The 58778-nt window shown below is 36.2% G+C and overlaps 2 protein-coding genes across 3 annotated transcripts; one reads left to right on the top strand and one right to left on the bottom strand.

Annotated features, from left to right (window-relative positions):
• Positions 1-348: 348 nt before the first annotated feature.
• Positions 349-33518, top strand: LOC129269719 (mismatch repair endonuclease PMS2-like). 2 transcript variants are annotated; one of them, XR_010294780.1, is made up of 25 exons: positions 349-452; positions 2741-2897; positions 3291-3377; positions 4456-4558; positions 6923-7025; positions 8127-8207; positions 9841-9929; positions 10570-10648; positions 11144-11241; positions 12349-12448; positions 13394-13478; positions 14599-14678; positions 15355-15662; positions 16139-16194; positions 17019-17638; positions 18857-18950; positions 20685-20787; positions 21451-21544; positions 22402-22475; positions 24492-24592; positions 26049-26155; positions 27020-27124; positions 29513-29548; positions 31136-31518; positions 32082-33518. XR_010294780.1 is itself a non-coding variant. In XM_064105287.1 (24 exons), exons 2-24 carry the CDS (start codon positions 2759-2761, stop codon positions 31196-31198), a joined length of 2805 nt encoding a protein of 934 aa, XP_063961357.1. In that variant the 5' UTR covers positions 349-452; positions 2741-2758; the 3' UTR covers positions 31199-33518. The 2 variants fall into 2 exon arrangements, 1 of the variants encoding a protein (XP_063961357.1); XM_064105287.1 differs by having other exon boundaries at positions 31136-33518.
• Positions 33519-33636: 118 nt separating this feature from the next.
• On the bottom strand, positions 33637-40753 carry LOC129269718 (FAD-linked sulfhydryl oxidase ALR-like). Its single transcript, XM_064105288.1, has 3 exons — positions 40387-40753; positions 36967-37193; positions 33637-35949 (listed from the first exon to the last, which is right to left on the bottom strand). Exons 1-3 carry the CDS (start codon positions 40528-40530, stop codon positions 35784-35786), a joined length of 537 nt encoding a protein of 178 aa, XP_063961358.1. The 5' UTR covers positions 40531-40753; the 3' UTR covers positions 33637-35783.
• Between the last annotated feature and the right edge of the window lie 18025 nt (positions 40754-58778).

Raw genomic sequence — 58778 nt, 5'->3', positions numbered from 1 at the left:
ACAGCTCTCCAAAATCTAACCACGAATTTTTTGTCGAAGTGTCAAATTCCAGAAAAAGTTTGCAAGTTAAGCTTTTCGGAAAAAAAATCAATCAAAAATACTCTGCCATATATATATATATATATATACTAGTCTGCAGACATAGACTTTTAATTTTGTTTCTGCATAATGCACAGTGCAGAGTCTATAGATAAAGATTAGATTAATTTGTAGGTGGTTTCTGACGGATTTGATAGACAGTTTGGAGTCTAGTCTACATACACTCTTTAAGTGTCAAATTTGAGTCTGTGCGCTTTGGAGTCATTTTGGAGTCTAGTGTCAAATTTGAGTCTGTGCGCTTGCGCTTGCAGAGATCGAGACTACGTGTACCGCGAATTTTCCTCGGAATTTGAAGTCCGGTTCCAAGATCCACGACGATGTATGACTTCAAAACTGTGTGAATTTGTAAAAAGGTAAGTTAAAGTAGAACCTCCTTGGTTGCAATTAAGACTCAATTTCCCTTCTTGTCAAAATAATTGCATTCATCGCTCGAAAATAGCTGAGGGAAGGCTTGGAACTGGAAGTCCCTTTTCTGCTTTGCAATTGCCTCCAGCTCGGTCCCATACATTGAATTTTTGAATTTCGTTTTGGCCCGAGCTGTAGTGTAATTTGTAAATGTATGGTAAATGTATAGCCGGCCTTGAGGACTCCGTGATGTTTTTAATATTATTTGACATCTATACTTACATCATATTAAAAACGTCATCACGGAGTCCTCAAGGCTAAGTTTGTAAGACCATTGCAGAAAAGAAGAGCAGAAGAGAGAGAGCGAGAGGAAGAGAGCTCAGCTCCGCCGGAAGGCAGCAGAGGCAGAGCTTAATAATAATATTAATATATATGAGTATGACCTAGTCCTAGCGACGTAGCTAATCACATGCTAATGTAAGGTTGAGAAATTATAAGTTTAGGGGTAGAAAATAATATAAGTTCAAAGCAGGTCTGAACTCGAGTCAATCATCAAACCAAATGAGAAATAAAGTGAAACTGAAGTAGAGATGCAAATAAACAGCTAGAACTGCAACCGAGGATCGATGAAGTATTGGTAGTGCATTGTTTTGATCGCTAGGCTACTTTGCCTCAGTAAAACTCAGAATCATAGTATAATTTAGATAAATATTTAAATTAGAAATAACCAATCAAACTAAAGTTAATGGAAGGATCAAACTAAAATGTAAGAACCCAATTCATTAAGATAAACCAATAAAGATGAAGATGACAAAGATGTCTGGTGATTATGTAATAATGGAAGTAGAAACTAAGGAGTCAGGTGAGGGATGGAATGAGTGGAACACCTGAAGAGATAATAGAGAAGGCATGAAGATGACAAAAAAGGCATTCAGAGTAGAATGAATGAATGACAACTGAATATCATTAAACTCAAATAACCCAAGTTCAGACTGCAAGGCAAGGACAGTGCTGAAAAGAAATGCAAATGAACTCAAGTCTAGACGGAACAGAAATGTAAAACAGCTGAAGAAAACACAAGTCAAAGGAAATATACAAAATAGGAAAATGACAAAATAACCATCCTACACTAATTTATGATATAACAAATAAAAAGATGGGCCTTAAGTATCAGGTGCTACATCATATGATAATTTACTTTTTTGATGTCATGAGCACTTGCCCAGTCAGGCCAGGCATTCATGTCAAGTAAATTTTCAAACAGTTTGAAAATACTTGCCCCAAAATATATTTCACTTGCCCGAAAATATCTTGCAAAACAAAGTTTTAGCGCTATAAAGAAAGTATTTATACGGTTTTATATGGTTTTATAAAGACCTATCATTTGACTTATGATTCTTTTTGTAGACAATATAGTCATGATGATAGTTAGACTAGTCTACATTACTCAGACTCACTCATGAGACTTGTAGTGATAACTGAGCTGATGTAATGTTGGTTAGAGTCTTGTGTGTATGTGTGTGTGGGTGCTCACTGTGTTGAACGTTAATGGGAATATCTGGAAAGAATTGACCAGCTCTTAGGCCCAAACCACTGATGAAATACAGAGCATGTGAATGGACTGGTTTATGAGATGGGAATTCTCACTTTACTCGAGTTAAACTTTAGGGGAATAACAGAAAATATGAAGGGCCTTAATTTGCCCTTATGCCTTATGAAATTGATCACCTCTCTTCTTGATCTCAGGAATGTCAATGCTGAGTACAATTTCAAAGTCAATCATTTCAATGGGAGTGGAAAAATTACACCAGTACTGAATAAAATAAACGGTAGTGAGTGGAATGATGAAAGGAAGTAGTTTAATTAATTATATTTTGTCTTGTTTAATATTAGTTTGGATTTGTCTTTGGCTTTGAAATATATTATTATGGGACCAAGGCCACTCGTGGTGGGGGGGGGGGGAGGCGTCCTCTCATAGCCTCAGTAACCTGTCTTCCTCGTGGTTTACCCCATCCTAAAGGAGTAACTCCCGAAGCTGGGGGCCCCCTCATGATATTTTGCCCCTTTTTGTTGCCGATTGCACACCATTACTTTGTCAAGTGATGTGATGGTTCTGCTTTGTTAAAGATTTGGAGGACTAGATTGCAGATTTGCAGTTTTCACTTTAAATGTAAAGGCAAAGCCTATTAAAACTTTCACATAGACTTATTATAGGCCCAGACCTTAAATGAATTTTATTTTATTTGGTTGTTGTTGAAGTGTAGCCATCATTATCCGTAATTCTCATAATCTGCAGGTTAGCAAATAGCCAATCATGGCAGTTGCTGGAAAAGTGAAGGCAATTGACCGGCGGTCGGTCCATCAAATCTGCTCGGGTCAAGTTGTCCTTAATCTTGCTACAGCTATCAAAGAACTTGTAGAGAATAGTCTGGATGCAGGAGCTACTATTATTGGTAACTATAACTCTTTACATTTATATCAGGATACTTATGGATGGATGCTCCTGAACGCAGGCCTCTGTGTTCAGTAACAGGTTCTGCCTCTTCTGTATTCATATGAGAATGACAATGATTTGACAATGAGGCAAAAACTTAATCTCTTAGGCTTTTTGACTGCATGTAGTTGGGAATCCATCTAGTAATTCAATTATAATTTAGTTTAGTTTTACTTTTAAACTGATGTAAAATAATCAAGGATGCAACACCAGTGTAAATAGCAGGAAATCTGCCATATATTTTGACACTAAAACAAAGAGCACAGCATTTTGAATTAAACTAATGGATATTCAAGCTATATTTCTACTCATTAACTCCATTATTTCTAAATTTAATCTCTTTTTTTTTTAGAAATCAAATTGAAGGACTATGGAAGTGAGAGTCTGGAGGTATCTGACAATGGTTCCGGAGTCGAGCAATCCAACTTCTCAGGACTCAGTAAGTAACACTTAACCCCATACATCAAAATGAGTGGAGTGGTGTAATCAAACTTCCCCTATGGTGACTGAACAGGATGTCAAAAATGGCAGTTTTTTAATAATTTTGTACCAGCCACAAATAGGTTGTTCATGTAAAAATACATAAACAGCCATTTTTGACTCACTGTGCAGGCAATGTAGGGAAAATGTCACTGCGGCATTACGTTTTTTTGTTTTGATTTCTATTCTCTTTATAAAAAGGTTTGAATCTGAATTTTGTTTTCAAATTGTGGTATGGAATGGTTAATTACCGTAAGTTGTAGTCGTAGATCAATTTTTTATGAGTCTGTGCTATGAAAGATGTGATTTTGAAGGTCTTTTGTTGATTCTTCTCTTGAATTTCTATTTTTTTTTCTTTCCACCGAACTGTCGATTCTTCAAGATTCAATGTCTCCCAGTATTTGTCTTCTTTTGCAGACTCTCTGCTCCTATGTGCAGCCCTTCTTTACCCCCTCTCTCCTCCTCTCCTCGTCTCTCTCTTTGTTTCCCCATCTTTCTCTCTATTTCTCTCTTCTTTAAATTCAAATATTAATTTCCTGGTTTTTTTTTTACCATTATCCTGCTCGATACTAGTTAATTCTGAAATTTTATTTCTGCAGCATTATCATAAATTTCAAATAAACACCTCTTTATTTCATTCTTTACCATTCTGCAACTTTATAACCTTTATTTTGAAGCTTTTCTTTAATGTTATCATGTTCATGAAATAAGCCTACCTTTTCTTTATTTCTAATTTAACTTTGATCAGCTTTGAAAAGCAATTCATTTTGTGTCTCTTTTCTCATTCTCTACAATTCTACAACTTTATAGCCTTTATTTGATGTTTTCTGTTGCATATAAGCACTTTTATTGTCTTTATTTCTGATTTAATTTAATCAGCTTTGAACATCATTTTATTTTATGTGTCTTTTTTTTCTTCATTATCTGAGCACTATTCACTATTTGATCATAACCTTTATTTTGAAGTTTTTCTGTTGCATTATCGTATTCATTAAATAAGTCAACTTTGTCTTTATTTCTGATTTAACATTTATCAGCTCTTAAGCACCACACGTCCAAGCTTCATGATTTCTCAGACCTGAGCACTGTAGACACTTTTGGTTTTAGAGGAGAGGCTCTCAGCTCATTATGTGCACTGAGGTAGGATCACTTTGTTTGTGATTAGATATTAGGAGATATTGCTGTGTTGCTTTATAGTAATGATGATGATGATGATGATGGTGATAGTGATGATGATGATGGTGATGATAATGGTGATGATGGTGGTGGTTATGATGATGATGATAATGATGATGATGATGATGATGATAATATCAATAAAACAGCAAATGATATAGGGGTCACTGCTGACATGACATGCTGTATGTATTCATGTCAGTGATCTGCAGTATAGTGATATATCACCAGTCTGCTTTAGTTGGAACTATTAAAGCTGGTATAATATCAGACTTGACTGGCTACCCTTTCTTATGACATGTTTTATGTATCATTTCTTGGCAGTGATCTAATTATATATGACTTGTCACCAGTCTGCTTAAGCTTAACCAAGCTGGTGTATGATCATATCAGACATTTGTCTGGTTACTGTTTTTTTCTTAAAGGAGAACTATATTGATTATGAATGTGGTCTTATTATATGTCAATGGAAAGGTAATGATGTGGGGATTATCAGTGGGTCATTCAAAAATAACGAAAATAATACATAAGGTGAAAATCGCCGATTAAAAAACGCTCAAAATGCCTCTCCGAAATATGCCTCGTATCAGTCTCTGAATTGACTTGAATTTGATGACGTCACTTTCTGTACGAGATGCGTGATTGGCTCTCCCACGTGAAGCTCCACTTGCATGCAAAACCTGTTGCGAGGGTACGTTTTCTCCACACTGTCACTGAATACTTCGATCACGAAATGAAAGAAAACCCAGAATTTTATCTAGATTTGGATTTTCAAATTGATGATTTTGAAGATGAAGAGAATGATGATGAAATGAACAACAAAGTGACGTAGTTGGAGGTAAATTGGGGGAATTACGCCGATGATGATGAGTCGGACAATTCAACTTGCAACACGATCACATGCCGATTCACTACCTAACTCATGCAGCTGCTAAGTGCTAGCTACGCCGCGCGGGCCAAATTGAATTCATGAAAATGAATTACCACACTGTCCAGACAGAGTCTCTTACCTCTGTGACTATGAAGAAGGAAAATAATGATAAAACTGTACTTACAAACAAGTGAATGTAATCCGAACCTGAAGGCAACTCAACGAATAGCAGCAGACGATATGCACCGACGATAAACTTCAGGTGGCTGGGATAGATTGTCACTCGTTCTGTTAGATGTAATTTTTATCTCATTAATTTGACAAAATTACGAAACTCGGGGAATTATTTATCTATATAAAAATATAGTAACATCTCGTATTATTTTTTGAATTACGATAAAACCTTTTAAAAGCTTGTATATGTGATCGTAATCAAAATCACAAACATGCTTGCACGCCTTGGCTGAGAGAGTAGATCTATGCACGTGGTGCACAGCTCTCAATCAAGCTACGCATGTTGGGGATCTTTTACATCTAATTTTAATTTACCTCAACGTTTTCCTTCAAAAAACATTTTATCGTAATTTAAAAATTATACGAGATGTTACTATATTTTTATATAGATAAATAATTCCCCGAGTTTCGTAATTTTGTCAAATTAATGAGATAAAAATTACATCTAACAGAACGAGTGACAATCTATCCCAGCCACAAGAAGTTTATCATCGGTGCATATCGTCTGCTGCTATTTGTTGAGTTGATTTGCCTTCAGGTTCGGATTACATTCACTTATTTGTAAGTACAGTTTTATCATTATTTTCCTTCTTCATAGTCACAGAAGTAAGAGACTCTGTCTGGACAGTGTGGTAAGTCATTTTCGTGAATTCAATTTGGCACGCGCGGTGTAGCTAGCACTTAGCAGCTGCATGAGTTGGTAGCGAATCGGCATGTGATCGTGTTGCAAGTTGAATTGTCCGACTCCTCATCATCGATTCCCCCAATTTACCCCCAACTACGTCACTTTGTTGTTCACTTCATCATCATTCTCTTCATCTTCAAAATCATCAATTTGAAAATCCAAATCTAGATAAAATTCTGGGTTTTCTTTCATTTTGTGATCGAAGTATTCAGTGAAAATGTGGAGAAAACGTACACTCGCAACAGGTTTTGCATGCAAGTGGAGCTTCACGTGGGAGAGCCAATCACGCCTCTCGTACAGAAAGTGACGTCATAAAAAATCCCCAATTTCGCGGACGTAATTCTGCGTGTTTGAAGCATTCAGAGAGAGAACTTTAAACTATCAATTAACTGAGTTCCATCGGTCTCCATGATAAATGATGTACACCATCGTGTTCTCCTTATTTTCTGCTTTGATTTGATATATGATTCTCCATTTTTACGATTTTCAATATATTTCTCCTTTAATGTTATGTTATGCTGTATTTATTACTTGGCAGTGATTTGAGTATAGTGACTTGCCACCATTCTGCTTCAGTTGGGACTAAGCTGGTGTATGATCATGATGGCAAGATCCTCAAGCAAGTCCCTTGTCCCAGACAGGTATATATAGTGTACATGTACCTTTTTCCAGGACATTTCAATTCCATTCATTTCAATATATTTTGTCCAACATGAATTGGTATTATTACATGATGTTTCAATTAATATGCAGGAAAATTGTGGATTGTAAAAAGTGAAATACATCCCCAAATCATAAAGTCTTTGGGTTTTTTTAGGGGGGGGGTCTTGCTCTACGCCTAACCCAATCAGCATAAAGCTTGCATTTTTTTCTTCATTTCTTCCCTTTTTTTGAGGGGGGGGGGTCTGCATTTTTGGTCCACCCCTTACCCTCCCCCGTCTCTTGTATCCGCTTGTGGATATTTTTTTTTTCTTTCAATTTTTATTGATCAAATAAAACATAATTACAGAAATCAAAACAATAATTACAATGTATTTACACGATTACACAAAGCAGCATTAAAATTTGACATTTGATTTCAATGATTGAAATACCTTTGTTCTCTGGATATTTTGTAAAGTATCACCATTTCCTGGTATGAATGCATCATTATAATCTCATTTATATATGATATAATGTACTCTGTATTTCACATTTAAAAAATACTTTTACAATGGATGACGGTTCTCGTAAATTATCAAAACGAATGAATGAATCCTATCTCTCTTCCCTATTTCTTAAAGATAAATACCAGTTGTGGTAATGATCTCAGAATGAGTTCGAACAGAATCCAATAAAATGACCACCCAAGTGTTTGTATACGGGTGTATAGATAAAAAAAAAATGTGCCAAATGGCTGTTGAAAAAATGTGCAATTGCTGAGAAATGAGCAAAATAAGCACAGAATTCCATAATGTGTCAGGTATTATTAATGCACTCTCCTACATATGCCTTTTTATTTTAGTGATCACAAGAATTATTGGTTTTCAGCTATTAAATATTTCATGATTTCACAAAGATAAGTTTAATTCAATGTACCAGAACTAAATCTATGATAACATGGTAGCATTTAACTTTGATTTCAAAGACTTTCTCATGAAATAATTGTTTGCTGCATCTACTTTCTTTTACCTGTAATACCATTTCACGCTCCACCCCCCCCCCCCACTCTCTCTCTCTCTTTCCCAATCTTCTGATTACAGCAAGGAACGACAGTAACACTTCAGAATCTGTTCTCCACCCTACCAGTCAGACACAAGGAATTCCTGAGAAACTTGAAAAAGGTGCAACTTTATCATATGATAATAATAATAATAAAATGCAACATTTATATAGCGATTAATAAAATGTTCCTAAGTGCTGCATACTATTAGCTCAGCTTTAGCAAGGCTACTCTGAAGGGTGCACAAGCATTCAAGGAATTCCTTCATACGAGGTAACCATTTACTGCACCTGGGTGGAGAGTGACAAATTTAGATAGCGGCCTTGCCAAAGGGTGCAAATCCTGTTGAGGGATTGGAACCCCAGACCTAGTGGTTCAATTTTCAAAGACTGATCCACTGAGCCCTAATTAAATACCAAAGTTAGCTAAGTATTTTATCAAAGAAGAAATCTGAAGTAAAATCTTATATTTTATTAGCCCTAGCAATTCAAGCAGGAATTGCTTCCTATGATATCTCCATGTTATTTAAGTGAATGAATCAAAATAAGTAAAACTAAAAACAACAAAAATGATTCAGTACAAATGTATGAAATCACAATCCTCCTTACACAGAATGACATCACAGACTTCAGGCCAGTAAGAAGCATGATAAAACCTTTTTACAAAGCCTACTTAATATAAGTGTTCCTCCAGCAAAATACATGGCTTGTGAGAGGTAAAAAAATGTATAAAATTTTGCATTGTATAATTTGATACTTACACGATTTTAGTTTCATGTGGGTATTTTTTATTCTTTGCCAGGTTACGTTCACAAATCTGAGAAGTTTGAAAGTTCCTTTTTAATTTGATTCAAACAGATTAAAATCAATTTTTAATCCATACTAAACATTTTAATTTTTGTCCCAAAATAGTCATACATTTGTCGTAGTGTTTCTACATGAGTAAACAATGATGTTAACCCTAATTCTCCCGGGGGGGGGCCATAATGGCCCCCCCCCCCTCGACAATTTTCGCGATATATCTGCTTCGCGAATTTTTTTTACCTCGCCGCTCGCTGACTTTTTACTTTCAAGTCTCGCGCAAATTTTGAGACCAAATTTGTGACGCCCGGGTACGCGGTTACGGCATTACGCAACATTATATAAGTGCATGTCAGACCCAAAATTGCTCATAAACATGATTTCATGTACAAATCCAATGCAAATAGTGTATTTAGCCAAAATTCATAAATGTATCATTATTTCTACTTTTACTGATTAAACTTAATTAATTTTGCCTTGTTTATGATCAGAATTAAGTCTGGAACGATTTCCATTGAAAAAACAATAAAAAACCAAAAGTAAAAAAACAAAGAAATACATAACAAATTCATAAAACAATAAAATACATAAGAAATTGATTTCCAAACCGAAGTTTTTTTAATTGCGATTGTTAAGAATGCTACAAAGAATATTTTTACCAAAAATTAGCATTCTAGGAGCTTTATTTAGTGAATTAGAGCAAAAAGTATGATTTATGCATAAATTAGCATAATTAATTCATATAAAATAAAATCTCAATATTTTGGAAAATTTTACCATACAGCCTTGTAGATTACATCACACACTACCAGCGTGCAAATTTTTGCGTCGCTCGCGCGATCGGCGGCCGAGATCTTAAGGGGGGGCCATAATGGCCCCCCCCCCGGGAATGACAAGAATCAAAATACCCCGGGAGCTTGAGGGTTAATATAAATTTTTCTCTTTACTATTTAGGAGTTTACCAAGATGGTCCAGGTTTTACAAGCATATTGCATCATTGCCTCTGGGGTCAAGTTAACCTGTTCCAATCAAACAGATAAGGGGTATGTATGTTCTCAAGCAACAAATAAACGCTTTCATTTGTGAGGTTATTCCTAGGTCAAAGTTCAAATGGGGTAATTTTTATTTTCACTTTATAATGATAATATAGACATATCAGCTTATTTAAGGTTCACCTTCAACTGATATGTTGGTGTAATAAATATTCAACCTTTTCCTCATTTTGGAACTGATTTGGATAGTTAGCAGATATCCAAAGTAATTTGAAGTTCAAAGTTCCAACAAAGTTAGATATGAAGGGTTAAAGTTCCCTTGATACCTCTGTAATACCTTCCAGCAGGCCTTCAATTTTAGTATTTTTAGGGCAAGGATTCTTTTGTATTGGGCACATTTCTTGATTGCAATACAAAATGGGAACAATTAAAAATGGCTCCATAGATTTCCGAGGCCGACCAGTAGGTGATCGTAGGCCATGGCCTGGAATTAATCTAAGCTCTGCCAATCTAAGTATTTGCCAACCTTCAAAGTCAAACAATAGTTTTAGTATACAGTATACTAGTACATGAGCAAAAAAAACGTTAAAATTTGTAATTTTCTCACAGTTCATGCTGGTTTTAAAGCAAATTTTCTCTTTTCAAGATTTCATTTGTTAAAATATTTTGATGTATCATCTTGTTTTGACAGAAAGAAATCTTTGGTTGTATCTACCAATGGGACTTCAACGATGAGAGAAAACGTTGCCAATGTCTTTGGATCCAAGCAGGTACGTTCGTGACCTTGTCCTATCCACATTGTTTGTTTATGACCTTGTCTGTCTGTCTGGTTGGGTGGGTGTCTGTTACTGTGTTTCCCTCCGTGTCCCCTGCCCATTTCTGTGTCTTTCTCTGTTCATGTCCAGCTGCTTGTTGGAAAGATTACATGAATCAAATTATTCAGTTGGTAATGAAAAGAAGGAAACCAAAATAGGACCAAAAGACCTTCAAAGTTCCCTTTTAATAAATAAAGTACATTAAAATTTGATGTTTATAATACATCTGTTTACTGAAAAATTTATTTTCAAACAATACAATGGAAAACATATGCCAGGGAACACCTACATGTGCTATTTATAAAGTGAAGAGCATTTGTGTAGGTGGTGTTGACTCCTAAGGTAAAGTGAGCCGAATACATTATCACACTGAATGATACCAGTAGTCTTGGCTCCTGGTTGGTGATGGCTGTACTCCAATCCTCTTTTTTATATCATTGTACACCGTAGTTGCAGAGTCTGTTGGAGTTTGACCAGTGCAAGCCAACCCCAGAACTGTGTGAGGAGTATGGTATTAAACCAGAACGAATTGAGAAGATCCCTTTCAGGTAAGAATAAAATCTGACCTCTAGTATATTTTTAAGCATGTTATTTCTCCATGACTTATATAAATCCTCATTACCAGGTCCCTTGGAGATGACCTTAAGCCGTCTGTCCTCTGGTTGCTTGCTTACAAGCATTGATGCTTTCTTAAACTAGCAATGAGGTAAAAAATCACTACCATTTACTTTAAAGGACAAGTCCACCCCAACAAAAAGTTGATTTGAAAAAAAGGAGAAAAATCCAACAAGCAAAACACTGAAAATTTCATCAAAATAGGATGTAAAATAAGAAACTTATGACATTTCAAAGTTTCGCTTAATTTCACAAAACAGTTATATGCACATCCTGGTCGGTATGCAAATTGGCAGACTGATGACGTCACCCACTCTCTATTTCTTTAGTATTTTATTATATGAAATATGAAATATAATTTTCTCCTCCTTGTCAAGTGGAACAAAGTTTAATTTTTCCCTGAACATGTGGAATTACCATTGTTTTAACAGTTTATGGTTAAGTTAAGTTGGTCCTTCTTGTCAAATCTGTAAAAATTGAAATGTTGTATTATTCAAACAATAAAAAACAAAAGAAATAGTGAGTGATGGACATCATCGACTCTCTCATTTGCATATCACTGAGTTGTGCATTTAACTGTTTTGTGAAAAATATGCGAAACTTAAAATTTTTATAACTTTCTTATTTTATATCCGATTTCGATGAAATTTGCAGCGTTATGTTTGTTTGATTTTTCTCTATCGATTCTAATCAACAATTTTCTGGGGTGGACTTGACCTTTAATCATTTTTTTTGTTAAAAACCTGGTGCATCATGTGCCTCGCAGGGAAGTGTTTGGATACTAGGACAATAACATTTTATATAGAAATGGAATGTTAACATTATTACATTGTGATAAGAACAAAAGGAACAGTTTCATTTAAGAGTTCTTCCGCACTACTTCATGAAAACTCCTGCAGTATCCAGTTGTGCATGTAGTCTGTCGCAACAACTTATTTGTAACTTCTGAAGGTTTCCATGGCGAAGAAGAATAGTGTAGTAGGTTTCACGGTACACCATGTTCAACGACTTATTTTACGCTTTGTATCTTCAATGAACAGTTTATCTGGTTTTGTGTCCAAGTGTGACCATGGTCAAGGTCGCAGTTCAGCAGATAGACAGTACTACTTCATAAACAGAAGACCCTGTGACTTTCCTAAGGTTTGTTCATTATTTTCAAACTTATTCTTCATGGTTTTTTAAATGGCTGAATGGAATATTCCAAGGAAATGATAGGGGATGGAGACATATGTAATTCACTATTGCCTTATACTTAGATTTTCATTGTAATAAATGGCATTCAAAACAATTTTGAATGCATTAGTTTGTCTAAATACATAAAGAAGTGAAAATATAATTAGAAAATGTCTTGCAACCGTATACAGCATGCTTGTGATTAATGATTACTATTATATTTATTACATTTACTTTAATATTACATAAAGTTTCAGAACATAATTCAAAACTAAGACATTTTGGCAGTATAGAGTGTGAAGTATCTATATCTTTCAATTTTCATCTCTTTCACTCCACCATCCAATATAACCACATGATGAACTGTAAATATCTCCCTCATTATCTGTACCACCACATAGACTTTCAAAGATTATTCACATATAGGTTCAATACACTATTACTTTGACATGTCATATAATAATAATAGCTATTTTTTATATAGCGCTTTTCCCATAATGGCCCAAAGTGCTGTACAGCATATTAATACCCCGGTCATCGGATCCTTGCATGCCCACATACTATGTATGCACCTTCTCCACTCCCTGTGGAGCATTTCAATAAGAGTTCCAAGACTTAATTGCTAGGCATACTACATACTTGGGCTTTCTCATCCTACCGGGTACCCATTTAGTAACTGGGTCGAGAGTGGCAAAGTGTGGATTAACGCCTTGCCAAAGGACGCTAGACCGCGGTGGGATTCAAACACAAGACACTCTTTTTTCAAGGCGAGAGTCAGAACCACTACACCACGGTTCTTCCATGGCTGATCAGTTGAAAAATGAAAGTATACTGTATGGTCTGAAAAAAGTGGTATGAATATCATGCAAAGATAGAATCTTTCATGATTTGTTCCCCTTTATTAATTTGCAGGTCAGCAAACTGATCAATGAAGTGTTTCACATGTACAACAGACATCAGTACCCTTTTGTTGTGATGGATATCACCCTTGCCAAAGGTTTGCTATGACATGCAGGATATTATGTTGTTTACATATTTAGATATTATATTGTTAAATGGAATTAATGAATTGTATACTTGTGTTTTAATGAATAATTAACATGCATATCAGTTTGTTAACTATGCAATATCAATATGTTTCGAATTTCAATAAATACCAATTATCTATCTGTCTGTCTGTCTATCTATCTATCTTTAAGTGATTTTCATTATAATTGTTTTTTAATCCACCACTAGAAAGAAATCAATTGATAATAAAGGATATTGGGTGATGTGTTGTGTATAATCCAAGTCATATGGGGGAAAATTATGAGTTGATGCAGGGTTTGGGGTTGGAGCCCTCGGTCATGTCTTTTAGATGGTAACGATAAAGATCGGTCTTGACGCATATAATCATATCCGATTGATGCATGTCTGTCCAAAACCCAATTACATACAGACAGACTGACAAGTGAACAACTGATTATTCTTCGGAGTCACTTAGAAACACAAAGATTGGCGATGTATTGCAGATATGAAAGAACAATTTTGATTGAACATGCAACAACGATCTTGATTGGTCATTGCTATTTGGCGATAGAATTCAAACCCTTGTGTTGTATAGCCCTGATTGAGAATTGAGCAGTGGTTTAGGTTGAAATGCTCAATGAAGAAGTAGAATAGTAAGCAAATTATTACTGTTATGGGAAGTTGGTGGTACAAATAATGACTTCTAAGGGGATCTGCATATACCTATCTTTCCAAGGCGATGCTGAAAAAAGATAGTGTATATACGTTAATTCATACTTACTACTATGGAGGGAGTGAATGTAATACGGGGTACTTTTATCCTGCATCTGAAATAATTGAGCTAAGATATAAAAGGCAAATATTTGTGTAAAAGATACATGGGCCAAATTTACCATTTATAGCTTAATCAAACCATTTCAATACATCTGTATGCATGCATATACATTAAATATGAATTTGTACAATTGAAATGAAAGATTAAATAATATAAGGAGGTAACTTGAAAATGGATAAAGACTTCAGAGCCCAGCTAACCAACAATGTCAATATTCCATAACCAAGCCCAACCAACCAAACATACATACTGTTTATATTTCTGTGAATCATAGATGCAGTTGATGTGAATGTAACTCCTGATAAAAGGAAAGTACTGGTCCAGGAGGAGAAAACTCTTCTTGCTATTCTGAAGGTAACATGATATATCCACATTTATTTTGGGGAATTTTACAAAGTTCAGGGTTTCTTTTTTTTTCTTCACTATCTAAATACTGTGTGTTTATACATGTATATTACTAATTTCATTATTAGTGTTATATTTTCGCATTCGCTATAAATACAATCGTTGCAGTATTAATAGGACTGCATGATAGAATGATAATATAAAAATTTTGTGATATAGCACCTAAACTGAATATAGAGTATTGATTTTTACAGCTGGTGTTATATGGAGCGTTGTGGAGCATTGTGAAGCGTTGTGGCCCAGTGGATAAGTCTTCTGACTTTGAAACAGAGGGTCGTGTGTTCGAATCCCAGCCATGGCGTAATTTCCTTCAGCAAGAAATTTATCCACATTGTGCTGCACTCGACCCAGGTGAGGTGAATGGGTACCCGGCAGGATTAATTCCTTGGATGCATGAGCGCTGAAAGGCAGCTCGAGCTAAAGCCGGGGGTAATAATAATAACAACGTGCCTCGGAATAGAATATTTCTAGATAGATGGCGCTATATAAATGCCTATTATTATTATTATGAATACCCAAATATGCATTACATGTACAGCCTCATGTTGTACCAGATGGCAATGGTACCACTCTACAGTTCGTGCCTAAAATCTTTACCGTGTCTTTTCTCGTTCTGTCTTGACAGGCATCGCTCCAGGTCATGTTTGAGCCACGATCGTCCTCGTACGACGTCAACAAGAAGCCCCTGTCAGCGGTCACCATGTCCAGCTTGTCCCTCTCCAACATGTTTGGCCGGAGTCCAAGTAGCAGCCAGGGCAGTGGCCTGAGCAGTAGCCAATCCAGTACCGATAGCCCGAGAAGTAGTCAGGTCAGCAGTCCTGGGAGCAGTCTTGGCTGCAGTCGCTTGAGTAGTCAAGGGAGTCCTTGCTCCAGGCCAGGCAGCCAGAGGGACGGCAGGAGACCAGGGACACTCAACCTGGCCAACCTCAAAAGGTGATTCAATCATGCTTAGGCAAAAATAGAAAGAAAATTTGTATTCCGTAACGTGGTAGACTCAAGTCAAACTTGGAGTCTTTTATCTTTTAATTCAATCCCCGTCCCCGCGATGACACGACTTGTAGGGACAGTAGGGAAAGCTTCTATTACATTGTCCACCTAAAACTAGTTGGCTATCCTTTGACCAGTAGCCAAGTACCAAACATGACTGAACACTTTGTTGTTATTCTTTAAATGGGATAACATACCTATTTCAAAATAACCTATGACTAACCATGCTCATTGCAGTAATTTTAAAAATTACTATTCCAGTTTACAGAGCTGCCAATTATTAGGATTTTTGAAACTTGTAAGAATGATGATTCATGGTATGTTTTTCAAAATCTTGAAGAAAAATGGGATTTTAGGTTCATGTGCAAATTGTAATTGCAAACTGGCTTATAGGTTGGTTTCTGCATCTACTCTCCCAATAGGTCATTTTCCCATTCAAGCCAAGAGCATAGCGAGGAAGAAGGGAGACAATCCAAACGTAAGTAACGTTAAATTGATATAAATAAACATGTAGCATTCCTTCATGAATACTGATTTTTTTTTTTTTTTTTTTTTTTTGGGGGGGGTATTGTGTTTTCGTTGGTAGATTTTCAGATAGTCTAATGCCAGGTGGACTACCATCATTTGGTCTATTTTCAAATTTTTCTTATTGCCAATTGGTCTACACTACTCTTGGTCTAATACCCATTTAGTCTAATTCTTATTTATTCTATAATTTCCACTTCATCCTGCTAATCATTTTTTCACTTGGTCAAATGGAAATTTGATACATAGACAGTTCATGAAACCATACGCATGAAGACAATAATAGTAATAACGGTATATTTACCCAGGGTAGCCACTTCAGTTTTGAAAACTGTTCTCCCAGCGGGCCCTGCTATTATTATAACCCCAGCTAAGCTAGGCTACCTATTCAGGTGCACACGGCTTTTTGAGGAATTACTTCCTACCAGTTCCCATTTACCTCACCTGGGTCGAGTGAAGCACACTGTGGATGCATTCCTTGCTGAAGGAAACTACGATATGGCTGGGATTCGAACCCACGACCCTCTGTTTCAAAGTCCGGAGACTAATCCACTGGACCACGCTCCACCATCTAAATGGTGTTTATAGAACAAAAGGAAATTGGATGAAAAGGGGATATCTTAGCTGGAAATTAGACAAAGTGGTAATTGGGTAAGTGGTAATTAACCAAATGGTTAGCAGAATTGATGAACTAGGATTAGACCATGTGGGATGAGAAGCAGGTGTAGACCAATTGGCAATTTACCAATGAGACCTTCAATAATTCATTTCCTTCAGAGCCCAAATTGGATGCCTTCTTTCAAAGATCTCAAGAATCAACGGATGGGTTGGATTGCATGGAAACCCTACAGGAAATGAGTCCAGAGACAATGCTCAGTGATTCCGCAGACAGAGTTCCTCCAAGCTTTGATGAGAGGGAGTCTTCAGGAACTCTCAAAGACACTCTACCTCCCTGTACCATCTCATTTGACAATGGCAGGACTGACCATGGAGGTGCTGAAAGTTGTAGCGATCCTATCATTTCTCTCAAACATAGTATACGTCCCGCATGTGCCGAGAGTGAGGAAGTAGGAATCTCACCACTTCAGCAAGGATCACATGACCAACCATGTGATGGATCATATGACTCGCCATGTGATGAAAAGAGGAGCAATGCCTGCAAAGTGGAGGTGTGTTCACCTTCAGGAGTGGCCCTGTTGAGGTCGGACAGTGAGAGTGGTATCTGTGAATCTTCAGCCGGTGGCAGCGGTGGGATTGAGTCTAGTGTGGAGAGTCGGGTCAGAAATGTTCAAGGACATAGTGAAAGGACCCAAGAAGGCACTGTGCATGATACCATCTCACACGTGGGAAGCAGGATGGTAGACGGAGGCAGCAAAAGAATACTTATTCATAGAACGGTTAGTTGTTTTGGGAATGGAGTAAAATCCAAATATGTTACAAAAGCAAACAGCCGCATTTACATGGGGAAAAAATAATCTGTTGGGTGTGCTTACATACTAATTAATTCATATTAGAGAAAAAAGTTGTAAGTTTTCTATTTTATCAAATAAAGGGTCTTGGAATGCACATGAAACAATTGATGCATTTCTTCTTGATAGCTGCCCTCATTCTTGCTGCAATCAATCCTTTGCACTCAGCGTAACAGCTTCATGCAATGGTTTGAACAGAGCCTTAAATCTTAACCCTACCTTAACTGGGCTATTTCAGACCAGGATATACGGGGGGAGGTGTCAATTTGACCTCCCCCCCTCAGATCTTGGCGTAAAGCCAGATATAAACTAAAAGACGTTATAGTAAAATTTTCACAAAATTAATTGTTTATATTTTTTTATTGATCAATTATCCAAATAAGCATATTAAATTTGCCCTAAATTTGTTTTTTTTTTGTCTTTAACTCAATTTATATAGCTAGTAGAATGCTAATTTTTTATGGGAGTATCAATTATTACATTTCTAACAAATATCTACAATATAATTGCAAAAGTATAATTAATTTCTTATGTATTTTATTGTTTTTTTAATTCTTATGTATTTCTTTGTTTTTTTGTTTTTTTTCCGATGAGCTTTGTCAGGGACCCTTTTGCAATCATAAATAGCATAAAATAAATCCATTTAAACCAACAAAAGTCAAATAATCAACATTTATGATTTTTGGTTGAAAAACACAATTTGCATTGACTTTGTACACGGAATCACGTTTTTGAGCAATTTCGGGTCTGACATGCACTTACAAAATGTTGCGTAATTTCGTGACCGCGTACCCGAGCGTCGCAAATTTGGTCTCAAAAGATGCGCAAGACTTGAAAGTAAAAAGTCAGCGAGCAACGCGGTAAAATAAAATTGTGTGACGCCGTAGTGACGAAATTTGTCGAGGGGTGTCAAAATGACCCCCCCCCCCCAGTTTAATATGGATAGATCTTATAATAAACCTGTGTTCATACATCATTGGTATACCATTCTATTCTTTCAGTCTCAATTCTTGGTTGTATTCAATGTTTATGAGATATTCACATCTACTCTCTCCAACACATTTGTGTTTGTAAACCCGAAACGACCACAGGGCAGCACATTCATTCAGGAATGGCATTTTAAAGACTTTTGTATCTTCCTATCAGGATGATGACACTGCTTCATCTGATTCTGGTCAGAGGAGAGAGATCACCGTTCCATTGTCCATAGCTGGTCTGAGAAGGGCTCGAGAACAAAAAGGTATGTTTTGGTCATTCTGTCACCAAAAAAAAACAACAACAGCAGTTGTTTGGAACTAGCTTGGTGAGGTAACAGTCATATTTTTTATGGGAAATTGAAAAAAGTTCAAAAGGGTAGCTTAGTTTTATGCTAGAAATAAAGGTGGGGAAGTATTAATTTATTATCATTTTAATAGGTAAATATTTTTTATAACTTTGTGAACTATTGAAGCAGATATAAAAATTTCTGAAATCAGAATTTTTCGTGGATTATGCTTCCAAATTATCAAGACTTGAGCAGTTCATGAATTGAATGAAATATTGAGAAAAATGGGGTTGGACGCACAAAAGCAATGATTATTCTATCGATTGCCCTGTAATGATCAGACTTTTCTAGCCAAGAGACGCATCATGTCAGGAAGATGCTGTTGTATAGCTGTAAGATCGATTGCACTTTAACTTGAAAGCGCATAAATGAGACGGAAGCAATACAAGATGTACAGTTCACGTTATATACAATTATTGAAGATGATGATAACTTGATGCTGAATAACAAATAACACAGGAGTAAGTCATTTGGTGACCATACTCTGAAGATGTAAATAAAATAACTTCAATCTGCAAATTGATGTAGTATAGAATGTAAACTCAAAGCCAATCTGAAATAGATCTGACTGGAGTTCAGAAATGGACCCTTTTTATCACAGTCCGGTCAAGACCTCCAGCTGTTGGTCAACCTTGAGTAGTTGACCAAAACAGTCTGTACGTCATAACTTTACTCTGGATTGGGGGAGTGGACCTTTTTTTATAGTGAGAAGGGGGTATGTAGCGCAGTGGCGGACCGTGACCCGGAGGAGACAAAGCATTGGGGGGCACAGCATTGTTCACAAACAATACAGTGCCCCTCCAATGCTTTGTCTCCTCCGGGTCACGGTCCGCTACTGATGTAGCGAATAAGAAATCCATAAAATGAGTGTGCATCAGAGGTTTAGCTAGGAGAAGAATGATTAATACTTTCTAAAGAAAGATGGAATTGGTAAACATATTGTTTCCTGTTATACTTCCTGTAGAAGTATTGATTAGGTATTTGAGATATATCTTATCACATAACAATCCCGTACAGGGGTTGGACATTCTGAAAATACTTGATGAAATTTGCTTGCTTTAGCGACCACCTGTGTACAAAAACCACCAATTTGGTTTCCCTTTTGATGTATTTCCTAATGAACATTTACTAAAAAGGAAACTGTTCATAAAGACCAGGGTCCCGTAACACAAAGGTTAGCGATTGATCGTACGCTTGATCTTTACGATTGATTGTACATTGTAGTCTATGGAATCAATCGTAGAAAAATGTGTCTACGATCATTGCCAAGCTTTGTGTTACGGGCCCCAGGGCCCTGTCTTACAAATAGTTACGATTGATCCGATCAATCGCAACTATGGACGGCCAGCAACGTCAACATATAAAATGCATGTTTGCTCATATTTTTTCTAGATATAAATGTATATCTATAAATTAATTGATTTCTTGACAGTTCCCTGTGTTCTACTTTGTTTACAAAGGACATTTTGCACATTTCCTGTCGAAAAAATTATGACACTGATGGATTTCCATAGAGTTACGATTGTTCGGATCGATCGTAACTCTTTGTAAGACGGGCCCCAGATGCTCTTAAAGATTGTTTTTATTGCCTCCTTTGAGCAGTCCTTACATCAGTTCCATATTTAATTGTGCTTTTAACACTTTTTCCAGAGATGCAAGAAAGAGAGCAAGGCATTCCTGGTCGAACCTTCCGAGCCAAGATCGCCCCTTCGGACAATGCCTCAGCCGAAGAAGAACTCAGTAGAGAAATCAGGTAAAAAAATATATATATGTATAATTTTCTTGAGATGCTTCAGGATGTTTTACAAAGCACACCTTATGTTGTTATTGCCATCTGGTTTGCACTCACTTTGTCTACTTTCCATTTGGTCTCATCCTACATTGTCAATGGACTAATTAACAAGTTGACTGCGTGGGAATGAGTGTAGTGTAGTGTAGACCATCTGGTGATTGGACCAAATTTAGACCAACTTCCTCAGTTGTACTTTTTATTCAACACTTGTATTAATTATTAGTTTACTCCATGACCTTTAAGGATATGGCAAAAATGTTTGAGTAACAATTACAAGGTATATTTCAAGTATCAACCATGTAATTTGGAAATGAAAGTCTGATTTGAATTGTCATTATTATACCCTGAGAAGTGTTCAATTTTGCTAACTGTAAAAGTTGGAGCTTAGAATAGCCAGTAATTATTATTTAAATAATCTATCAGTCACAATCTTTGCTTTAGGTAACTTTTTTATATCAAAATAATTCGTATTTTACTTGATCTATTCCACTGAACTTGTCAATATTGTCCTTGTATAATTTTGTATTCATTGAAATCATTTTGCTTTTTGGGTAGACCCCCCCCCCTACACAAAAAAAAAACCGATACTGGAATTATTGTTGTTGTTATTATTTTGATTTTCAGCAAAGATATGTTTGCTGAGATGGAAATACTTGGTCAGTTCAATCTTGGATTCATCATCGCTAAACTTGGACAAGATCTATTCATCATTGATCAGGTATCAAAGCCTATTAAAACATTTATGATGTGAAACAATGTCTGATGACCTCCAGAGCTCTGTATACTGCTGTTCATGTAAAGCAAAATGTATAAGCAAACCCTATGGATTATGTTTTATATTATGTTTATGGCCTTAAAATGTTGAAATCATATTCTGGGGTGACATACATGTATTAAATCATGATTAGGATTTTGATGATATTCTTTTCTTGTATAGCCTGTGTTACATTACCACCTCTCTAATGCACTTCAAAATTAATTTGATTATTTCATCATTACCTTGGCAACCATACCTATTTGAAGAACCTATAAGGGGGGGCCAGTTCATAATAGCTGGAAAACGACAAGCGATATATTGCTGTTGCAATCAGATTAGCCACAGTTGAATTCTGCAGCAACAGTGTCAATGTCAACATGAAAATCTTAACCAAAAGTCTTTTTTTTATAATGTCATCATAAGTTTAAATGTATTTGGACCTGGTTTCTGAATCTTCAACATTTTTCATGAATTCCAGGTCACAAAATCAAGGTCAAATGCCAATTGAGGTCAAAGAACTTTGACCATGTTGATGTTTCAACATCAACATAACCAATAGTCAATATTCTGAATTTTCAAGATAATATATTAATATAAATCAATGAAAGAAGTCCCTATTCCATGGAATTTAACAGGATATCAGCAATTTGTGTTTAGCTGAATACAATATTGAGTTATGAGTAAGTATTTAGAAATTAAGGGTCAGATTACTGTGAATTCATGGATTTATAAAAGTCTTTGCTATTAAGTATTAATGAAAATAAAATCCCTTGGTGTCATTAAATTCACTAATTACATTTGTATCTGTTTTGGTGCAGCATGCCACTGATGAAAAGTACAATTTTGAGACTTTGCAGAAGCACACGATACTACAAGGACAAAGACTTATTCAGTGAGTTGGTAATTGTATTAAACTGCTTCATCTTTTTTTTTTTAGTTCTATTTTTTTTAAATCTTTTAATTTGATTTTGATCTGATTTTTTTTTCTTCTGCATTCATAACATTTGTATACAATACAATTTTCATTACGTAACAAACATAATATATCGGTAATTGATTTTGGTATGAATCATAAGGAAAAAAGATACAAAATAAAAAAGTCATTCTAAACAAATATGATCTACCACCAACAAAACAGTTTATCATTTACAGTTTGCAGGAGAAGGACTGTCATTATAAGCAGATTGCTTGAAAAAAAATGACAACCCTGGAATAAAACTCATTGGCCCATATTCTGAAGTTGGGTTTAACTTAAACTCAGGTTTAAAGTTGTGGTTTAAGTATGGAAAGCCAATTGTTGCATAAATCACTAACAGTAGAGATATCATACTTCAGCTCATTTTGCCTCTCAAATCATTCATAATTGTCTAGGAAGTATGAAAAGATTATTGTCTTCACCATCAATGAATCAGGAAAGAGCACAGTAAACATAGGAAACATACAACTTAATAAAAAATGTTGATACTTTTGGCTTCCCAAACTTAAACCACAACTTTAAAGTTTAAGTTAAACCTGACTTCAGAATACGGGCCATTAAATTTATACATACATTTATAAAGCAGAATGGAAATGTTATTTTGTTCCTAATTTTATAATGATGAAGATGGAGATGAATGAGGACGATGGTGATAATGGTGAAAATGAAGGCCATGATAGAGATGGAGAAGTTCACCCAGAAAAATGTGTATGGTAAAAATAGCAGAAAAAATAATTAAAAATAATGCCGAAGATTTGAGAAAAATCCATCAAAGAATAAGAAAGTTATTTGAATTTTAATTATATGATTTGTGACATAATATGCGAGCAGCTTTCCTACATATCGAATGGTAAAAAAAATTCAATGAAATGTCGTTTTCTCAGAAAATTGAAAATGGTGTTTACTGTAAATTCAGCATATCAAAAAAAAATTATCAATAGACAAATCATTTTATACCTTTTCCTAAAAAGAAAACAAAAATCAGTCATCACGAACCATTAGAAAATTGAAATTTGTGTATTTTATATAACATAACATATGGGCAGCTGCTCGTTTGCGAAGTCACAAATCCAAAATTTGAAATTACCGTATAATAATTTCCTTAAAGCTAAATGAACGTAGTTGCAGTAAAACTGATTTTGTGAGAAAGTCTGTAAAACCAAGGTAAAGTATTGATATATCATCGTGGATCTAGATCTGGTACAGTTACATAAACTGAACTTTGTGAAATCATAATATCTAGCTAAAAAAACGATCACATTGAAGATCGCCAACACAGATAGGCACACGTGGGACCTTGTATTATTATTGCTGGAATAAAGACCCAACGGAAGTGACCGAATCCGCGCTTATTTTGCTTATTTCTCAGCAATTACACAATTTCTTCCAGAATCCTTTGGCACATATTTTTTATTCATACAAACAGACATTTTGGTGATCATTATATGAAATTTTGTAAAAAGTCATTTGAGATCGTTCCCACAACTGGAATTTATCTTTAATGTATGTGGATTGAGTAGTAGAGCTAGTGAGGAGATGCTGGCTTGAGTCGGCGAGTAGAGATGATGAGTAGTAGCTCTACTACTCAAGCTGTTCTCAACTCATCAATCTTTCCTGGTTTACAGTCCTTTTCAGGACTACTTTCAAGAAAGAATACTCTACTCTCAAATCTCCACTTTCTCGCCTATCCATTTCTTCTCTTCTCCTATCCACTGTTTCTACAACACTCCACATGGTGTACCGTAAACCACATCAGCGATAATAGAGATTTGTGCTCCAATTGGCTCTCCATAGTTAAACCACAACTTTAAACCAGGGTTTGGTTTAAACCCAAGTTCAGAATACAGGCCCCTGGGTTCAACAAACAATGAACTATTCTACTAGAATAATTGATTTCATTATCATGTGTTTTTTTTTTTTTTCCATATCCAGACCATTTCCATTGGAGCTGACTGCTGTCAATGAGTCTATTTTAATGGATAACCTGGAGATCTTCAAGAAGAACGGGTTCGATTTCATCATTGATGAAGACGGTAAGGGCAATTGATAAAATTTACTACTTTATGTGGAAGATGCCTTTTATTTCACTTTCTGTTAATATTCATGAGTATTCTGAAAAATGATTGGTCAATTGGTGATTACACGATTTATAAAGAGAATTGCACGTGTGAAAATATGTCTCTGCCAAACGTCTTAATATGTCATAGAGCATACTCAGGTCTGCACAGGAAATATTACTTCAAAAAATTCAGAGCTAAAATCATGCAATGATTATGATTATAGAATATGCAATAATAATATGTAACATTTATAGAGCGCTTAATACACTAAAGCGCTGCATACTATTACCCCAGCTTTTAGCACAGCTACCCTGATCGGTTGTTCAAGCATTCAAGGAATTTTCCTCTTTACCGAGTACCCATTTACTACACCCTGAGGAGCAATCTCTCATACATGTTTAAATTCTTGCATAACTTTAGGAACAAGATTGGGTGATTTCAAGTCCGGTGTTGGCCTTGGTGTTGGTATTGAAATTTGGATTGCTTCCCCTGGCTCCAAAACTTACTCAGAGTTTGTAAAACTGATCCAGATCACATTATTGACATCTCAACAACTAGTGTGTGACTTTTCGGGACCATCTTCATTTTATGTTTGGTGTTATAATCGTGTAAAGATTGACCTAACACCAAAAGGTCAACACTGAACGTGAAATCAGAGTATCAGACATTGTGAAACACCCATCTGTTCTTACAACAAAAATTGGCGGGATCCGTTCCACTTTTGGACAACCATTCCACATGTTGCAATCAATTGCAAGTCAATTTTTTTTATCCAAAAAATCAATCATAAGTCTAGCAATTAATTGCAATTTGTTTCCTGCAGCACCCCCTAAAGTCTTCCAGAAGCCTCCTATCAGATATTCTTACGAATAAAAGTGATTACTTTGTAGACAGCTATTCTTACAGCAAATATTGGGTGGAGACATTCTGCTTTTGGCACAAGCATTCCACATCTTGTATCACTTGGCTCATTTCACTGCATCTGTTGATCCGACAGGTCATCCTATGGAGAGGGTCAAGCTAGTGTCCCAACCCTTCAGTAAGAACTGGACATTTGGAAAAGATTGGGAGTTGCAAGAAACTTTCAATCAATCGCAAGCCAAATGTGGATCCAAAACTCAATCGCAAATCTAGCAATTGATAGCAAATTTGCTCTTTATTGCTGGTTATCTCCTTGTATATTTTCATCCGCAATTATTTGCAAATGTTTTCCCGCAGTACCCCTAAGTCTTCAAAGTGGTCCTTCTGGTTTACAACGGGATGAAACAATTCTGAAGACAGATATTTTTACAAATAGAAGTGAAGACTTTGTAGACAGCTATTCTTGCAACAAAAGTTGGTTGGAAACATTCTACTTTTGGACAACCATTCCATATCTTGTGGTATCACTTGGCTCACACATTGTTGACTGTATCTGTTGATCTAACAGGTCGTCCTACGGAGAGAGTCAAGCTAGTGTCCCAACCCTTTAGTAAGAACTGGACGTTTGGAAAAGACGATATCGATGAACTCATCTTTATGCTCAGCGATGCTCCGGTGAGTTCATTACAAACTTTTTTTACATTATCACAATGGGCCATTCTTTAATTTTTTTAATTCTTAATGTCTGGGGCAAATCCATGTTTTACCAAAAAGGAGGGGGCAAAAAAAATTATTTAATTTTTGTTAAAGGGGTCACAGGTCACCACCATTGGCTGCACTTTCTCATCGAAAGGTTATCTTACAAGCAAAAAAAGTCCTCTTTAAAGGTCAAGTCCACCCCAGAAAAATGTTGATTTTAATAAATAGAGAAAAATCAAACAAGTATAATGCTGAAAATTTCATCAAAATTGGATGTAAAATAAGAAAGTTATGGAATATTTAAATTTTGCTTTTTTTTCACAAAACTGTGATATGCACAATTAGGTGAGTCAGTCGATGATGTCCATCACTCACATTTTCTTTTGTTTTTTATTGTTTGAATTATACAATTTTTACAGATTTGGCAATAAGGACCAACTTGACTGAACCATATAGTATAAAACAATGCTATCTACACATGTTCGGGGAGGAATTAATCAATGTTTCACTTGACAATGAGGAGAAAATTAGAATATTTCATATAATAAAATACAAAAGAAATAGTGAGTGGATGACGTCATCAGTCTCCTCATTTGCATACCGACCAGGATGTGAATAGAACTGTTTTGTGAAATTAAGCGAAACTTTGAAATGTCATAACTTTCTTATTTTACATCCGATTTTGATGAAATTTTCAGTGTTATGCTTTTTGGATATTTCTCTTTTTATTCAAATCAACTTTTTGTTGTGGTGGACTTGTCCTTTAATCTTTATATCCATCTATCTTTCTTTCTAATCGTAATCCTATCCAATCTCTCTATTGATTTCAATGATATATAGGGTGTCCACTGTAGACCCACCAAGGTCCGTGCGATGTTCGCATCCAGATCGTGTCGTAAATCCATCATGATCGGCACTGCACTGAACAAAGCAGAGATGAAAAAGGTAAATAATATTCATCCATCCTTCAGACTTTTTCTTTTTTTTTTTGCTTGTCAAATTTTTTGGCGGCCGATTTTGCCCCCCCTGTGGAAAATCCTAGGTACGCCATTCCTCGAATGCTCAAGCACCTGATCAGTGTATGGATATACATGCTTGCACTATGTAAATTTTGCATATCTTTGTCTATCTATAATCCACCAATGTATTCATCCACAGAGTAAATTACATTTCTTCCTAGTCACAATTAGGTTCATTCCACAGAGGGGAGACCTTTGAAAGTCCAAAAATTTGCTACATGTAGGTCTACTCTTACAGCAGTCTCCAAGATCACTGAAATTTGTCATCTTTGTGGAATAGCTCAGAAAGACCTCAAAGAATTTTTAAAGACTGATTGATATTTCTTGTCTTACAGGACTTAGAATTGTCCTATAGATATCTTTCAATGGTATTTCAGAGATCTTGTATGCAACAGTTGATCTTTCAGAATTCTTTCAATGGACTTTTCCTGTCTTTCAATGATCTGTCACAGATCTTTCAATGATCTCTCAAGAGTCTTACAGTGATCTCCGCAAAAATCTTGAGAGACTGTCGAAAGATCATGGAAAGTTCATCGAAAGACCGCTGAAAGACTGCTGTAAGACCACCATAAGACCATTTTCTTGAAAGACCACTGAAAGACTGTTTTAAACCATTTATAAAAGTTTTGGGATTCACAAGGACCACAAAGACCATTGAAGGATCCATCAGGAATCGTGAAAGACCTTGGAGATCTTTGAAAGTTTGTTTAAGGACCCTTTAAAGGACAAGTCCACCCCAACAAAAAGTTTGTTTGAATAAAAAGGGGAAAATCCAACAAACATACCACTGAAAATTTCATCAAAATCGGATGTAAAATAAGAAAGCTTGACATTTTAAAGTTTTGCTTGATTTCACAAAACAGTCATATGCACATCCTGATCGGTATGCAAATGAGGAGACTGATGACGTCATTCACTCACTATTTCTTTGTATTTTATTATATAAAATATTCTAATTTTCTCCTCATTGTCAAGTGAAACAAGGATTAATTCCTCCCTGAACATGTGGAATTAGCATTGTTTATGACTACATGGTTCAGTCAAGTTGGTCCTTATTGTCAAATCTGTAAAAAATGAAATATTGTATTATTCAAACAATAAAAAAACAAAGGAAATAGTGAGGGACATCATCGACTGTCTCATTTGCATGTCACTGAGTTGTGCGTATCACTGTTTTGTGAAAAATAAGCGAAACTTTAAAATGTCATAACTTTCTTATTTTACATCCGATTTTGATGAAATTTTCAGCGTTATGCTAGTTTGATTTTTCTCTATTTATTTAAATCAACATTTTTCTGGGTTGGACTTGACCTTTAACCCTATAATGGCCGGGGGGGGTTGAATCAACCACCCCTCAACATTTTCTGCAATCATTCCGCCGCGCGAATTTTTTTGACCGCGCCACTCGTAGAGTTTATACTTTTAAGTCTCGCGCATCTTTTGAGACCAAGTTTACGACGCCCGGGTACGCGGTTCCGAAATTACGCAACATTTTGTAAGTGCATGTCAGACCAAAAATTGTTCCAAAACGTGATTTTGTGTACAAAGTCAATGCAAATTGAGTTTTCTCATCTTATTCCTAAAGATATGATTATTTTTACTTTAAACAGCTGAAAGCAATTGATTTTAGCATAATTATGCTTCAAAAAGGTTGTTCAATAAATCTGGTGAAAAAAAAAAAGAAAAACAAAAGGTTGAAAAACAAAGAAATACATCAGAAATTCATAAAACAATAAAATACATAAAAAATTGATTTCCAAACCGAAGTTTTTTTCAATTGCCATTGTTAAGAATGCTACAAAGAATATTTTTACCAAAAATTGAGCATTCTAGGAGCTTCATTTAGTGAATTAGAGCAAAAAGTATGATTTATGCATAAATTAGCATAATTAATTCATATGAAATGAAATTTCATTATTTTGGAAAATTTTACCATACAGCCTTGTAGATTACATCGCACACTACCAGCGTGCAAATTTTTGCGGCGCTTGCGCGATCGGTGGCCGAGATCTCAGGGGGGGGGGTTGATTCAACCCCCCCCCCGGCCACAGAACAGCCAAAAAAACCCGGCCTAGTTAGGGTTAAAGATGTCTTGCTGTCTGTGGAATGGGGGTTTAAGAAAAATGAAAGTTTAAATTTCTGCCTGTTCTAGATCATTCACTCCTACCTTTATCATATTTGTACAACTTCCGTCATCTTTGATGATTTGAGGATCTGTTTGTAAATTATTATGACCCTGTATGAATCCTTTGTGCAACATTTATAAAACACTATTGTCAGCATTTCCCCTTATTATATTTTGTTGCTTGTACAGTTGGTTTGCCACATGGGTGAATTGGAACAGCCGTGGGTAAGTCCAAAACCTCTGAATAATTTCTCATAAAATGCCAGGCCTTAAAAATTATCACTCCCTTTGCTTGGATCTCTGACTTTTAAGTGTATCGGAATTTTTCGAGCAATTGATATTACATGCTCTCATCTAATACTAAAAACACTTTTTTTTACTTCAAGGGTCTTATTATGATTATTGTAAGTGCTGTTTGCAAGTTTCATTAATTTAATTGTTCTCAAATGGATGGGAAATAAGTATTTCCTCATGTGTGTCTTTGTTGGGAAGGATCCACAAAGGCCAATTATCTACTGTATTTTCTTTTATTAAGATGTGTTTAAATGTAAATTGAAGACTTCAGCCTAGCAAATTGTTCAATGTAAACTGAAGGGCATTTGACTAAGCTGTGATTGATAAAAATTATGTGGTAAATATTTTTAGAAAAGTCAGCATTGTGGATACGCGTCGGCATGTAAGTGCGTTTTAAGTCATACTTAAATCTTTGTGAAACACCCCCCTGATATTTTTTTTCTGTGTGTCATTATAAATAAGCGCAAGTTCCGCCCTTATTGTGATATTACTCATATGATCTACTATCAATTTGATCTAAGTGAGGCTTGTTGTGACAATACAATTGGTCTAATAACCTCTTGGTAAAATTCTCATTTAGTCTTATGCATTGGCAGTGGAGCAGAGGATTATCTTTTGTGTTTGGGGGGGACGTCTATTGTTGCGTCCCCCCCAAACACAAAAGATAATCCTCTGCTCCGCCGCCAATGGTCTTATGCCATTTGGTCTATTTCCACTTATTGACTTTGATATTATTTCTTACTTTACCAAATGAAATTTTATTAACAAACACTACATTCCACCATGTAGAATGCATTTTAAGCGGCAAGACCAAGTAGATAATTGATGTAGACGAAATAGTAAATAGAATAAAGTGGCTATTAGACCGAATGGTGATTCCATGCTAGAAAAATCAGCCATTTTCACAACATTTTTCAACCTGCTGTCCAAACGAACGAAGAACTTCAATTTGCTCTGTGGTAATATTAAGTACTACTGGGTAGACATGCAAAAAACTGACAACCAACAAAAATATATTGTCCATAGGTGAATTAGAGCTTAAAATGTTGCGTGTCGTACGGGACATTTCTGTGTCCCGTACGACACACAACATTTTCACCTATAATTTACCCATAATCAATTTTTTTGGGGGGTTATTAGTTTTTTACATGACTACCCACTACAGCTTTATCATTGACAAAAAAAGAATATTTTTTTGCTCAAGCATTCGGCTAGGAAACTAGAAATTGTTGTCAAAATGTCCCGTACGACACGTATGGAATCGCCCATTAGATGATCTGTTTGTAGGCCAAAATGGGATCAGACCATGTGGGACTAGACGAAACAAGCAGTATACAAAGTGGCTGCAGACCTATCAACAATTTACCTACAATTGCAGGCAAGTTGCAGGGGAGTACATTTTGTCAATTTCATTCACTTCCAATCTCTACACTTACACCCACAACCTTTCCACTCAGCATTTCCCTATTTTCACCAACAAATTTAAAAGCGTAATCTTGTTTATTTTCTGTTCACCAGAACTGTCCCCACGGTCGTCCCACCATGCGTCATCTCTTCAACCTCAACATGATGCCCGATTGATAAACATAAATCACAATGGTTGGGACTAAAGGATTTTTTTTCTTCGCTGCCCAATTGATAAACATAAATCATAATGAGTAGGACTGAAGTATTATCCCTGCTACAAAATACAGTACTTCTTGTCTGTCAGTCTTATGGGAGCATTGCGAGAAACTTGTGATTAATTGCAAGCTGTTTTGGGGTCCTAAATAAATCATGTCTTTCAATTAATTGCAAATTTGCACTTGATTGCTCATCTGCTTCTTGAAATGAGTGTTGATTATATATAGCTAAAGTTGATTGTATCAATAGTACTAAAATTTAATTTGTATTACTTTCTTGCAACACCCCTTGAATGAAATGTTAAAGGGATGGTCCGGGCTGAAAGTATTTATAGCTTACTAAATAGAGTAGAATTCACTGAGCAAAATGCCAAAAATTTCATAAAAATCAGATAACAAATAACCAAGTTATTGAATTTTAAAGTCATGAATATTCATTAGGTGGGCTAATGATTTCACATCTCCACTTGTTCTTTTGTATTTTATTATATGAAATTAGGTTTATTCAAATGTTTTCCCCCAAGAATTAGAAAAATTGGATTGACAACTGATTTAGTGCATTAGATATCTATTGCTGCAACTTATTTCATTATAAGGGAGACATATTATTCACATAAGTATGAAATAATGAAAAAATTATGATTTTATGTAATAACATAAGAAAACGGAAGGTGGAGATGTGACATCATCAGCCCTCCTAATGAATATTCATGACGACTGTTTTCACAAAATATTGCTAAACTTTAAACTTCAATAACTTAATTATTTGTTATCCGATTTTGATGAAATTTTCTGCATTTTGCTCAGTGAATTCTACTCTATGTATCAAGATATGTTTTCAGCCCAAACCATCCCTTTAAAGCCCTGCTACCCGTCCTCCAATTATTATCCTACCGTAATTCATGAAATCAACAAAACCTCCTCAATTGAAAAAGTGATTGAAAAATGTATGACGATTCATTTTATTTCTCTGATGATTAATATCAGAATATATATATATATATATATATATATTATAAATACTCTATTACATGATTTTCAAACACAGTAAGAAATTGCATAGCCACAGAAAGAAACAAGGCCTAAATGCTGAACAAAACAAGTTTTTGCAACCGCGATGCAGAACACTTTTGGGAACACAGAGAATGTATTTTAAGACCCCCTTCATGACAATGAAGTCTCTGTCGAGGGTTGGTGAATCGAAAGGGCAGTTTCGTCCCTGGACACTGGAAATACAACGTATTTGCCATTTGTAGTCAGCTCCAAAGCAGGATGAAACCGCTGTGATTCACCAATTTTCGACAATGACCTCCAGGCTGTTCATTTTGATTTGACTGGCGCTTTCAATACATTTGCTATGCTCTTGGATTCATTCTGCATCACAGTGCAAAAACTCCCTATTATTCAGATAAAGCCTCACTTGTAAGAATGAGAAACATAAATAACGAAAGATGCCATGAACACCAAGGCATTACATAGAGAAAAGTCACATGAAAATAGCATTCATATTAAAGGTTGCATCAACTATATGCAGTATAGTCTCCTACCCAGCTTGTTACACTGGACTTCTGTCATTATACTTGTTACTAAGCCATTCAAAAGCTAGTTATTACTTTTTCCATTAACATGATTTTTTTAATTGCAAGATTAATATTGGCATTTAAAAGTAATGATTATTGGTTGGAATTTTAATTGGCGATGAAAAATGCCCAAACACTTACTAAACTGAAATTTGAATAATTTTTAAGAAAAAAGTTCTGAATGAGATGAATCGTTTAATACTGATGTCAACACAGACTCATAAATACTGTACATGTACTTGATATTAATGATACACATGAAGTAGAGTATTTATCTAAAATTAGGAGTACAATTATATGACTAAGCATAGAAAACAAATGCTAACATCACATCAAGAAAGAATAATTGGAAGGGAGAATCAAATCTGGGATTTCTTTCATAAAACCAGTTTTATATCACAGATACTAGATATGTATGAATTATATATCCGAGATATTTTACTTTGTAAAAGAATTTTGAAATATGATCCAATCATGAATTCTGATATAAAATTGAAGCTTTATGAATGAAATATTACAGAAGATTTTAAAGGAATGCTTTGTACATGTAATTCTAACAGGTCTGCACAGGTGGAGATTACATTTTGTTACTCGGAAGCCATGAGCAAGGTAATATTTTTGTAGGCTGTTCTTAATACTGTATTCATAATAACCTGCTTTTAATGAAAGAATTGTTAATAAAAATGAATTCAAAACCTCAACAATAAAAATGTCTTGTTGTTTTATATAAGGTATGGTGGCGTTGATAAGATGTGTTGAATCCAAGTTTACCAACCAGGCAACCACGTGGTTTAACTGTAACTTATTACATGTACCATTTTGTCTAATACCCATACAGGCAATTCCCATTTTGATCATTGTAGACACATTCTGTCCAACACCACTTACATTTAGTCAACATGATTGTAACAGGTGAACTGTTCATGAACTAATTTTCAGTTTACAAAGAACAAAAAGGTGAGACAAAGTCGAAATTAGACCGCCTGGGAATCAGACTAAATGACAGCCCAAAGTGAGTCTTAGACCAAGTGACAATGAGACCAAATTGATCAAATGGGTTCAGCCCATGTGGCATTTATATTATATTGGATGGCCCAGAATGGTATACCAGAAATATTCCACGAATCTGCAATTCGTGGAATATTGGCCCTAATGAGTGGAATATTTCTGAAATACATGTAAAGCCATCCAATATAATTATCATCTATCCCACCTCCCTCCCCCAAAAAGAGGGAGAAATGTGATTTAAGAAGTCATATCACTTATCACATTATGCCATTATCACTTCATAGAATCAATTTTGGTCAATAACATGCGACTTGCATGTACACTGTAGTTCATTATGACGCCATTGAGCGTAGTTGTGCTCTATGCTGTGCTTTGCATTGCTTTCATTCTTGTACACGTTTATATTTCACACATTTGCGCACGCACCTTAAACTGTTGAATATGCTCTCGTATTCGATAGCAAATATTGTACAGGAGCCTATGGGATATTCGTCGGATTTTTCAGTCCTGTTTTAGGGATACGCTCTGATATTGCACGAGCAATTGATACAGACCAAAATATGTGTTCTTAATGTATGGCTAGAACGCTCTATATAGATGATGATAGACAATCTTAGTAGCACATGTACATGTAGACTAATTGTTTTTAGACAGGATGTTAACCTTGCCATCAAGATGGAACATTAAGTCGTGATCATGGTTACTTACATCCACCGGGTGACTGACCAGTGGGTCTAAAAATAAGGCTAATTCCTCTATTGTCCTTTTGCCATTATAAGGTTTGAACAGAATAGTCGTACAATACACTGGTTGGAGAGAAAATGGGACCAAACAGATATTGCATGAATGGACAATGAAATTAGTAGTAATAATAAATCAAAATTTCGCTTTTATTTAGTGCTTAATACATCCAAACAATGTCTTTTAGCCTTTTACAGATTTATTTTTACCCCGGACATCAGATTTTTGTGAGCTTCCAAATTCAATCCATGATATTTATGGAGACAGATTGTTTTCAAATGCCCTTAATCAAATTATGATTTTTTTTTAATGGCTGTAATACGGTCAGGGCACCAATTTGTGTGTAGCCAATTAGATTCACTCCTGTGCACAAGAGTGCGGGAGTTCAAAAATTTAGGGCAAACATTGGTATTTAGTGCATTCAACTTTACAAATTTTTAGGAAGTTTCTCAATTCTACTCAATGGCCAGAAATACTTGTACATTTGATTTTCCTATATTTCTCTTGAAAAAAATTCTCCATTAATATGAGAAGTTGAATAGCTTCCTACATTTCATTGTCTAAATCATTTGATCTTATATTGTCCACTTTCTGGCACATCCAAGAGTACATGATTATTCGATTCGATTATATTGGTCCATAAAAACAATGATGTCATCAGTCACATGACCCTACTAATGTTGTTGTCAAGTCATCAGAACCATTACAACAGATTGTGTCTTGCAATTCCTTTGGTCCATCAAAACGATGTCGCAAGTCACATGACCCGTCCCTTCATCCAACCATCGTTCATCAATGCTTGAGCAGTCGAAAATAGACTTTCCAACCTTCTACTAACATTATTGTCAAGCCTTAGAACCATTACAACAGATTGTGTCTTGTAATTCCATTGGTCCATCAAAACGATGTCACCAGTCACATGACCTGTCCTTTCATCCATCCAACCATCATTCATCAATCTTTGAGCAGTCAAAAATAGGCTTTTTCAATCCCCTAATAATGTCATTACGAAAGGTTGTCGTGTCTTGTAATTCCAATGGTCCATCGAAACGACAATATCACTAGTCACATGACCCATCCTTCCATCCATCGTTCATCAATCTTTGAGCAATCAAAAGGCGGCCTTTTTCAACCTACAAACGTCACTATGAAGCCTACAAAACCATTATGAGAGGTGGTATCTTGTAATTCCATCGGTCCATCAAAACAACGATGTCACCAGTCACATGACCCGTCCTTCCATCCGTCCAACCATCGTTCATCAATCTTTGAGCAATCAAAAATAGGCTTTTCCAATCTCCTACTGACGTCATTATGAAGCCTACAGAACCACTGTGAGAGGTTTTGCCTTGTACTCGTATCTGGTTGGTTTGTCTTTAATCTAAGGATGATAAAAGAATGGGATTATTAATTTGGTAAAGATCATGATAATTATGTATGTCAAGTCTGTCAGATTTGACACTCCTGTTTTCGTTATCACAGCTGCTTCTTATTTTCTTCTTATTTATTTATTTATTAAAATATTCGGCACTTCAAACATATTCAAGATTACAAAAGCAATATCAAACCCTGTATTTATATTAGTTTTTGAGAATTTGCCCAAATGAGTCTACCACTATTTTAATTATCACACTTGGCGTGATAAAATGACCTGCGACTCTGTAAGAGAACACGAGGGGCGGCATCACCATAAGTTGGAGATGTAGTTGTGTAGATTAGGGGAAGATAAAGTTCAAAGACTTAATTTCAAAGAAATTCATCGAAAAAAACGGCCTATAGCAATCACAAAAGCCATCCAGGATAATAAGGCAATGCAGTATTCTGAAGTCAGCTATAACTTGTGCTATGGTCTAACTCTGTGCCAAAATTATGGAAAGCCGAAAAATAAATGTTAAAAATCTTGTTAACAGTGTATGTTTCTTATAGTCGCTGTGCTCTTTCATTCGGGACAGAGTGGCGAAGAAAACTAATTCAGTTACAATTCCTAGATGTTTATGAATGATATGTGTGACATAAGAGCTGATTAATGAAACCTGCACTGTAAAGAGGTTTGTGTCACCATTGTTTCTCCATAGTTAAACAACAACTTAGACGACAGTTTGAATTAAACCAGAGTTCAGAGAATACAGGCCTATAAGTTTTCAACATAGAACACAGGGAGCAGCATCATCAAAAGTTAAGTGTGATGATTATACCAAGATACACCTCCATACCAAATTTGGGAAAAAATATGAGAAATGAGCCTACGAAATGCACGCAAGAATATGATGCTATGATGGTTGCGTGATGCTGCTGAATCCGAAAAAGCTTTCGACATTCTGTTGGGGGAAGGGGAGGGGGATACAAGGAACTTTACAGCGCCTAGTGCAAATTGCTCTACATTTTCTAATCTACTCACTTTCCCCTGAGGTCCTCTGCACAGTCTTCACACGGGTAAAACTTTGAGAAGAGATTAATAAATTGTGTCATTTCCGACTGCTGCGTCTGAGTTGGTTGGTCTGGATAGTAAGCCGCCATGGTGTGCAAGAAGGACCAGGTGTTCCGACCAAGCTCTTCACGGTCTAACGGACATTCTCGGTCCGTCCTCTCACCCTGAGCAGGAATGGTCCCCTGAGAGTTGGATCCCTGTAAAGATTTTGTTAATAAGAATTTGTGAAAAAATTTGTCCAACAACTCACTTTCTTGAAAGTGTTATTTACTAATGCTACCACAAAATTTACTGCAATGACATACTTGTATCATCGATTGGGTTGATAATGAAATAGGTGAACACAATATTAAAAACACAAATAAATTAATAAGACAAACATATCAGAAAGACGAATGTATTATAAGAAAGAGATGAATATATTGAAAAGGAAAAATGTATGATGAAATATAAATACACTGTAAAAAGGGACAAAGATATTGAAAATAATTTTCTTCTTTGATTATTTCAATTAAGATTAATGGAATAATTGAATATGTATCAAACTACTGTAAACAACTCATGGCTTTGACCTTCTGTTTTTACAAAATCCCTTTCCTGAGTAATTTTGTTCAAATTGGCAGCGACTACGTGTACTTTTTCATCTTCAAACGCTTTGGATCAAGAGCCTGATCACCACTTTGATCATGCACAGGACAGGTGATCCACAATTACCGGTAAATGCTTTTGTTCTATTCAGCTTTATACTTTAAATAGTGCGACCATTGTCACTGGATTCCAATGTCAAGTAGCAACCCCATCTGTGTGCATTCATAGAGCCAAGGCCAGGAATGCTTAACATCTGTTCCTTCTGTCATTGCTGCGAAATGTGATTCTCTCTCTAAGGAACAACCAGCCAGTTGGGCTCAAACATGGGAGAAACCTCATCATCAATAGCCATACTTTACTCATTGCACTGAATAGAACGTTGTCATCTCGTGACGATGTGTACAATTTCTCCTAGTCATCCTCATTTTCTCATTACACTCGGCAAGAGGCTTTTCAACATTGGTGGATTATAACATATTGGATTTTCCACAGTTACATTTTCATCAAAAGGAAATTGACTTTTCTTGCATCCTTTGTTTCTACATATGAATATCCATCGCTTGTGCTATCCAAGTGGGAACTGTGCAATATTGTTTGGAGACACTTCACACAGCCTCATCAATGTACTTTGCCAAGGGACAGTCATGATTACAGTGTGACTTTCTACATTTGTAATTATCAGGAGCCGTGGTGTGTGGAGGAGCCGTGGTGTAGTGGTTCTGACTCTCGCCTTGTAAACAGAGGGTCGTGTGTTCGAATCCCACCGCGGTCTGGCGTCCTTTGGCAAGGCGTTAATCCACACTTTGCCACTCTTGACCCAGGTGCTAATTGGGTACCCGATAGGATGTGAAAGTCATTGTAGCTTGTCCAGTACTGTGTGCGCCTCACCGGCGACTGACTGGAATACTCCCCAGGGAGTGGAGGATGTGCACACATTGTGTGCGGGAATGACTGATTGAATCCGATGACTGGGGTAATAATATATCTGTAAAGCGCTTAGACACGTCGTTCCGATGTATTAAGCGCTATATAAAAAAACGGATTATTATTATTATTATATCAGGCTCCATGTACAGTTTGCATATGTAAATTATTGAACTTCTTTCAAATTTGGAGTACTTACATTGTATCTACTACTTCTGCATCAAGCACTTAAAGGCTGGTAAGTTTATATATATTTCTTTCCATTTCAGTGACCACAGGCACGTAGAATATTTCTAATTTGATGTCGCTTTAAAAGATTTCCAAATGTATGTTTTCGAAGGTATTGCATTTACATGGGCATTTTCACGGTAACTGACGTTACACAGCACAATTTTACACACTTCTCATTGTGTGTATGATTATCTCCTAAACAACAAATGATGGGAGTTTGTCGATAACAAAAAAAAATGAAAAAATATTGTGAAAAGACGGAAGAGACTTGTCCCGATGTTTACGCCGCCATCTTGTTTCTTATTGTACTTCCCCAACGTTACGGACGCGAGCGTCGCGTAACAATTCATAACAAAAATGGCCGATCGAGACTAGCCTGGAGGCGTCTGGGGAGTGAAAGACTTATACTGTACGTATGGTCACTCCCCTAACGCCTGGCACTGTCCCCTATACTATCCTACACACCGAGGGAAAATGCAACTATAGAAATGCGCCAAACTGCTAGTTATGTTTAGATTCTAGCTTTAAAACTTATGTACATGGGTAAAAATATTGGTTGGCAACGTTTGGCAAAAAATTAGTGTTGATGGATTTGAAATGACGAATAAATTAATATGAATAAGAAAAGTAGAAGAGAGTTCACTTACACTTGTTGACATCGCCATCTTTGATCCTTTGTAATTGCAACCTAGTTACGTGACGCGTATAGAGGGCGGCAAAATCATGAGCGGTGCTAGATTAAAAAGTGCTAAAATGTCCCGCTTCAACCACTGAACTAGAAATACGTGGAAGCCGTGTACACCCAAGCAAAACATCGCTGGCGAACTCGATAAGTCACATGACCGCCGCCATTTTGCTAGGTCAATTGTTCGAGAACGCGCCGCGCCGTAGATGGCAAAATGCAATATGTTTTCTCTATGTATTTCTAGTTCAGTGGTTGAAGCGGGACATTTTAGCACTTTTTAATCTAGCACCGCTCATGATTTTGCCGCCCTCTATACGCGTCACGTAACTAGGTTGCAATTAAAAGGATCAAAGATGGCGATGTCAACAAGTGTAAGTGAACTCTCTTCTACTTTTTTTATTCATATTAATTTATTCGTCATTTCAAATCCATCAACACTTATTTTTTGCCAAACGTTGCCAACCAATATTTTTACCCATGTACATAAGTTTTAAAGCTAGAATCTAAACATAACTAGCAGTTTGGCGCATTTCTATAGTTGCATTTTCCCTCGGTGTGTAGGATAGTATAGGGGACAGTGCCAGGCGTTAGGGGAGTGACCATACGTACAGTATAAGTCTTTCACTCCCCAGACGCCTCCAGGCTAATCGAGACGGGGGTAGGAGAGAACTTTTCGTTTTTTGAGGTTCCAGTCTGTGCCCAGATGTCAGGAAACTGCCACTCGTTAGACCTTCATCCATATAATCGTGGTAAGTGCATAATTTCCGTTTCACAATTCATTTGGAGAAATATTTAGACCATAAATCACCCTAGTCCCGTGAGTATGGTAAAATACACGGTAAGCCCCTGGGCTCCCGCCCGCTGCGCTCGCGGGCGGGAGCTCCCTGGGTTACCTGGCTACGTGTGAGTGGCAAAGGCCAAGATCAAGTTACTGAAGAATGAATTTGACGCCATTTACTTACATTTGGAACTGGAAAACCTGGCGGTAACATCACTCCCTTATCTTTAGCAAAACTTCTGAAGTCGGTACATGCTCTGCATGGTCTTTTTTTACTCTGTTTCTGCTCGGAACTTGTGCTGCTCGTGTGCTCCATGGGCGCTGCCATCTTGAAACTGATGATGCAATCTCCACATTAAATTGCGGAATTGCGCCAGCTCAGTGTAGTGCGATACCGGTACGGTACATACATAGAGATGTATACTAACTACATCTCTATGGGTACATACCACATTATTCACCTTCTTCTTCTGTCTTGTGTTGAGTTGTACCAACCAGTCAGAAAATGACTATTTTTGCCACTGCTTTGATTTGGAGCTTTCTTTGAGAGGATGGAAACTTCTTTCCCTTCATCCTTTTTTTTTCTATTTTACTTTCTCTTTTTTTTCCCTTCTCATTTTTTTTCATTTTTTTTTCTCCTTTTGTTTCTTCTGTCAATTTTTCTTTTTTCTTTGTCTTTTTTTCTTTTCTTTTTTTATTTTTTTTCTACCTCTTTTCTTTTTTTTCCTTTCTTTTTTCTGTTTTCTTTTATTTTCTTATGCTTTTTCTTATTTTTTTCTTCTCTCTTTTCTCTATTTCTTTTCTTCTTTTTTTTTCTCTAGGCCTACTTCTTTTTTCCTCTTTTCCTTTTCTTGTCTTTTTCTTTTTTTTTCTTCTTTAATTCCTTTCTTTTTTTTTCTCTTTTTTGTTTCCTTTTGCTTTTGTTTTGATTGCAGATAAGAATTCTGATCACTGATCTGAATAGTATTCAGATCAGTGCTTCTGATCTTTTTCGGGGGGGGCCGGGGGGGTTACTATTTTTGCCACGACTATTATGTTGGTGTTTTTCTTTCTCAAGCAATAAACACCGATTTCATCTTTTCTTTTCTCTTTCATTTTATTTTCTCCTCTTTTTTATTTTTTAGTTAGTTTCCAACCTAATGACATCTTTCTTTCTTTCCTTTCCCTTCATTCCTTTCTCGTGTTTTTATTTTCTTTTATTTCCTTTTCTTTTTTTTTCTTTTCTATTTTCCTTGTTTTTTCGATTTTCTTGTCTTAGGCTTATATTTCATGCTATCACTTAAATTCTTATTGTAGTACTGGAAAAATGCAGAGATCTGTACCCGAGTTATCCAGGGACTGTCTTATCCAAGTTCGATCCTCAGAAATAGATCCTATTCATATAGCGCACCTCTTCCGGCAACAGTGGTCGTTGTTCATGGTATAGGGTAGGGGCTATTTTATCCCCGCGACGGACCCTGATCGCTTTGCAAGGCAGGCGCGATATCCATTAGACCACAATGTTTCTCATAAACTCATCAGTCAAAGAATGAAAATAATCTCAAATTGACTTATGACAGTGAAGATTGGCATAGTGATATGCATCTATAAATTGCCTTTTTTGAGGATGATTCATTAATGTAAATGAGTATTTAGGAAAACGTACATTAAGAGTATAAGCTCAGCTACAATATATCGATTTGAATATGCAATCGATGGGCTAATGATTTCATGTCCCCACTTTCCCTTTTCTTATGTTTATTATTACACGAAATCACAGATATTTTACATTTTTTGATAGAAGTGTGTATGATAAGTCTTTCTTAAAACAAAATAAGATGGAGAAATGATTATCTTATTCATTCAATCATTAGTCTCAATTCAATTTTTGTTTTCACTTTAGGAGGACACAATTTCATTAAATATAATTTCGTATATTAAACTAAAGAAAAATGGGATATGAAATTATCAAATTGCTCATTGCATATTCATGAAGACATGCATGCATAAAACTGTCTTCACTGCCATGCTATTCCCCGCCCGTTTATGATGAAATTTTCATTGGTTTGTTTGTCTCAATACAATCTGGCAAGATTGATCATGGCATATCCTTCAATTTTTGTCTCGCCTGCGTAGCGGAGCGAGACATAGGTATCACTATTTCCGGCGTCGTCGTCGTCGTCGTCGTCAACAATTGTGTTGTACACCCAATAACTTTCTATAGCTTCGAGGTGGGATCACCAAATTCATACCAGAGGTCCATCTCCTGAAGGCACAGGTCAAGTTCGAATATTAGTCGAATGTGAATAAGGTCAAAGGTCAATGAACTTTCCATGACTGGCACTGCGTGCTGTGTTGTACACATACTAACTTTCTATAGCTTCGAGTTGGGATCGCAAAATTCATACCAGAGGTCCATCTCCTGAAGGCACAGATCAAGTTCGAATATGAGTCGAAATGTGAATAAGGTCAAAGGTCAATGAACTTTTCATGACTGGCACTGTGCTGTGTTGTACACACAATAACTTTCTATAGCTTCGAGTTGGGATCGCAAAATTCATACCAGAGGTCCATCTCCTGAAGGCACAGGTCAAGTTCGAATATTAGTCGAATGTGAATAAGGTCAAAGGTCAATGAACTTTCCATGACTGGCACTGTGCTGTGTTGTACACACAATAACTTTCTATAGCTTCGAGTTGGGATCGCAAAATTCATACCAGAGGTCCATCTCCTGAAGGCACAGATCAAGTTCGAATATTAGCCGAATGTGAATAAGGTCAAAGGTCAATGAACTTTCCATGACTGGCACTGTGCTGTGTTGTACACACAATAACTTTCTATAGCTTCGAGGTGAGATCGCCAAATTCATAACAGAGGTCCATCTCTTGAAGGTGCAGGTCAAGTTCAAATGTGAGCCGAATTTGAATAAGGTCAAAGGTCAATGAACTTTTCATGACTGGCACTGTGCTGTGCTTTACACACAATAACTTTCTATATCTTCGAGGTAGGATTGCCAAATTCATACAAGAGGTCCATCTTTTGAAGGGGCAGGTCAAGTTCGAATGTGAGTTGAATTTGATTAAGGTCAAAGGTCAATGAACTTTCCAGACTGGCACTGTGCTGTGTTGTACACATAATAACTTTTTATATCTTCGAGGTAGGATTGCCAAATTCATACAAGAGGTCCATCTTTTGAAGGGGCAGGTCAAGTTCGAATGTGAGTTGAATTTGATTAAGGTCAAAGGTCAATGAACTTTCCAGACTGGCACTGTGCTGTGTTGTACACATAATAACTTTTTATATCTTCGAGGTAGGATTGCCAAATTCATACAAGAGGTCCATCTCTTGAAGGTGCAGGTCAAGTTCAAATGTGAGTTGAATTTGATTAAGGTCAAAGGTCAATGAACTTTCACACTACTTTGTTCCTCTAGTGACATGAACTTTATAATTTTATACTTTTTAACACTAACATTTTACTTCAGAACTCAGTACTCTCTATACCTGAACCAGATTTTGTATTTTACTTGTTTATTCTTTAAAAACTGTTTTTATTTATTTAATGAGCTATAGTTCTTGGCACCATTTATAATATTCACACAAATTTGCCAATGGTACAATAGAAAAGCTGTCAAAGTTTCTTAAATGTTACCCTTCAGATTTGACATGCAGAAGTCTCTTCATGACTGCAATATGCAGGCGAGACAACGCTTGGCGTTTGCCTTGTTTTTAGAAATATTTCTCTTGTTTTCTTGATTTTTTTTTTTTTTTGGGGGGGGGGTGTTTAACCTGCTTCATTTATAAAAGCCACCTTGATGACCTTGGAATGAACTTCAGAAGCTGAATCTTGAGTAGATTCGAACATGTGTGTATCTCTGCAGGCCTATGAAAAATATGCTAAAAGACCTTTGCGGGGAAAATAAACGTTACGAAGAGCACCATCATAATAAAGGAGAGGGAACTGACCCAAAGTGTGTATTATGTCCACTGAACTAGAAATTCGTATTTCTAGTTCAGTGGTTATGTCCTCTGACTCGTTATACAAATGTGTAGGTGTGTGGTCTCAGACTGTGAGTTATAATATACCTATTGAGATAATTATTCATAATACAGTGAATAAATTAGCCTATAATTTCTTTATACATAAACATTGAAATGTTTTGAGAAGTATTTGTTTCGCTCCTTGATAGGTCTATAACATGATCACATCGGTATGATTGTATGGAGTAGCGACTTAAGTGTTTCATTCAGAGGGGCATACACTGCAAAAAACGCTGGTGTTGATTTAACACCAGCCCGGAATCTATATATGTCCACACCAGAGAAGTGTTAAACAACACGGGTTTCCTTTTGGTCTAACACCAGATAGGTGTTTATACAACACTAATTAGTATCAAAAGAGCATCGGTTTGATTCCAAACTGTTGTTGTTTCACTACTTCTCTGGTGTGGACATATACAGATTCCGGGTTCGTGTTAAATCAACACCGGAGTTTTTGCAGTGTATAAACAAATATTGAATTACGGGTTATGATCCTGGCTTGGTTTGAGTAGTTTAAGGACTTGAGGTGGTGCTTTTATGGCTGCTGGCTCGTATTTGCTTGAAGAAAATACTTACATTTGGCAGTGTAGTTTTATCTTTTACGCAACATTTATCTTTTACACAACACAAGGAATCATACATATAGGTAAATCAATCTTATCACGAATTGATATATTGTCAAAGTATAGGATTATTATGGAGCCTCTTCAGCTCCATCTCTCTGGAATGCACTTCCACTGAGGATCCGAACAATTGAATCGCTTGAGGCATTTAAAGAGTATTATTCTGTTTTCTTCTTACTTTTGTTAGATATGTTAATGTATTTTCCCCCTGTAATCCTCCATCCCTCTGCGCCTCGGAATAGTTTATTAGATAGATGGCGCATAATAAATGCTGTGTTTATTATCATTATTATTATTATTTACCATAGATTTATGATTGGTTGTATTTCCAAGAATCATTCTATATATCTTGGCACAGGTTGATCATTCATTTATGTTTTGTTTTCCCCTCTATAAGTGTTGCTAGATCGATTCATGGACTCGATTCCACTTGGTTGATTTCAGTTGGAAACCCCAAATAATCTGCTTATCTGACTGTTGAAAAATTATAATTTTTGTCGCTATAATTTTGCTTATAAGCATTTTATTAAAACGTCGGATCCCTCATCGGACACCCGCGCTAATTTCATAATATTCCTTGCATAATCATACTCCCTTTATTCCATTCTTCACTCGCTCTTTCTACTTCTCATCTGTCTTTCTACCTCTCTCTCTCCGTTCTATCCTCCTTCTCACTCTCTTCCTCTCTCCCTCCCCTCTATTTTCCTTCCTTTTCTTTTCCCATGCCAATGTCTACCTCATACACTTGCAATCAGATCATGTTTGCATTTAAAATCCAAATTTCTTACGAACAGTGAAAGCTTTCCCCTTATTATACAGACACGTCATTTTGTCGACGTTTTGGCAAGTAAACAAATGAACAAACATAAAAAGATTTGCATCAATTTGCATGTAACGTCTAACCGTTATGCAAAGACTCTCAAAGCAAACACGTCCATCCCTCATTTATAAAATAGCTTCTGGTCATGTGTTTAACGTCGTGTTTCTTTTTGAACCCTTAAGAATTTTGGGTATCGTTTTCACGAAAATACCCATCACCGTGTTTCCTTACCGAAATCCTGTATGATCAGTGTTCCAAAAGTCAGGACCAAAGTGGTGCGTGAAAACGGGGTAGGTTAAACTTCAATCATTCTAGGTTCTTATACAGCAAATAATATAGTAAAGAAGCAAACAAGTGCCCGAGTCCCGAATCAAAACCTTTTGTGATACCTCTTGTAATCCTATCCGTAATTATTTACTCAAGAAGCGCCCCTCTTAAGGTTTAAAATCCATCTCAAAATAGATGCCCAATCCAGATATTTGAGACAAGGATTACTCTGTTTTGTCAATAATAAGTTCACGTATCTTGAGGCATTTCGAATTCTTCTTAATAAGGCAACATTTTACCATGCCCATGATTGACTATGCGTTTACAATATCAATCTTGATAATAATAAATCCATAATTATTAATATTGTACATGCACACACATCTTATTTGTGACATCCATATTACTTTTGACCTAACTTGATATAATGAAGCAAATGATAATAACAACAACAACAACAACAACATCGATAATGAAAATAACAATCAATGACGTATTGAGCAAAACATTTTTTTTGGGGCCCGGGGTCAAATTCCTAAAGAGCCTCAAGCGAGCGAGCGAAAATTTTAACATCATTAAAAGATCATCTATAATTTTGTAATAAATTTTGGCATAACCCTTCCCTTTCCTCTCCCTTCTATTCCCTTTCCTTTCCTTTTTTTTTTACTCCCTTTACATTTATTTTTTGGTTTGTGGAACTTTTGGTATACCAGTGTACCAAGTCCCCCCCCCCCCCTCATACCATATTGACATTGATAACAATGAAAATAACAAAGACTATGGTAAAGGAATAGAATGGCATGAAACAACTATTTCACAATGAATATTGCAATGTGGATAGAAAAATATGTATCGCTGATGAAATTGCGGCGAGGTTATAACCATCAACATGATCAAAATAAGCAATAATTGTCATTTTGTTACATATTTTTTTGTTTTACTCATATTTCCCATGGCCTTCTATTTCACGATGAATATTGAAATGTGGATAGAAAAATCTGTAACGTTGATGAAATCGTGGCGAGGTTAAAACCATCAACATGATCAGAATAAGCAATATATAAAATATATAACAGTTATAATTGTTTATTTGAAATGAATATATAACTGTCCTATTTCATTACATAATTTTGTTTTGCTCATATTTCCCATGACATTCAACATTGTATCGCAGTTTGTGACACAAAGACGTTCGCTTATATCATCTTGACCCAGATTGTTTTGGCAATGGGAAGGTTTATGCGGTCAGGATGTAATGACAAAATTATCACCTAATCACATATAGAAAATATCAATTTCTGGAGCTACCCCTCCCATGATTATGTTAAAGTGAAACGGAAATGACTAAATGACCAAGGTAATGAATGTTAAATTCGACTGCAACATTGGTGTAAAAATCAATTTTATCATCATAATTGATATTGGAGGCCGTAACATGTATCTATGATAAATAATTGTTTCTCGTGGCTAATTTTCTCAGCAGTTGTATATAATCTGTCTGAACTGCCACCGGACGACAAAATATTTGCACACACCAAATGTTACATTTTTTTCAATTAACAAAGTAATATTTTAGTAATACTGAATACTGATATACATATAAAATATATATTCAAAATAAATCATGATAAACCATATTAGGATAATCAAATTTGGACAAAATTAATGGTTCTAGGTAAAATAATACTCTGCAATGAAAAAAGGACAATGTAGGGTATTATACCGGATTTTAAAACTTGTAGGAATGCTTTTTTCTCAATTATTGATAGGGTATAGTGTGAATAATGGAAACATGTATGATTCGTCGGACTTTAAAGGTTTAGCACTTTCATTTCACCGCCTTAAAATCACCATAAAGGCAACACAGCAATTGATCATTTAATTGATTAATCAATTACATTTTTAGAATGGTAATGTTTTCAAGATCTTCCCCTTTGACTTCGTTTTGTTCAAGATGTTACTAAGGTTCTCTCCCATACCACTTGCAGTTTTAATCCCTCTGAATTCACACTTTTAACTTCGATTTGTTACAAACTTGGTTTCTATTAACCCAACCGATTACCTATCCGAAAAACAAACATCAAATTTCCAGAATTTGCAAAGGGAAGTCCCTCAAAGATTATCCCGTCTATTCGTGTACACTTTCGGCGATTTCCAAGTTGTATGGCTTCGGAGACTTGTCTGGATCAATTATCATCATTTGCATATAACAGACTATAGTCTGTAATTACCAGTTTTCAAAGGGAACCGTGCGGAGGACGCTTCTCTAATAATCAATGTAAATACAAAATACAAGACTTGAATTTCCCTCCTAAACTTCGAGTGCTTCATTGATTATAATCTTTGGGGTTCAATATCTGAGTCGTTTGAGAGTTGAGTTCTTCATCCATCGTAAGTATTGGTAAGAAGTGATATTGATTACCCTCATAAATCTTACATCACTGATATACGAAGCCCGAGCAAAGTAAGTCAGTGTTCACTTGCTTCCCTCGTTATGGTACGGATGAGCTGGATGCCATATTGCACCCCTCCCCTCTCTCTCTCCCCCATCCATATTGCGCGAAGTGCGAAAGCTTCTAATTTTTCTTTCTTATTCTAATAAGAAAAGAGATCACTTGTTGGCACATTTCTTTATCGCTTCTATTATGACACCTCCTGTATATTGACGCAACTGCCCCCAATTGCATGTGACAAAATAAAATAATTATTTCAAATGGGCACTGGCAACTGGGTGCATCATGCAACGCTCAAAAGCAGTTGACGAGAGACACTGTATATCCCTCTAGTTTTTCGCGCGAAGCCCTGACATTATTATACACGTTTCATCAAAGATGAGTCTTTTCAATGCATTTATAATCTGTGAAAATGCAATGCCCACGTCATCTTTTTCCTACCGAGTATTATCCCGTTTCAGTCTAATGGGGGCGTTACTTTTTTTATATTATGGTCTCAAAATCTATCAGAGGTCTTTTTTTTTTGCGACTGGAAAATTGTTTATTTATAGGGGTAAGGGGTATAACTGAAATCTTGATCAGCCGGACCGTCTCAAAGAATGTTAAGTCCAACTATGACGCGCTCATACCAGCACATGCTAAATAATTTCATCTCTGAGTGTTGCAAAGATCTATCAGATACTTTAACAATCGATAACAGAGTATTGACTAAACTGCTCAGCAGAGCATCCTCATTTCTTCCCGTCAATATAAGTCTTACGTAACAATCTTTGGTTGATAATGGAAGCGAAGCCGGTCCGTCATACACACGTATAACATGTGAAACAGAGTGGGATGTCATGTGTAAAAGTGCAAAGTCACACGGCGTTCAAATTGACTATTTTCGATTGTGCGAGGAATGCCTGCTGTATCCCGTTGCCGGTCGATCTCACTGATGTGACAGTGTGTATACCAATTGATCTTGTGGTTATAATGATACCCCATAATTATGTCGTGCATTTATTGGGGCTATACTGATTATGCGACTTGTTCCTATTCAACCCGGCCTTCGGGGTGGCCGAGGGCACTGGGCCATAATGGAAGGTTAGATGGGTGTTGGGGTGGGGCTGCTCCCCAAAAGAAAAGTTTTTTTCCTTGAATTTCCTAGAATATTTGACCAAATTGAATTTTCGTATCTCAAATCTAAGACAAATTCGATTATCATGATCAAAAGTGGGTGTTTTGGTGAGGCTTGCTTGCTTCGCTTGGTCGCATTGATAAAAAAATGGTTGACCGTGTCCGGAACTCACCTCATCCTCATTTTTAGGGGGGGTCATAGCAGAGCTTTAATCATGACCACAACTTCACAATATTTTCCGAAATCCAGTCGGTATTTTTCAAAGATTATTACAATGAATGTCGGGTTCTAACGTATGATTTCGATTTAAAAAAAAAGATTTCTTCGAAAATACTAACACCTGGTTGAAATTTGAAAAATGAATTATAATATCACAAAGAGTCCTGTATCGGGTAGTGATTCGAATGCTGCTTGTTGTGATATGAACAGCGGTGTTGGTCATGGTGATGAGGTTCAGGGGCGGTGATGCAAGCTAGTGCAGGGGCAACCACCCCTTTGAGATAGTGAAAAAAAATTGATGATGATGATGGTGATGGTAAATGGTATTGGAAATGGTAATGTTGATGGTGGTTGTGATGGTGGGGTGGTAATATAGGTTTGGTGTTGATATTTGAGGTGGTGGTGGTGGTTTTAGTGGTGATGGTGGTTTATGTTGATGATGGAGGTTGTGGTGGTAATGGTAATGCTTGCAGTGGTGATGGTGGATGATGGTGGTGATGATGGTGATGATCATGATGGTGATGATTATGATGGTGGTGGTTGCGGTGATAACAGTGGTGATGGTGGTGGTGGTGCTGCTGCTGCTGCTGCTGATGATAATGATTATGGTGATGGTGGTGGTGGTGCATGTTGATGTGATAATGTTCACCAAAATTAACTTTTAAAGAATGTACCTCTAACCATCACAATTAAGCATTTTCGTAATTTAGTATACTTTTCTTCTCAACCAATGGTATTAAATCAATCAATCATCCACTCCCCAGTCACTATTCTTACATTCACTTTCATTTTTTCCAAGCATCCCTCTTCTTTCTTTTCAAATCCCCACTGTCCCCTACGCCATGGATGAATGAAACCTTTCAAACCCCGGCTTGGCCCGGCCGAACTTCTTGAGTGCAATAATCTTTACCTTAATCAATGCTCATTTGCATGAGATTAAAAGCCAAGACATCTTTTATATATCTGCGTTGTGTACGACCACGAGCACCCGAGCGAAACGTTTCAATATACTCCTATCTTGTTTACATCGCTCGGTATACAATAGCGCAATAGAGTATTATGCGTCGAAATTTCAAATGTCGCAACACCATGTGCTAGCACGGAAGATCTTTATATCGCCCCTCTCACCCGTTTTCATTTCTTGTCTTTTGGGATAACAGATAATGACTACTATGATTTTCTTAAATCATTTTCGAGATGCAAGCGAAAGATATCAATTCCTTGTCGGCCTAAAAGTAAGGCAATATTACCTTGCAATACATGGAAAGATAAGTGAAAAGAATAGAAATGTATCGTTTCCAATGTAAAACATATTCACCGCTTTCTACTATTTTATATTCCTTGAGTCAAATGTGTATTTAGAAGGCCATGCAAGTCCAGCATCAAATTGAAAGTTGAATTAATAATGAAACATCCTGACAACTATTAAATTTTGTTGTAAAATAAGTTAAAGTTCTCTCAAGTTTTACAATTTTTAAAGAAATTGGTGTTAGGTGTTACGCATAATGAGGTCAGTAGTCAGTAGTAGAACCGCCCTGCCCCTTGCCCCCCCCCCCCCCCATTTAGAAGTGATAATGAATATACACGTTTTTGACAAGCAGACAAACCAAAACTGAACGTTCCGTCACATATTTCTTTCACGTTATTTTCCACTCTTTTTTTTCATTTTCACGGTCATCTTTCTCGCTCTCCCTATCTTATTTCGTTATAATTAAGCGCCAGAATATTGCTTGACAGCGATTCGCAAGCAACCTCGAACAATTGGCTAATAATGAACCTCGAGGGTATAATTAGAGATGACAATGGGTCCGCCCGTGACTTTATGTAAAATAATGGGGCACAATCTCGTGAGCATGAGCAGCATCTTTTAAAACTCAAGCCTTGATCATCTTAATTACAGTTACATTAGGCATGTTAGGATAAATGAGGTACATGTGATGTGGATCAGTTGATAAGTGTCCGAACTTTGAATCACGAGGTCCGGGGTTCGAATCCCACCGCAGCACTCTCGTCCTTTGGCAACTTGAAGGCGTTTATCTACATTTGCCACTCTCCACTCAGGTGTAGTAAATGGGTACCCGGTAGGAAGGAATTCCTTGAATGCTCGAGTGTCCGATCAGGGGAGAATGAACAGCTGAGAGGCCTTTGAGGAAAATTGGTGAACCGGGCCAGCAGATCGTCCTAAGATTCGGAGCTGACGAAAAATCGCAAATTTATGTCGTTTGTCCATAGTCCAGCGCCGGCTGCACAGAAACGTTGTTAGCCTAACAGTGCGCTATCAGTAAGCCCAGTCACATCTTTCGGATTGTGAAGTCAAAACATTGATTTCAATGTGACAGTAATGCATCGTTGTAACATTAGGCATCGCTGCCACATTACCGGTTGTAACAAGCCTCTGTTAGCGTATTGTTAGCGCTAACAACGTTTCTGTGCGGTCAGTACAGGACGACACTGCTGTTTTGATTCACCGATTTTCGCCAAAGGCTTCTTTGTCATGAAGAGCTTTTGACAATAGATTCTCAACGTTCCAGAATGCGTCTGCGTAGTGTTGCGGAAACTCCCTTATGACTCTACGTGCACCGGGTAACACCACAGTGTATGCCATTTAGTGTAGCTCATTCGTCACCAAAGGAAGGCATATGCCTACCTCATTAAAACAAAAGTTCGCATGAAAGAAACATCCTCATGAAAATTTGAATTACTCGGCAAATAGGCCTATTTGGCATGGGCTGTTAAGAACACACAATTCATTAGCATGCAAATAATGCTCATTCAACAGAATGGGCATATTAAATAGTGATCATAGATGACACGTTAAACCCGCCCGATATTGATCTTGTCATCAAGCTAATACATCGTCAAACTACTAATAAGTGTAGCAGATCACGCGGAGTTGTGGGAGTGGAAAGGGCTTTAGGGCAGCACCCCCCCCCCACACACACACACACTTTTATGAGAAGACAATTCACTTTCATCTAATCTCAGGAAAAATGACCCAATCAAATAGTCAATTACCATTATGTTTTTTTTTTATTCAGCTCGTCCTCTTTCTTCCAGCATTTCATAATGAAATGTCGAATTTGCTTCTGCGCTTCGCGCGGGGAAAGATGTCATTCCTTCCTGCTCCCCCAATAAATTCTACAATTCTATTTCTGTAAATGAAAGTGTTTTCGAATCCGTCAATTTGTGAAATTTCTTACAATATTTAAACTCCCAAAACTATATAATGAAGTAAATCCACACTATGTTCATTTCCGTTGGTCTTGCTCTAGGAGGAGCTATTTCTTAAGATATTGCCAAATTTGCTGTTGTCATTTTCCTTATTTAAAAACCCTTTAATTGTTGGCTCCGTTAAAGCCTTTGTAGTTTCAATTTATTTTGTTTGTTTGTATATGTTCAAAAAGAAAACAAAATCCCACATCAGGGTTCCGATGGAACCTTAGCCCCCATGTACCCCCTCTTTTTTTCTTTTTTTTCTTCGCTTGTCATTTTTTCTCCTTTTTTGCCAAATGCTTCTTTCATGTCTATCGTGGTGATCTGTTATTTTCACCCTTTCTCCTTGGAAGAGTATTCGTTACATCAATCGCCGCACCCCCTCCCCCACCAAAGTCAACCCTTGACCCACCCTGCCCCGTCAAGATGGTTAACAATCCTCGAAATTGCATGATTAAGTTCTGCTTATTGTGCCATTTGTTGTAGACAATAATTGCTTTAACGGGTTGAAAACCAAACTAATTTTTTCTATAATCCTCTATGGTTATTTTAACAGTCATTATTTTAACCACCTAAATAAGTCTCAAATTGCTAATTTACAAAGAAAACTATCTACGTGACACTTAAAATGATGACCTTCACTCCCATACAGTATTAATAACGTGTGTCATTAAAAAGTCATGAATATTTATGCTGAAAATCTAATGATGTATATTATTTTTTCAAGGTCTTGATAGATAGATGGATGGATGGATATATAGACAGACAGACAGACAGACAGATAGATAGATAGATAGATAGATAGATAGATAGATAGATAGATAGATAGATAGATAGATAGATAGATAGATAGATAGATAGATAGATAGATAGATAGATATATAGATAGACAGACAGACAGACAGATAGACATAGAGACAGACAGACAGATAGATAGATAGATAGATAGATAGATAGATAGATAGATAGATAGATAGATAGATAGATTTGAATGATTGATTGATTTTATTAATGACTGAATGATTGATTGATTGATTGCTAATTTGAATATCAATCACTTATTGAATATCAATCACTTATTGAATATGTATTTATTCAATGTTGAATTTTGTTCATGCTTTTATTTAAATTGAATTAATTTATCTTGTACTTATTTGTATTATGTTGAAGAATGAAAATATAAATTGAATTGAATTGAGTTGAAATGATTGATTGATTGATTGATTGACTGAATGAATGATTGATTGATTGATCGATTGATTTATTAATTGATTGATTGATTGATGGATTGATTGAGTGAGTGAGTGATTGAGTGAGTTTACGATTTATTATGTTATTGATTGGTCGATTGATTAATTGAATAATTGATTAAGACATGTAGGGGAAGGCGGGGTAAGTTGTGACACTTTCTGCATTTTGCATGTTAGAATTGATATAACTAATAATATTATAGAAATAAGTACCTTGCCTTTAAATTTGATTCTTGGGATTTTTTTTTCACCAATATATAACGTTTTACCGCCACACTGAAAGTCATTGTGACCTTTGAAAAAAAACAATGTCAAATGGCTCAACTTGCCCCATCTGTGGGGTAAGTTGTGCCACCTTTTGGGGTAAGTTGAGCCACAAAAACTATGAGGGAAGAACCAGCATGTCAATTTTTTATTTAAAGTCCTTTCACTTGCTAATTCTCTGTAAATACTAACATCCTCTAAAAGTAAAAGAACTGTCATGTGAATTTGCTCCTTTCTGCCTGCATATCAATGACTTTTAAGGTTTGCTTGTTATTTTATTATACATTACCATAAGAATTACCATGGCTCAACTTGCCCCATGTTGGCTGGCTTAAATAACCTCAGTCCGAACTTAATGCGATATTTTCACATCCATACATTTCTTATGCATTCATCATATAAAATACTATGACAAGAATGAGAATCCATACCTGGACTAACAATATTGTTCTTATTTCTTTATTATATTTGAAGACGTGTGTAAGTAAAAGACACTGATCGATTTCAGACCATTTTTTACTTTTTGGGGCTGAAATTTGTATTTTTCCCTCTAAAAAGTGTTTTTTATTTCAAAGTTGAAAACAATGTGGCGGGGTTAAGGGTTATGTAATGGGTCATCAATACATGACACCACCACAATGTCTGACTCATTCATTATTGGCCTGGGGGTGGTGGCTCAACTTGCCCCTATGCTCAACTTACCCCGCCTTCCCCTACTCCCCAAATACAATCAAACGAATATAGGCTTTGGTCGTTTCTTTTCAAATATACATTGCCTCCTCATCATTCTCACCCCTTGGTCTCTCCTTCAACTCTCTTCCTTCATTTTTTTGCTATTCTCATCAGGTTGTATGTCTCCTCTCGGTCCCGTCTCATTTCCACGCATGTCAAGTACAGGAGACAAGTCACGATCGTAATGAAAGGTATAATGTCTCGGTCACATTTGCTCTACGGCGACCGTACGGCGAGTCGAAAACAGCCGTTTTATTCATTTTTATGCAAACCCCACTATTATGTAGCTGGTACAAACATTTTGAAACGGCTGTTTTCGACTTGCCTTACGGCCGCCGTAGAGCAAATGTGACCGAGGTATTAAGGTGAAATATTAATGAGACTGTGGTAATGAACTATCACCTGATTACTCCTGCCATTACCAGTCCTTTCAAATGAGATATATGGCTGGGTGCAATTCAGGATTTTTAGCGGGCGTGCATCAATTTTTAAACACGCGCCTTAAAGTATAATTTATTTTGTACTCAAACGTAACTTTAGATGGTGTAAAGTGAGAGGGACGAATAGAAAGAGAGAGAGAGATAGAGAGAAAGAAATACATAAATCAACCTGGTTAAAGGGGAATCCAGCCTTGGCCATCAAATGTTGTGTTGGGAAGGAGAAAAATAAATTAAACAGAATGGTGAAAGTTTGAAAGAAATCGGACAAGCAATAAGAAAGTTATAGCTGCTTTAATATTGAGATCACTAATAATATGTAGATTTCAAATTGGCAACTGGGTAAGTAAATTATGACAAAGGGCAAGGACAACTTTCCCATAGGCCATGTACTTTATTATCAGGGATTTGTGGTTTTCTCCTAAGTACCCATTCCCCTGGGGCAGTAATCTAAATATAACCCAGGTATAATGTTTTATGTCCTCATGCAAGAAAAGTATTATTTGAAATAAAACTTTAGGGAAAAATGACATTTTAGCCATAATATGTATTGGAGTACATGGAAGAGTAGTCCTTGCCTTACATCACTATGACATTCCATATGCGGCCAATTTGAAGTCTCCATGGGTATAGCTACACTCTAAAAACTGGAGTGCTAATTTAGCTCTTAAGGAGCGTGTATAGTGACTGAACTTCGGAGTGCTGATTTTCTCGTTCAAATTTGAACTAAAAAATCAGCACTCCGAAGTGCAGTCACTATACACGCTCTTTAAGAGCTGAATTAGCACTTCGTTTTTTAGAGTGTAGTGATTACCAATATTTACAACTTTTAAAAATTCATAACTTTCTTGTTTTTTTTCCCAATATTATTCAAACGTTCACCTATCAACTTGTCTGATTTTTCTTTTCCTTACAAAAACAAGTTTTAGTTGGGTTGGATTCCCCTTTAAAGTTCACCATGGCAAAAGTTAATTTTAAAAATAGAAAAAACAATGAATATTGCCAAAGGTTTGATAAAAATCCTGAAAATGAATGTTCCTGAAAAAATAAACAAAATAAGTCACAACTAACCATTAAAATATTGAAATTTGTGCATTTTATATTACATACGGAACAGCTGTTAGTTATTGACGTCTCAAATCCGCAATTTAAAATTCGAATAACTTCCTTAATCTTTAATGGATTTTCATAAAACCAATATTTTTATCATTTTTTTTTCTATTTTTATAACAAACTTTTCTTCAGGGTAAACTTACCCTTTAAAATCGAAAAAAATGTAGAGGTAATAAGTAATTAGTAATAAGAGGGAAATGGCAAAATGGATAGAAAGAGATAGGGAGAGGAATGCAAAAGATTAGGGGAAAGGAGTGATAGAGAAAGTGTGTATTATTGATAATTGTTTATATCGCGCAATTTCCATTTGTATAATTATACTCAACTGCGCATTACAATAATGTTATCATAATTACCCGGCTATACAGTGCGTATCAATAAAAAGTTTACACTTAGATAAAATCCTGTAAAATTGTATATTTGTAACATTCTGAAGACTTTTCCACATTTTAACATTGGTACAGATCCATTTAAGCAAATTACGATATAACTGTCGAAAAATATTTCCGCTTGAGTGAGCACCACATACTTTTAAAAATTTTGGGAAAAAGGATTTGTGCAGAACTTTGAAATAGTTATGCGAATAAAAGTAGACCTTAATCATGAAGAACACGTGGAATTTAGCTAGTAAAATTGATTTGAAGATATCTTTTACCTTTTTAACTTGTTTCCTTGCCCAAAACTTTTCGAAGAGTGCATTGCGCCCACCCCACTCCCCACACACCGAGGCCATCGTGACGATATTGATAGCTTTACACTGAGCTGTGATTTACATGAAATGGCTTAGGCTTGATTTTCATTTTGTTAATCATTGTCAAACTTGGGGAAAAGTGTGGAGAATCAAGTATTAAATCAAACATGAAATGTAAACCCACTTTAAATGATAAAAACTTAGTGAAAAAATGTTGGAGATGTCTGATATAAACTTTTGTTCAGATTCAGTAATATCCTCAGATCCAGCTGACACAAAAAGGGTAAAAGTTGTGCTTACTAAGTGTTGAAATTTCAATTTGGGTGGCAAAATTGTTACAAAATGCTTGACTAAAAGTGCAAGGGAAATGTATGAGAATTGTTTCGCAGGGTAAGTTTGATTTCGCCCTTTCCACTTGACACAGCGTGAAAACGAGCATTTCTGCGCAAACGGATTTCTGTGAGCTTTACACAAATGGACAGTGCTCACTCAAGTGTAAAATTTTGTCAAAACTTTTACTTTTATTGGATAGATGAGACCCAAACCCAAGATTATATGTGAAAAAATTACCCACATGTTGCATATTTTTTAATTCCCAGGGCTTTTTCAAAGTGTAAACTTTTTTTTTATACGCACTGTATAGCCATGCTGCCTAAAGGTGCTCTGGCATTCGAGGAATTTCTTCCTACCGGTTACCCATTCACCTCACCTGGGTTGAGTGCAGCACAATGTGGGTAAATTTCTTGCAGAATGAAAAGACACCATGGCTGGGAATCGACCCCACGTCCCTCAGATTGAAAGACGGGAATCATAACCACTATAGTCCACGACGCCCCCACCAGACCAGGGGGCGTTTCATGAAAGGGCTTGTCAGACGTTTATCCGACAAGTATACTGTTTAAATCCGAGAGTTACTATGGTAACAGTGACTCTCAGCCAATCATTCTCAAGGAAAGTTGTCAGACCTGACAACTTGTCTGTCAGATGAAAATCTTCCCAGATTACTATAATTACGAAAGAAGAGTTGGTGAGATGGCCTGACAAGACAGTGGGTAATTTAATAACACGTTCATGACGTTAGTTCAGAGAAGTCAATTATATAGATATTTCAAGACAAAAGGTCATCATGATTATAATTATCAGAGTAATTGTCATGATAGAACTATAGACACGATATATAGAAATGGGAGAGGGGTCTGGGGAAAGAAACAAAAATGGGGTTGAAATTGGGTTTAAAATGTCACAACTTTCTTATTTTACATCCGATTTTGATGAAATTTTCAGTGTTATGCTTGTTGGATTTTTTTTTTAAATTCAAATCAACTTTTTGTTGGGGTGGACTTGCCCTTCAACAAGAGGA

The sequence above is a fragment of the Lytechinus pictus genome, chromosome 10 (assembly GCF_037042905.1).
Source record: "Lytechinus pictus isolate F3 Inbred chromosome 10, Lp3.0, whole genome shotgun sequence".
Lineage (NCBI taxonomy): Eukaryota > Metazoa > Echinodermata > Echinoidea > Temnopleuroida > Toxopneustidae > Lytechinus > Lytechinus pictus.
The sequence above is the reverse complement of the archived record's forward strand: the minus strand, read 5'-3'. Positions and strand labels throughout refer to the sequence as shown.

Excerpts from the sequence above, each read along its gene's own strand:
- LOC129269719 (XM_064105287.1), top strand. The coding sequence starts at position 2,759 with ATGGCAGTTGCTGGAAAAGTGAAGGCAATTGACCGGCGGTCGGTCCAT. Across the intron at positions 4,559-6,922 it reads AGCTCATTATGTGCACTGAG|TGATTTGAGTATAGTGACTT; the intron begins GTAGGATCACTT and ends ATTACTTGGCAG. Across the intron at positions 12,449-13,393 it reads GACCCTGTGACTTTCCTAAG|GTCAGCAAACTGATCAATGA; the intron begins GTTTGTTCATTA and ends ATTAATTTGCAG.
- LOC129269718 (XM_064105288.1), bottom strand. The coding sequence starts at position 40,530 with ATGGCAGCGCCCATGGAGCACACGAGCAGCACAAGTTCCGAGCAGAAA. Across the intron at positions 37,194-40,386 it reads CAGGTTTTCCAGTTCCAAAT|GGATCCAACTCTCAGGGGAC; the intron begins GTAAGTAAATGG and ends AAATCTTTACAG. Across the intron at positions 35,950-36,966 it reads GCAGAGGACCTCAGGGGAAA|ATTAAAGACAAACCAACCAG; the intron begins GTGAGTAGATTA and ends TATCATCCTTAG.